Here is a 72089-nt window from a genome sequence, read left to right as displayed (position 1 = left end):
AAAAGTTGCAGGTTGTTTAGGGTTATGGTTGAAGCTAAGAATGTCCTCCTCTTTTTCTGCTTACCCCAGATTACAGCCTTCCATCTTCTACAAACCCAAAAGTTACTTCACCTCCTGCTTTTGATTCAACCTATAATTGAAAGTGTTCAATCGAGAGCTAATAGTCGTACAATCAGCCTCCTGATAAGTCAACCACGCGCCATTTTCTTTTCATCCTGCCACAATTGGAGGATTCCTTGGGAGCCTCACTTCCGTTGGCGTTACCCTGACTCTGAACTTCTGCGTTCAGACAGCCTCACCTTATTTGCCACGACCAAGGGATGTTTTAAGCGTTCTCAGAAAGGCAACAACTTACTAATTTATTTTTTAATGATGAACTACTGAGTAGATTTAAAAAAGATATAGTATTATCTGCAGTCATTAAGTGCTTTGCAAGACTCTGCATTTATTGCATCACCTCATTCAGTGTTGGGTATCAGCAATAGGGGACATTCAAAAGGAGAACCACTTCCAACATCACAGAAATTTCAACATGAACGAAGGCAGGAGGATATTACCACAAAGAGTAAAAATGTATTTTACCCTGTTTTATACTATGAGTTGAAAATATCATACAATCATCATATAATAGTTTGTATTCAAAGGTTTTATCCCCGTAAAAATAAATGTTATACATGCTGTGTTATTAGGATTTTGTGCCGTGCACCATTCCCATTTGCAGGGTCTCTGGGAGCTCTGGCTGATCTGGGAGAGAGCGGGTGGGTTTGGTTAGTTGGGAGCAGAGAGTAAAAGCAAGAATGCAGTGTTTTGTGCTGATGAGGCGGATCGGAACTACCCTGAGCTTGGCGTACGTGCCAGCCTTCTATGTGTAATGTATTAGGAGCACTGATGCTTTGTGCACAGAGAGGCAACTTATGCTTGCATTGTGGGCGTTTGGTGACGGAGGTTCGGGGGGATGGGGCTTGGTTTGTCAGTTGGTGTTAGAACTGTAGAGCTGTTTTTGGAATCTGTGCTCTAGTTTGAATTGCGTTTGGTGAGTAAGGTGGAGAAACTGAGGGTTAGTCGATAAGAGCGAGTGGTTGGTGCTTTAGGATTTTCTTATCAGGTGCAAGTGCTTGATGTCACCGTTGGTGGTATTGTTGTAAGAGCTGATGAACTTCATACATTGGTTTACATATAAAATATACCTTAAATATAGTACAATGTATTTAAACAGATACCAAAACGTGATTCAAAGTAGACGATACAATCATCTTATTTGTGACAGTTTGAAAACACCCGGCCTTCACCTGACATAATGACCTTAACTGAAAACCACAGAACCTTCCCTTCAATCCCACACCTAGTGCTGCAGAGAAGCCACACAATGCCTTTGTTACATTCCTCCTTGAGTTCAATGTTTCCCTTTACAGAATAATCCTGCAGTGGGTGTGTGACACACTGTATACATACACCCACCTAACCTGTGCCACCGGAGAAGAGCAAATGAATGGTAAAATGGCAATGTAGTGTATGGTTACAAAACTCCCTACTGGCCTGTACCTTTTAGGTAAGCATGCCTCCCCTCCGTAGAGATGACCTGGGGCATGGAGGCACGAGAGCATGAAGCAGGATGCAGGGAAGATCACTTGAGAACAAACAAAGCACTGGGATACACGAACTGCAAATATGCAGCAACAAAAAGGTACCAATAAATATGAGCGTAGCATGAAAGTTCTAGAATATGCTGCTGGAATTTGAAGGCCACCCTTCACTCGCAGAGAGTGCATTCACAGTTCCCTGACTGAGGCTGGCTGTTACGCTTCAGAATCTGAAGGCAAAACGGCGCTGCAGGAGTACAAGGAAGATGAGTTTAAAAGGCCCAGCTGATGTAGGTTCCAGATGTTACTGAGGAGCAAATACTGATAAATGCAGAAATGACTTAGCCCCTCAGTAGAGGGGAAGCAGTTTGGGCCAACAAAACACCCCTGGAATTGAGGTGTTGAACCAGTGGCTGATAGTTCCCTGGAATCTATATCATCACTGCGCCGCCCGTAACTGCGCTGATGAAAATGTTGACGCCAATTACGGCATGGCTCAGTGCTCATATAGATCACCCCTCCAATAATTCAACCCCCACCCCACTTACCTTTAACACGCACAGTTCTGTGTGCTCCGCAGACTCCCTTGTACCCCTGCAGCGCCAGTTCTTCCCACGTACGTTGGGCAGTGCGGACGCCGCAGGGTCCTTTTTTAAAATAAATGTTTTTTCTTTTTCATGTTCACCCTCTTACCGTAATGATAAGCGGGGGACACCCCTGCAACCCCTGACACCCATTACTGCAACCAAGGAGAGCGGGGGACCCCCGCAACCCCCACTCCACTTGGGCGCAGTAATGGGAGTTGGCATTCTCCAAAATCCGATAGGGCAGTTGGCATATTAGAGTCGCAGTAATGGTGTAATTCTGTTCCCTGTAGTGGATATGGTAATATGGGATCTGATAAAGGTTGTTCGTGCACGGTAGGTAATGATAATGTGTGGTTTGTGAAATATTCCCTCACAGTTCCAAGTAAACAAAAACATTCTATGTGCCTGGATATAGAGTAAAGCTACAAGGCGGGGGCCAGAGACCTGTCCAAACAGAATCTTTCCCTGCCTCTGGATACACATAGCAACTTTCTGGTAACTCCCTGCTCTCGTTACTCATCGAGGGGTGAGAGTCGCTCGTTGGCTCCACATTGGAGGACCAAAGCAAGGTGGACACAGTAACGTCGTTTCAAAAAACCCTCAAAACATTTCTCTTTTGCTGATCATTCTAAGGTTATCTAGTCAAGTACATGCATCTAAAATCTACACCCAGCTATAGAAGCCCCTGTCCGGTCCTTTGGGATTAGCGCGTAACAAATGTAATACAATACATCGCCACACAGTTGAAGTATTTATAATCGGGAGCATAGGGTATCAGTCTCTGGGCAAAGTGTATACATTGCCAAATGAATACAAACCTCCTGGGTCACCCTCTGTCCCAGGAAACAGGCAAGTGTGTCTTCGGTCACAGCTGGAGTGGGATAGTCTGCCTCACACTTGGTGAATTGTAAAATGTTGGACCTATCAGTGCCGGCTGCTGAGGGGCATGTTGTACTGGTTGTGTTCTCTCTAGTAGCCCAAGCGAAGCGCAGTGACATGTGCCAGTGTGTTTTCAGTATCTGTGGAACAGTGACAGATGGCAGCAGAAGGTTCACTAGTTTTGTACAGTGTCTCTGTCCATTAATGTTTCCTATAAAGAGTGGATAGGAAATCTATGCGCAGTTGTGTAGAGAAGAGGGGTGAGGGGTAGGAGAGAGCATAGTATGGAGTAACATCAGAGGGTTGAGGCAGGTAATAAAAGGAGCGAGAGATACGGGAGGGACAGAGGAGGAAGATCTAGGGAGAACAGCAAGAGAAAGTGGGTGAAGTTAGATGCAGGAGAGTGGTGCGAGGAGAGTAACAGAGACAGGGATAGTAACATCAGACGTGACAGGAAGGAGACTGAATAGTGAGTGTGTCTGTCAGAATAGCAATCTAGAGAATAAACAGTAGGGGAGTCCACATTCTCTATTTACTAAGAAGGGACAAGTGAAAACCGGGTTGGTGTGGAAAACGCTATATCTAGATGAGAGAGTGACTGAAGGCCCTAGCGCCCTACCAAAGTAGTCATTTAAAACCCTTGAACCATCTCTGGGAATTGGAGTGTTCTTTGAGCTACATAGCACAACACAATGCACATATTGAAACGCCACCAAAAAAATACAAATTACTAAGGAACCCGAATCAAGTTCTGATCACTACAACGTTGAAATGCAAACTATTTAGGTCAAGTTATTAGATTATTCCATTCGTTGTGAATTCAGGCAATTTATAGTACAATATAAGTTCATCAATTCGTAGAGCTTTATTTATTATATGAAATGGATCACCAAAAGAATACAAAAATACAGAAGAAAAAATGTGGTTTTCCATATATATATATATATATATATATATATATATATATATATATATATATATTCACTGGAAAAAAACGTTAAAAGGACGTTATGGTTAAGTTGCACTAATAAAATCCTATGACATTCAATGAAAAAACTTTGTTAAAGGGACGTTATGGTTACAAGCAAAACCGGAAAACCCCAGAACTCACCAGTTATAGTAAGCTAAGCAACCATAACTGGTGCCACCACCATGCACTGCTAAGACTAATACCCAGGACATGAAAGATGACATCACAAATGTCAGTCAAGGTGCTTATTGCCATTAGTACCCCAGCCAGTTAGATGGGATACTAATGAGGGTTTTTCCGGCTACGAGACACGTTGCGGTTCGTAGTCGGAAAAAAAAGTTTAAAAAATGGCTGTCGCGGACAGGAACACATAGTCAGTTTTCTCTTTCCGTGGTGGCCATAGTAAACAAAGAAAATGGTCGCCATGGAACGGGAAAAGGGACTACATGTAGTCCCTTCTCCCTTTCCATGTCGGCCATTATAAAAGGTAAATGGTAAATAAAAAAAAAATGCCTGCCATGAAACAGGGAGAAGGGACTACATGCAGTCCCTTCTTCCTTTCAATGGCGGACCAAGAGTGTTTGTGGGGGAGGCGAAAAAATGAATGGGACTGGCGCGAGTTTGCTGACCACGACGTGAGTTGGAATGCCATACAGTAAGGCTAGGAAAAGGACCAATCAGTGAATAGAACACACAATCTTTACGGTGTGTCAGGTACTAATGGACAATTGTGTATACTAGAGAAAAATACAGGACTGAAACAATTTTCTGTCCCAAATACTTTTCTCTAGCATACAATAAGGACCACAATCAAAGGACCTTTATACCTATCTGCGGTCTCTAAACTCCCCTTTCCAGGCCATGGATCTTTAAAAGACCCAGATGGCACGTGCACACCATCGTACTGTCATGATCTCTGCTTCCAAAAGATCAGGACTTGCCCGACTCCCTTGGAAGCAGACCCATAACCCCGGTTCCGAGTGCCAGCCAGTCCCAATTGGGACCTTTTGGACCCTGTCCTGGCGCCAGTGGCACCAGGCTCATAAAGATGCCCAGTCCCAGCGCTGGAAGCGCCGGGCTCATAATGCTTGGGTGGACTTACCTGCAGCAGACCATGCTGCTTACTTACCTGCCAGTTGAACCCCTGATCCTCTTCTGTTTGGGACTACTTTTCCTGTTGGGTGGGGCAGGAGCCACTCCCTAGGTTCAGAACACTGGAACTCTTCTGGAAAGCAGGAACTCTTTTCTTACCTAGGCGTGGCTGTGGAAGGAGACATCTAAGCACTACAGGAGGCTATTTAAACCACACCCGATGGATGAATCTTGCTTTGCGTTATTCTGCATTCTCTGCAGCAGAACGCTCATCGTGTCTTCTGCTTCTGATCCTGGGCCTAAGGGAACAAAGGCTTACCATCCTGGAATCCAGTCTTCAGCAGCACCTGTAAAGACAAAGAAAGAACAGGTTAGCACTACGGTCTTCAGTGGCAGCGCATCTCTTACCTGGTCCATCGGCTGTCACCAACGCCTCGCGCTGCATTCCGGCATCTAAAAGACAAAGGCTTACCTACTCTTCCCATGCTCCGGAGGTCTTCGCACTGCATTCCGGCATCTGAAAGACAAAAGCTTACCAGGTCTTCGCACGCTCCGCAGGCCTTCGGCGCTGCATCCCGCATCTGAAAGACAAAAGAAGGTGCGTTTAAAGACATTGGGCAACTTTATTACTCACGTGCCATTACTCCTTCCCACGCCGAATCCAGTGGGTATTCCAGCACCCTTCAGCTTCTCTAAAGCTCCGAACTTGTACCTGCAAGATAAAAGGGACAGTTAGTGCGCATCGTGAAGCAGGCTACAAGCGCTTACTTACGTGCTTCCAGGCGCTTCTATTCCTCACGCGGGTTCGATCCTCAACTCTCATCAGCCCGCCATCCGCCATCGCCGGAACCCTGCAAAACAAGAGATATCATTACAAAAGACTTTTAAGACATTTGAAGTGCCCAGAACTTACCGTTCGTGCAGTTAACGACGGACAGCAGTCCTCTGAGGTCAAGAGGCCTGCACCCTTATCCAGTGAAGAAACTGGTTACGGCACCCTGCCCCGAGGCAGATGGAGAGCTCGGCGTTCACTTACCTAAGGTGAGGGCGTTAACCTTTGGGGTTCTACAGGAGAAGAGAAAGGGAAGAGGAGAGAGGCACCCAATAACCCCAGTTCATTAATCCCATATTTTCTATCTACAGACATCTTACTCTTCGAGTCAGACATACAGTGCACAGACGTCCAGCCCAAAGATCCAACCGTGTGTTACACATCACCTTTGAAGATACGGCATTCACGCAGTCAAGACCAGCGCCTCTGCGGGAATCAGGTGAGCGTTACAGAACGCAAAGCCCACCGCAAAACTCCCTCCCAGGCGCTATGGAAACCTCGGATACCGACCAGCTAGCCCAGTTACTTGGGGAACTAAGAGCAGAAGTGCATGCAGCCCGTCAGGAAACGAATGCTCTAAGAAAGGAACTGATTATTTCCAAGGAGCGAACAGACGATCTCGCTAGACAATTGCTACAGTCACAAGCCGGACAAACTCCGTTACCCGCATCAGGGGCAAATCTTCCTTCAACATCCTCTAAGAACCCAGTGCAGATCAACCTACCTGGGAATGTACCTCTGGCTCCGCCCGAACGATTTTCTGGTGACCCAAAGAGGTTTGCAGTATTTATTAATCAGTGCCGGTTGCACTTCTTATGCCGGCCAGCAGCCTTTCCAACTGATCAAGCTAAGGTAGCTTTCGTGCTTTCGTACCTTAGTGGTAATGCGGCAGACTGGTCAATCCCTCTAGTTAATCAAGATGATCCGGTTCTCCATGATTTTCAAGCTTTTCAGCTCAGTATGGAAAAACTGTTTGCAAGACATTCACAGGGGCAGGCCTTGGACAATGAGCTCCTTTCATTGCGACAGGGTAATCAAGACCTTTTGGCTTATATTGCGTCTTTCAACAGACTGATAGTGGAAACTCGATGGCCTGAGGACAAAAGGATTACGCTGTTTTATAGAGGTCTACGTGGAGAGCTCAAAGATGTGTTAGCCCAAGTAGTGAATCCCCCGCAAGACTGTTCGGACTATATTGACTTAGTCGTTCAAATTGACCACAGACTGCAGAACAGGAAGGCCGATCGTTCCAAGTTTGATGCTAGAGTATTTTCCAAACCACCAACTCCTACCAAAGGAGTAGACTCCGGGGAACCCATGCAAATAGGGGGCCTGAAAGGACCACTAACACAAAAGGAGCGGGAAAGGAGAAAACAGCTGCAATTATGCCTCTATTGCGGAAACTCGGGGCACTTTCTTCGAGACTGTCCGGTGAAACCAGCCAAGAAGGCAGTAGGAGCTGCAGTTACCAGGGTCACAAACTCTGAGCAGGGAAACGACCTCGCCCGACAAGAATAGAGGTCCTCTTGCCGAGCGTTAAAACCAGTTCCGTGACCTCGCATTTCGTGATACCTATGGTCCTCATTAGCCCTGAACATCCGGATCGATTACATGCGATTGAAGCTTACGTCGACAGCGGTGCCATCGGCAATTATGTGGATCATGAAATGGTTTTGAGGATGAATCTGACTCTTTGTCCAAAGGCTGTAAAGGACGTCATTACTACGGTGGATGGTACGGAGATAGCCTCCGGACCAGTAACGCATACCACCCAAGAAGTGACGCTAGTAAGTCAAGATGGACACCATGAGAAGATCGTGTTCGATGTGATCAAGGCCCCTCAGTTCCAGATTATTCTAGGAATTCCTTGGTTAGAGAAGCACAATCCTCAGATCGATTGGCGAGCAAGAACGGTTCAGTTCCCAGAATGTGTCTCTACTTGTCACCCTCGACCTGGTGTTGCACTGGCAGCAATTTCCTCGGAGGCTCCCCAGTTACCTCCTGAATACCTAGAATTCCAAGATGTTTTCCGGAAGGATCAGGCTAACTCTCTACCTCCTCATAGGTCCTATGACTGCCAGATAGACCTGATACCTGGATCTACTCCTCCTTGTAGTAGAATTTATGCCTTCACCGAGCCTGAGAATCTTCACCTCCGACAATACCTTGATCAATACCTAGCGAATGGGTTTATTCGTCCTTCCAAGTCCCCTGCTTCCTCAGCTTTGTTCTTCGTTCCAAAAAAAGAAGGGGACCTTAGAACTTGTATAGATTATCGCGCCCTGAACCAGATCACCGTTAAGAATAGATATCCGTTACCTTTGATCCCTGAACTCCTGGACCAAGTCAGAAAAGCATGCATATATACAAAGCTGGATCTTAGAGGAGCCTACCACTTGGTACGAGTAAAAGAGGGCGATGAATGGAAGACGGCCTTCCGCACCAAGTATGGGCTATTTGAATATCAGGTCATGCCCTTCGGACTTTGCAATGCCCCGGCCGCCTTTCAATATTTTATGAACAATGTCCTCAGAGAGCTCATAGATGTGTGTGTTGTTGTTTACATTGACGACATCCTCGTTTATTCTTCATCGGAAACTGAACATCGGAAACACGTGAAAATGGTCCTCGAGAGATTGCGGCAACACAAACTTTTCGCTAAGTTGGAAAAATGTGTTTTCAACGTGACTGAAGTTGAATTCTTGGGATTCATATTATCACCTAGCGGAGTGCGTATGGATTCAAAGAAGGTCGATGCAATTCTCAAATGGCCATCGCCATCCTCCGTAAAAGGTGTTCAAAGCATGTTAGGCTTCGCTAACTTTTACCGCAGGTTTATCCCCGAATTCTCTCGAATAGTCCAGCCCATCACCGCCTTGTCAAAGAAAAACAAACGTTTTGAATGGTCTACCGAGGCGGAACAAGCTTTCCAGGATTTGAAGACTAGATTTATCTCTGCACCGATCTTAAAACATCCTCGCCCAGAACTCCCCTACATCGTTGAAACTGATGCTTCGAGCCTTGCCATGGGGGCAGTTCTATCACAAAAGGACCCAGTAACCAATCAGTTGCATCCCGTGGCATTTTGGTCCCGCAAATTCTCGCCTCCTGAAATCAATTACACTATTACTGATAAGGAACTTCTAGCTATCAAGTCCGCCTTTAAGGCTTGGCGGTATTATCTTCTGGGGGCCGGACACACCGTTACTGTGATTACAGATCACCGAAACCTGCAATATTTGAAAACCGCAAAAGCTCAATCCTCTAGGCAACTCCGTTGGGCACTATTCTTTGCCGAGTTTGACTTCATAATTACCTATCGACCTGGTACAAAAAACGGTAAAGCTGATGCCCTTTCTCGGATGGGAGTGGAAGAACATTTGATCAATCCTAAACCTGTACCTATCATTCCCGAACAAAGAATTCTAGGTGTAATCGCCACACAATCCATAGAGGAAGTTAAGGATAAAGCCAGGCTACTGGTAACTCCAGCAGACATACAGAATTGGCATCTGCAGGGAAAGGACTTTACGGTGAAGGACAACCTATTATATTTCCAAGAACGGTTATACCTGCCCAGCACATATTTACAGAAAAAGGTAATCTCTTGTTATCACGATTCTTTAATGGAAGGACATCCCGGTATGACCAAGACCTCGGAAAAGATCAAGCGCTACTTCTGGTGGCCGTCTTGGAAAAAAGATATCAGAGACTTTATAATGTCCTGTGGAGTATGCGCCCAAAACAAGAGTCAAAAGGAAAAACTAGCCGGCCTCTTACGCCCTATTGACATCCCGCCTCGCCCTTGGCATACGCTTTCTATGGACTTCATCACCGATCTACCTCCATGCTCCGGATACAATACGATCCTAGTAATCGTGGACCTATTCTCCAAGATGGCGCATTTCATTCCACTCAAAGGCTTACCAACAGCAGCAACTCTGGCCCGAGAATTTCTCGAAAACATCGTCCGACTGCACGGTTTTCCTTCAGTTCTAATTTCGGATCGAGGTAGTCAATTTATTTCTCATTTTTGGCGAAGTTGCTGTCGGTCGGCTCAAATTGATGTGAGACTTTCGACCAGCCACCACCCTCAAACCGACGGACAAACCGAGAGGACCAATCAAACTCTGGAACAGTATTTGCGCTGCATGCTACAACAAACTGAAAAAACTTGGAAAGATATCCTTTGGATAGCCGAATATGCCTACAATAACTCTGTCCACTCGGGAACTGGGAAGACCCCGTTTTTTCTTTTATACGGTAGTCATCCTCGAACCTCGGAGTTGGATCCACTCCAAGATCTTGGAACACCAGCAGTAGACCACCTGCATTCTACAATCACCCAAGCCTTTAAGGAAGCCGTTTCTCACCTTCAAAGGGCTAAAGAACAATACAAGAAAGGAGCAGACCAACATCGGAAGGAAGCCCCCCAATATCAAGTAGGAGATCAAGTCTGGTTATCCACCAAATATCTACCTCTAAAAGGACCACGCACATTCAACCCAAGATACCTTGGTCCCTATTCCATCACTACCATAGTAAATCCAGTAGCGGTCAAGTTGGACTTGCCCCCTCACATGAAGATACATCCGGTCTTCCACGTCTCTCTATTAAAACCCATGCAACCTCAAACCCGACAAACTACATCTCCAAAACCTATTCTAGTTGATGGAGAACTCGAGTTTGAAGTCAAAAGCATCCTGGATTCCAAGATCTCCAAATCTAAACTATTTTACCTGATTGACTGGAAAGGCTACGGTCCCCAAGAAAGATCCTGGGAACCTGCAGAATATGTCCACGCGCCTTGTCTAATCAAAAGAATTCATCGAACATTTCCTAACAAGCCCAAACCCCCGGAGAAGCCCGGTTTGGGAGGGGCCTTGAGGGGGGGTGCTGTCATGATCTCTGCTTCCAAAAGATCAGGACTTGCCCGACTCCCTTGGAAGCAGACCCATAACCCCGGTTCTGAGTGCCAGCCAGTCCCAATTGGGACCTTTTGGACCCTGTCCTGGCGCCAGTGGCACCAGGCTCATAAAGATGCCCAGTACCAGCGCTGGAAGCGCCGGGCTCATAATGCTTGGGTGGACTTACCTGCAGCAGACCATGCTGCTTACTTACCTGCCAGTTGAACCCCTGATCCTCTTCTGTTTGGGACTACTTTTCCTGTTGGGTGGGGCAGGAGCCACTCCCTAGGTTCAGAACACTGGAACTCTTCTGGAAAGCAGGAACTCTTTTCTTACCTAGGCGTGGCTGTGGAAGGAGACACCTAAGCACTACAGGAGGCTATTTAAACCACACCCGATGGATGAATCTTGCTTTGCGTTATTCTGCATTCTCTGCAGCAGAACGCTCATCGTGTCTTCTGCTTCTGATCCTGGGCCTAAGGGAACAAAGGCTTACCATCCTGGAATCCAGTCTTCAGCAGCACCTGTAAAGACAAAGAAAGAACAGGTTAGCACTACGGTCTTCAGTGGCAGCGCATCTCTTACCTGGTCCATCGGCTGTCACCAACGCCTCGCGCTGCATTCCGGCATCTGAAAGACAAAGGCTTACCTACTCTTCGCATGCTCCGGAGGTCTTCGCACTGCATTCTGGCATCTGAAAGACAAAAGCTTACCAGCTCTTCGCACGCTCCGGAGGCCTTCGGCACTGCATCCCGCATCTGAAAGACAAAAGAAGGTGCGTTTAAAGACATTGGGCAACTTTATTACTCACGTGCCATTACTCCTTCCCACGCCGAATCCAGTGGGTATTCCAGCACCCTTCAGCTTCTCTAAAGCTCCGAACTTGTACCTGCAAGATAAAACGGACAGTTAGTGCGCATCGTGAAGCAGGCTACAAGCGCTTACTTACGTGCTTCCAGGCGCTTCTATTCCTCACGCGGGTTCGATCCTTAACTCTCATCAGCCCGCCATCCGCCATCGCCGGAACCCTGCAAAACAAGAGATATCATTACAAAAGACTTTAAGACATTTGAAGTGCCCAGAACTTACCGTTCGTGCAGTTAACGACGGACAGCAGTCCTCTGAGGTCAAGAGGCCTGCACCCTTATCCAGTGAAGAAACTGGTTACGGCACCCTGCCCCGAGGCAGATGGAGAGCTCGGCGTTCACTTACCTAAGGTGAGGGCTTTAACCTTTGGGGTTCTACAGGAGAAGAGAAAGGGAAGAGGAGAGAGGCACCCAATAACCCCAGTTTATTAATCCCATATTTTCTATCTACAGACATCTTACTCTTCGAGTCAGACATACAGTGCACAGAGGTCCAGCCCAAAGAGCCAACCGTGTGTTACACATCACCTTTGAAGATACGGCATTCACCCAGTCAAGACCGGCGCCTCTGCGGGAATCAGGTGAGCGTTACACGTACAGGGTAGCCCTACTACCATTTTAATTTTATATTTGCAACACTTCCTCAATGCCCGCTTTCAAACTGTCACACATCCATCCACCAACAGCTTCCAAAAACTGTACATATAAACCTATGACCATATTACGCTCCCACACACCAACTGCCACTTAACAATCTTCTACATATATTTTGCATCTGCATTTACCTTACTTATACAAAACAATTGTACACAGTGCTCCTATAAATGCATGTATGCATTGTGCAGTGAGAGAAATGCATATATAGAAGGGGCAGTATGGATATGGCAAGTGCTCATAAGATCCCAGGAGGGAAATGCAAAGGGATGCCAAGGTGGGACTCGAGCAGAGGAGTACCAAGGGTGGGATGCATCTTAACCGTAACATCTGTAACAATGTTTTTTCTGTCAATTGAATAGGTTTTTATAAGTGAAAATGTTTCATGGTGTTACATCACTGTATATAAGTTATTAATAATTCCACTTTTCATATATATGAAAGAACTATAAACCTCCTTTAAGAGGCCCGCTCCTCCGGCGAAGGCCTTAAAGGAATTGCTGAGGCATCTGGAGTTGGATGATAAATGGAGGGCGACACACGAGGGAGGGCGCTCTTACTCTCATTTCTCTTCCACCCACGGGGTGCACACACAGGCCGGGAAACATTGGGGGAATTCACAGGTGCTGCTTACAGGGCAAGGGTCCTGTCTGATCATGCCCCTCTGATAGTTACATGGAGGAGGAGGAGGAGACTGGGCGGGTCTCCGATTCCTACTTGGAGATTACGAGCAGTGGCGCTTCTAGACAATACCTTCCGAGTATATATCGGCAAGGTAATAGATAACTTCTTTGCCATAAAGACTGGCAGTGTTAATAGAACATGTACTCTCTGGGAAGCGTTCAAGACGGTTGTGCGTGAAGAAGCTATACGTAAGATGGGAGGGCTTCGGAAGGAGTTACTGGACTCCCTCACGAAAATGGAGGATGAAGTTGAGTCAGAGGAGCGCAGAGTGATGGGAGTGGATGCTGGAGGTCTGATCGCACTGCAACAGCAGTGTCTCATGGCCTGGGATTGTTTGGGCAGATTAGATTTTGCGGAATATACACAGAAGTTACATGCGGAAGGTGACAAACCTGGGAAGCTATTGGCATTGCTGTGCAGGAGGGAGAAAAAGCAGGTGGTGATTAGTGCCATACGGGACGAACAGGATGTCATTAGACATGGTCAAGAAGAGATTAATGTTTTTTTTCTAGATATTATAAAGCCCTGTATGCGTCTGGTGTGGTGGCGTGCGCTTCCAATATTGGAGAAGCCTTGTCCCACATAGGGTTGCCGCATCTTCATGTAGACCACAGGAAAATGCTGGATGCCCCGCTCTCTATCGACGATATGCTGGTCACTATAAGAGCATTACCATCTGAGAAAACCCCATGGACTGACTGTCTACCAGGGTAATTCTACAAGCAGTACATTGTAACGCTTGCCCCTGGGCTCCGTTGTTTGGGCAGATTTGATTTTGCAGAATATACACAGAAGTTCCATGCGGAAGGCGACAAACCTGGGAGGCAATTGGCATGGCTGTGCAGGAGGGAGGATAAGCAGGTGGTGATTAGTGCCATACGGGATGAACAGAATGTCATTAGACATGGTCAAGAGGAGATCGATTTTTTTTCCTAGGTGCGATTCCAATATTGGAGAAGCCTTGTCCCACATAGGGTTGCCGCATCTTGATGTAGACCACAGGAAAATGCTGGACGCCCCGCTCTCTATCGACGAGATGCTGGTCACTATAAGAGCATTACCATCTGGGAAAACCCCAGAGGCTGACTGTCTACCAGGGTAATTCTACAAGCAGTACATTTAAACGCTTGCCCCTAGGCTCCTGGACACATTGGAAGAGGCGTACCAAACAGGGATATTACCTTGTAGTCTATGAGAATGTATCATAGTCCCAGTGCTTAAACTGAACCAACCACTCCTGGATTGCAGTTCTTATAGACCTCTCTACATGGTTAACCAAGACTGTAAGATCTTTACAGCCCTGTTAGCGGGCAGACTAAAGAGAGTGATTGATACCCTCGTTCATACAGTCCAGAACAGGTATGTCCCCGGCAGAAGCACCTCATGGAACCTGAGGAGGCTCCTCCATATCATAGACAGCACCAGGCATTTGGACTTGGACTGTGTGGTCACCTCTTTGGATGCTGTTAAGGCATTCGATTTGGTCAGATGGGACTGGTTTTATGAGACCGTGCATCATTTTGGTATTGGGGAGGGATTCTTGAGATGGGTACTCGGAGGCGGGTGTCTTGGTAGGTGGGTCTAGGCATCTCCTCTCATTTTACACTGATGACATACTCCTCTATTTCACATACCATGAGCTCAAGCTACAGTATCTCATAGACGTGATCAACCGTTTTGCTGAGCTCTCAGGCATACACGTTACCCGGACAAAATCCTGTTTATTCCCACTGGCTCAGCTGCATGGCCTTCAGAAGCACCAACTGCCCATTTTAGAGTTGTCTTGGGAGATGGACACATTTAGATATCTGGGGTGAATGTGCAGCATTCCTTTCTTACATCGCATGAACACAACACACAGATGGCTTTAGATGGTGTTGCGAAGTATATGGTGCTCTGCAAAAGGCTCCCACTGTCGATGGAGGGTAGAGTGGCCCTCTTGAAAATGGTGGTGCTCTCTCGGTTATTATTTTTCACACACAAAAACATTTCACAGGGTCCACTATTTGTTGTTGAAGCTTTTTATTATTTTCATGCCATTTAATGTGCAGCCCAAGTGGCTATTTCTTCTGGGTTAGCCCTCATGACATGTGCGGGCTTCCGTCCTTGGGTGTGGGGTGGTGGTGTCTTCTGTCCATCTGGGGGCGGGAGGGATTCTGTCCCTAGTGCTTTGGTGAATTGGCTATTTGCCACCTGCTGCTTGGTGATGGTCGTAACAAGTCAGTGGCCCTCATTACGACCCTGGCGGAAAGTGACTGACCTGACCGCCATAGCGTAAATAGCGTTTCCGCCATTGCACGACGGAGCAAAGTGCGCCTAATTCCGACCCATCGGGCACGAGCACTACGCCATGGCGGAAGTGCAAAGTCCGCGATGGCGGAAATGTCCCCAAAACGGCCCTCACCGCCGCCGTATGGCGCCCTAGGTGCAATTCCGCCACCCATCATAGCGGTCACCGCAATGAGCGGCAATCGGAAAGTACGGTGACCGTAAATATACGGAAACGGAAGTAAAAACATGGTCCCGGAAGGGGAAACAGCACGCCGTACAACTATAAAAACACTATTTCCACACAACCATTAAAAATACTACCCTGAGACTCATCCCAACCCGTCATCCACCCTAGTGAAACCAATAAAAATGGGAAAAGTAGCGAAAAAAGCGTGCGACCGCAAGCGGCAGGTCCACTTCTCCCGTGAGGAACTCACCGTGCTCACAGAGACCCTCCAGGAGAATGCTGCCGTCGTCTTCTCGACGCAAATGACCAGGACGGCACTTGCGAACAAGAAGGCCATATGGGCCCTGGTGGCACAGCGGGTAAGTGCGGTGGGGACCGCACCCCGCAACCCACAGCAATGCAGAAAGCGATGGGACGACTTGCGGATACGCGTACGGAGCATACTATCCGCCAACCGTAACATTGCCACAGCTACCGGGGGAGGATCGGAATCACCCATCAAGTTGACCCCCTGGGAAGAAATCTGTGCCTCCACCATTGGAATGGAGAGTATAGAGGGAGTCGGAGGGATGGAGAAAGGAGTGCAGACATCCGAAGAATCAGGTAGGTGTCCCAAATAAAACAATGCCAAATCCACAATGTCCAATCATGTGAAGCACCACGTGTCCACATAGTGCAACAGAAACACATGTCCAGGAGAACGTCCACATACATAGGCCTGATAGCGCACTTTAAAAGTCACATTAAATACATAAATAATTAAAAATCCTAAAAACACCCTCTACACGTGCAGCAGGCACACCCTAACTGCAGGCTGCAAAACAACTGCATCCTCAATCCACACAAAAATGAAACCACCTCCAAGGCCCCAACCCAAATCACCCTCAGGTACCACCCCAATGCATGTGATACATTGCCATTCCAATTTCCACAGACCCATTAATAACGCTCGCCCTCCTTTACTCCACCACAGGGGCCCTCATTACGACCCTGGCGGAGATCATGGTGCAATATGCACCATGGAGCATGGCGGAAAGCTGCCAATACCGCCATGGGGGTTGGCGGATTTACCGCCCCATTCCGACCTTGGCGGGGCGGTAAATCCCCAATCCCCATTTTACCCTTCCCCATTCCCATTTTTGCCCCATAGGGTATAATGGGAGTGGGGAAGGCGTTAATTACGCCACCGTAAATTACGGTGGCGTAATTAACAACAAGGTCCCGTAGCGCCATGGATTACTCCCTCCTCACCTGAAGTCTTTATGACTGAGGTACCGTCTGAATCAGAGTCCCAGGATTCATCCGTTGGTATCTCCTTTCTTCTCTGTCTCCAAGAGTCGCTGGGCTTCTTGGGAGTCCTTACTCCTGGTTTGGTGCGATGGGTATGGGCTCCACTAGAGGCCACTTTGCCTGAGATGCAATTTGCCTGGCAGTGGGGACCCCAGGGAGCCCACCCCAGACCAGGGAAAAAGCCTTGCCGAAAAAACCCTGGTAGGTTGTGATATCTTGCTGGGACTACTGGTCCCAGAATGCACTGAGATACTGAAGGAGTAGGCAAAGTCCACAATGGCTCCAAATAAACACCCAAGAGGGCAGCAGCAGGATACTAGGAGTCCGGAGGGCTAGGTTGCAGAAGAATATCAGGTTCCTCGCAAGAAAAGAGGGAGTTCCAAGAAGGTAAGGTAAGCAGTAGACAGCATACAGCGGAACAGCCGTCCGAGAACGGCAGAAACGGAAAGGGGAAGCCGTTCGGAAAGCGGCCAGGAGGAAAAAAGGAAAATAACACACGAGCGCTGGGAAACACTTTCCAAATACTGGAAGTTGCAACGCAAGTGCGTTAGCAACTTCCGGGAATATAAAGTCAAAAGACTAGAACGCGCATAGCGATTCCAGGGAAGGAGTCCGTTTTCTAACTTCTCTCCAGTCTCCATCTTGGGTATAGTCTCCACGGCGGGCGAGTTGTGACAAAAGGCTCCATGGCGCTACGGGAACTCGTAGTAAAGCGGAAGGGTCCGCCATGATTACCGCTGGCGTAAACCCACTCCGCCAGGGTCGTAATGAGGGCCAGGGTCCGATTCAAACGACGAGCTCCACGACACCCCTACCAGCACACCTGCAAAGAGGGCCAAGACCAACGGCCAAAGACCCTCCACCTCAGCTGCACGGATCAAGACACGGCAGCAGCACAAATCAAGTGGCAGCACACAGGAGGGAACATCAACAGGCACCCCAGCAGCCAGCATGCCCACAACAGCACCACCACAGGTCCCCCCAATGGATGCCACAGAAGGCACTGCTCCTGGTGGCAGCAGCACCATAGGTGACACTGCATTAATGGCAGCATGCTCCGACACAGAAAACGGGGATGTCGATCTAGGATCCATCCATGACCTGTCTCAATCCCCCTGTTTGTTCCATCCCGTACACCATGAGGATACCACGCAGGGGCACCCACAAGACGACGACTGGCCATCCCCCACAAGCCCTGTGGCAAGGCAACATGAGGTGACCAGCCCCTCTGTGACCCCACTGCAAATGGCCATGGCCCAGCAGAGGCAACAGTCCCTCGACCAGGTGATCGTGCAACAGCAGCAACTGGCCACGCTCCTCAAGGACCATGCTGATGAATGTGGGGGTACTAAGGCAGCCATAGAAACATCAACTGAGACACTCAGGGCAGAAATGGAGAGAAGCACAGAGACACTAAGGGCACAAATGGAGAGAAGCACCGAGAGCCTGAGAGTACAAATGGAGAGAAGCACCGAGAGCCTGAGAGTACAAATGGAGAGAAGCACCGAGAGCCTGAGGGGGGAACTGCATGCGACGTCCAAAGACGTATGTGCTGAACTTGCCGCTGTGCGCCGTGTGCTCACTGAGCTCTCACAAACCCTTAGGGACATGCATGGACGTGAGCAGGCAGAGACATCATCCGTTGCAAGTTCCGTCCATGGCAGCCCCCAACGTAGATCTGGGAGGAACCTGCGCTCCACAGGCAGGGGTGCCCCTGATACCCGGAGAGGGGGCTTGCAATAGCGTCTGCCCACTGACAATGAGCATCTTCGGACACTGGTGTTCGGGGGGGAGGTAGGAGGGTGGAGGGGGTGTGTTGGGCTCACTTGGGTGGCGGGTCGATGGGGTGTGTAACATAATTTCACATATGCCATAAACAATGCACGATCATCCAATGAGATGTGTGGACATTGATCTTTGTGTACGAGGCCATAATAGGCGTACAGTCCATATTGTGCATGTTCCAGACACACACAGTGCCACAAGTCCCGTGTCCATGTATCAGCCACCAGGCGTGAGTGCTAGAAGCATGCATCTATGATATGCTGACGAATGTCACGGCCCTCCTGTGCCTCGCACACTCCTTGAGGTGCTGCCACATCCCCACCCTCATCATGACCATCTTCAGGTGCTTGCAGTTCTGCGTCAGGGGGCATGGGCACATTTCTACGTACGCACATGTTGTGTAGCATGACACATGCCATGACCATCTTTGCAACCTTCTCATGGCGGTACAGGAGTGCCCCGCCAGACCTGCTGAGGCAGCGGAAACGAGTCTTCAGTAGGCCGAATGCCTGTTCTATGACTACACGGGTACGTGAGTGGGCATGGTTGTAGTCCTCCTCATGCTGGTCCTGTGGGTTCCGGAGTGGTGTAAGGAGCCATCTCTTCAGTGGATACCCGGCATCACCTGTATGTGGACAATAAAGGATGTTTGTGGAATGACATTGCTACGTACGCACCCCCCCCCCTTCCTGCCAGGTCATTGCCGCATCACATACCCCACATTATCATGCTTGGAATGAGACTCACCGAGTAGCCAGGATCTGTTCCCTGCGTGTCGCTCCATGTAGCGTGGTATTGTAGAGTTCCTCAAGACCATAGAATCATGGGTTGATCCAGGAAATCGTGCACAACAATGTGTAATGATCCTGTTGGAGTCACACACCATTTGTACATTCAGAGAATGAAATTGTTTTCGGTTGCGGTACTGGGCCTCCATGGCATGTGGGACGACCAATTCCACATGGGTGCAGTCGATGGCACCAATGCAACCCGGTATGCCGGCAAGTGCATGGAATCCCACTTTTGTGTTCGTAATTTCCTGCTCCGAGCGTGGTAGAGAGATGTAGTCGTCTGCGTGCCTCAGGAGGACATCGAGCACTTGCAATAGTGTCCGTGAGAACAGTGGCTGTGAAATGCCATGCAACTGTCCGACTGTGTGCTGGTAGGTGCCTGTGGCCAGGAAATGGAGTACAGACACCACCTTCAGTAGGGGTGGGATGGCGGTTGGGCTATCTATCATGCTGACAAGGTCAGCCTGTGTCATGTCCACAATGGCGGTTATGGTGTCCCGGTCCAAACAGTAGAGGGTGTGGATCTGCTCAGCAGTGAGGTTGAACGGATGTGCTCGGAGGCGTGGGATTGCGGGCTGCCTGCGTGGTGGTAGTGGCTGTGCTGGCGGCCCTTGCTGGCCCTGCCTTGCCCTCCTCCTCCTCCTGCGTCTCCTCTGTGCGGCCGGTTGTTGTTGTAGTTGGTGTTCGTCTTCTTCTTGAAGTTGGAGTACTTGCAGTGCTATCAGGTCCCCAGGGCCAACATCGCTAGTCCTGCCGGTAGCATTTCGGAGTGGGTGTGGTTGTGGGAGGGGGTTGGGTGTGCAATTTATGTGTTTTCAGGCTGTATTGCCTCCACCTGTGGTGATTCATTCCACCTGTGCAAGCTGCTATCCCCTTTGGGCGAGCACGTCCCGCACACAACGCTGCAATTCGACGAATGGCATCTTGCTATTACAATCATGTATTTGTTCCCGATGGCAGTGAAATATTGGTTCATATGTTCATTCTGCTATGGTCCCATTGTTTCACATACTATCTTTGCAGTCGCGAACAAAATTGTGAAGGGTCAGTGGAATGTAGTACTCGATTAACGGTGGACCCTCATGCAGCACTGTACCGAGGTTCACCGACGGGTGGGGCGTCCCATTTGTGAGTGAAGCCAGTTGCCATTTTCACACACTGCCGCACTACATGGATGAATTTGTGATTTCAAGCGGTCACAGATGCCTTTTCGGCATGATGTTGCAAATGAGGAATTCGAAGGACAGCGCTTTCGGTTTACAGCTAGCGGCGAGGAGATGCCCACAGGTCTGACTGCAAATATAACATTCTATTGTTCAATGTCCTTGGGACAGGGGCCATGGCGAGAATGCAATGATTGATATGAATAGTATGGGATGCGCAATAGCGTAGTGGACGATGAGGCCGGACGTTCCCAAATACATGTTACTTCACAACACTGGAATTACGGGCTGGAGCACAGTGGATTTTGCAGACTGCATTACGCACAGACTCAATGGAAATTTCACATGTTATGTGAGTATGAAATCAGGCGTTTTCATTACGGGATGAGGGTATGATGTATGGATGCATGGACAGATGATTTAATACGGAGTTTGCCATGTACAGGGCTTTTTGGAATCTGTCCACCTCCCCTGCGCTATGTGATGCAGTGCTGCCATAGTGGGACCATCGTCTATCTGGCCTTGTTGAACCCTCCCTGTCTCGACGCGCCTTCAGACACTTCTGTCTATGCACGTTACTAATCCCATCTAATGGATTCTGTTTTAACAGACGCATGCACAAAAACACTCGTTCGTAATAGTGTATTCACCTCGATGTATATAGTTATGATTCGCAAGTGGTTTTTGGGTGGGTATAATCCTTTGGAGTGGGCTAGCATGCATATGGCTGTGGATTTAGTGTGATCATTGAAGTGAGTAATTCAAATGAAGTTCTTATGGCCATGCTATTCTTTTTCATTTCATTTGGGTGACAGGTATCTCCTCCCCTTTTGCCACTGCCATCTGTATGCCACTCCTGCCTATGGATTTTACTCCCGACACCTGCTGCTTCGTGTTAATCAGTGGAGCAGCATTACGATCTTATGGGACGATCGCCAATGGGCCACATGCCCTTACGCAGTACTAGTGGCTAGGAGCAACATTTCGGCCTTTCAGCTGGACTAGTGCCTACCTAATGGGACGGCCCTGCGGTTCTAGGCGCTTCCATGTTGCCTTTTTGAACGTGAATGTAGCCCCTGTGTACCATGAAGGAACAGGGCGTCACACAAGAAGAAGCTGGTCATTTATTGCGGATGCAGCCCACAATGATGAAATATATTTTGGAGTTCATGACCTAATGGCTGTATGGGCTTGGTGATTTTGTTGTGCATTAAATTTCTATTCTGATATGAACCGTGTAGCGTTCTTCTTTGCAAGTGATGTAGCATATTCCTATTTGTGGAGCGATGTATTGTGAGGAGATCTGCATTGGGTTCCAGCTTCGGAGTATAGTTGCGTGGTACTGTACTGGGCGTGTTTGCCTACGAAGCCCAGTGTGGTCAGGGATAGGGGCTGCCATTATGACTGTTTTAATGATGTCATGCTCAGGGGCGGGGGATTAGCTTTTGTAAAACAGATGCCGGTCAGCCAGGTGGATTGGTGGAATGATGTGATTATCAGAATATGGCTGGTCACAGGTGCCTGTGTTTGCGTGCGTTTCTTGGAGGGAGACTGAGGTCATGTCCATTTGAATGGCTTCTGTATTCGTGCCATCTGTGCCCTGCAGCTCCCATTGGCCCCTCTTGAGATGAGCCTGGCTGCTCAGTCACTCTGCCAACTTGTGTGGTGCATGCTTATGCTGATGGTTGGTTTGTTTACTGGCAGGAGTACAGGGCTGGTGCAGTGTCACTCAGGATACTGCTTTGAATGTTGCCTTACACTGGTGTCAGTCGATGAGGGGGCCTGTTTTTGTTTGTCTCATTTTTCTGTTCATGTTGCTGGACTTGGCCCTTCACATGCCTGTGCTGCATCAGTGCGGCAATGGTGCCATGGCAAATATGGATGGCCACTCACAAGGCACTTGCAGCCCCTAGATTCATTTGTTCGTTGGCATGCATGGGTGACTTGTACATTTCACTGGTTGCATTGTGTGACTTCATTGCACCTACGGGGAGTTGTGCAAGTGGCCTGGGAGTGGTGTACAGGCACTCAGTAGGGCCGTTTACGGTTGGTTCGCGATGCCGTACTTCTCACCATGGCGGAATGGTACTTTCCGCCATGCTTGATGGCGTTAGGTGCATGTCCGCTAGGGTCAGAATTCGCGTACCGTTGCGCCATGGTGGTGATTACGGTTTGGCATGGCGCGCGTGCGCGTACTTGGTGCAGTTAGCGTTGGCGTTCACTACGGTGTCGCTAATGGCATCGTACTTTACGGTGACGGGTCATAATCGCACCGAGCGCTATTCGATGGCGGTATTGCATTTCCGCCATCGTTTTTCGATTTCCGCCAGGGTCGTAATGAGGGCCAGTGTCTCGAAAAACATTGGAGCCACAATTCCAAGAGGAACTATTTCCCATGGGTCGTGAGACCGTTATTCTTTTATTGACCTTCCAAGAAGTGTGTGGTCCCCAAGTCGTAGATCACTTGCCGATTTTAAAAGTATGTGCAGTCACATAAATATATATGTGTTATATGCGTGCAGAGGGGTATCGTTCACCCGGAATTGATAAAACCTTATCCGTTGCTGTGGGCTCCTAATTGGTTACTTTGCTAATTCTGGGTTTAATGTCCAGCGTTATTTTTGATGGTCTGGTTTCTAGATCATAACCACTCTATTCTGATTCGAGTGTTGGAGTCCATGGAGCAGCAGAGTTTAGGAGGATCCTTCCTCCATAGATGAAGCTTACTTTCTTAATGGTATCCCAGCTGGTTTTTTGGAATATCCAGAGTTAAAAAGGTTGACCGGTTTCGATGATACTCGTTTGTTATCTTCTTCAGGACAAGTTATTCAAGCCTGTATATATAAGATCAGGGTATCGGAGACCACCCCCACCCCCAGATGTTAGAAGACACCACCGCCCCACACCCAAGGACTGAAGCCCGAACATGTCGTGAGGGGTACCCCAGAAGAAATAGCCACTGAGGCCACACATTAAATGGCATGAAAAGAATAAAAAGCTTCCACAACAAATAGTGGACCCTCTGAAGTGTTTATGTGTGTGAAAACCATGTTTTAAGTAACACTTCAGGTTGAATTGCAAACTACAATCCAGCTCTCCCTGATTGTTCTCTTGGTTATTGTACCATTTTGTTAATATAACCCTTCAATAACCACAACACTTTTCTTATTAGATTGGATTCTATCATTCCAGATTTTCTTTGGAGGGGACGGAGAAACAGGATTACGTCCAGCACGTTGCAAAGGGATTATGCTGACGGAGGGATCAGGCTGCCCAACTTCAAGCTATACTACCTAGCTGGACAGTTACAGTACGTCATGGACTGCCTAGCAGAATAGCCTTCTTTAGACACCAGTCTCTTACAGCCTTCTCTTAAACAATACATTTTAAAGGAGGTACTGTGGGTACATCACAGAGCACTCTTGAACTTGCCACACCTTTTGGTGCTAGGCAGGGCCTTGAGTGTGGAGGCTTATGGGGACTGTGGACCCATACTCGACTAACATGCCTCTGGTGGTACTTAATGAAGTACGGGAGGTTTGGAAATACTGCGAGGTCAATGGGGTGGCTACGGTGGGCAATTTGCTGCAGGAAGGGTTGGATTTGAATCCCCTAGTCCAGACATCTGGCATACGTAAGGGCCAATTCTTACTATGCTTGGGCTTGCTGAAGGAGATTGGCAGCAGGTGGCAAATAGCCAATTCACCAAAGCACTAGGGACAGAATCCCTCCCGCCCCCAGATGGACAGAAGACACCACCGCCCCACACCCAAGGACGGAAGCCCGAACATGTCGTGAGGGCTACCCCAGAAGAAATAGCCACTGAGGCCACACATTAAATGGCATGAAAAGAATAAAAAGCTTCCACAACAAATAGTGGACCCTCTGAAGTGCTTATGTGTGTGAAAACCATGTTTTAAGTAACACTTCAGGTTGAATTGCAAACTACAGTCCAGCTCTCCCTGATTGTTCTCTTGGTTATTGTACCATTTTGTTAATATAACCCTTCAATAACCACAACACTTTTCTTATTAGATTGGATTCTATCATTCCAGATTTTCTTTGGAGGGGACGGAGAAACAGGATTACGTCCAGCAGGTTGCAAAGGGATTATGCTGACGGAGGGATCAGGCTGCCCAACTTCGAGCTATACTACCTAGCTGGACAGTTACAGTACGTCATGGACTGCCTAGCAGAATAGCCTTCTTTAGACACCAGTCTCTTACAGCCTTCTCTTAAACAATACATTTTAAAGGAGGTACTGTAGGTACATCACAGAGCACTCTTGAACTTTCCACACCTTTTGGTGCTAGGCAGGGCCTTCAGTGTGGAGGCTTATGGGGACTGTGGACCCATACTCGACTAACATGCCTCTGGTGGTACTTAATGAAGTACGGGAGGTTTGGAGATACTGCGAGGTCAATGGGGTGGCTACGGTGGGCAATTTGCTGCAGGAAGGGAGGGTGTTGGATTTGAATCCCCTAGTCCAGACATCTGGCATACGTAAGGGCCAATTCTTACTATGCTTGGGCTTGCTGAAGGAGATTGGGAAATGGTGCCCTGATTTTTGTGAAGGTCTAGAACCGGACCAGGTCTTAGAGGCTATGTACGAAATATCAGCGGGAGGTCATGTTGTCTCCAGAGAGTAGTTAAGAAGGTGTTTGCTACCATTGATTGCGCACACACACACAGTTATTAAAGCTCATTGAGCATTATTTAATGCAAATCAAAAACAGCCAAAAATAGCCGACACGTGTTTCGAGCTTCAACGCTCTTTTTCCAGGCTTGTTGGTGCTTGAAACAGGAAACTATGAAGGACACGTGTTTCGAGATTCAACACTCTTTTTCCAGGCCGCAAAATAATATCCATAAGTTTTGCAAGTATACATATTTGACATAATCATATGTAACCAACCAAATGTAGCAAAACAATCGGGCCCAAACAACCAAAGGGTGAGCGGGGGGGCCACGATAATATTAGATATCGGACAGAAGTAATAGGTACCTAACACAATGAATCCAATATGCATTGACAAGAATAACCAATAATTAAAGAAACACCACATATTGATTAAGAAAATTCATGAAAAGGATATGGAGTATTGGCAGTAGAATTAGCCAAGCGTTGAGGTCAATTGACACAGATATTGAGAGAAGACAGAAGATAAAAATAAAATTAATAAAAAAAACATGGTAGTAAGAGCAATCATGTATGCACAACCATGGTCACCCATTGTGCTTATATGTTTAACCAGAAATTAACCTTGTTGGTGCTTGAAACAGGAAACTAATAAGGCAACAGAGAAGGGGGAAATAATATATCAGCATGCCTCAGTAAAAACACCCCGGACACATTATATATTAAAGACTTGATAATTCAACTAATTGTTGTGCAAATCATAAAAGTGATTAACTGAAATAGCCTTACCTATGAAGTAATATGATTAGAAAAATTATATACAAGGTGCATTCACCGGCTCCACTGCAAATATAAGAAATGATATGTGTTACCTATGATTCGTGTGGTGATATAGATTGAAATAAAATAAATGCAGGCATGCAAAGCATACCTATATTGTTGCAGTTGCAATTAACCACGATTCACAGATGACAAGTGTACCAAGCGTGAAGGTCAGCATGGAAGCAGCACAAAATTCACGGGGAGACAAAAACAAACAACCGTGTTAAGGTGCTAATTGGCGCTCATTAAAACATGCTAATTAACGAGACAGTCACATGCGTATGGCCCCTGCTTAGAACTAATCAGCAGGGGTCTGCGCGAAAGACTGTGCTTACCGGCGTTTCTGCACGTAGTGAAAGGGACAGGAGCCTTGCGTGTGTTAGCGGCGCTCCTGCAAATACAAATTGCATGTGCCGTTAGCTGCCGACCTGAAACCCGGAAGCGCGGCACAAGCGGGCGGCCATATTGGAAGTAGAGTTGCGTGTAAGCACTTATATTGAAATCCAATAGCACGCATCTATAGACAACCTATACTTAAGGGCTAAGATCGAGATCAAGGGAGAGCTTAAAAGTTAAACTAACGTAATGAATAGGTTATGAAAAAGGAGACACTAAAGTACTAGCATCGCAGTTGCCAGAGTTTACATGATTGAATGCGCCTTTTACGGCAGTTGCCCCCCTAGAAGGCTGGTGCATCCATGCATCCAATCCCAAATAACCTTAGTTTTATAAGTAAAATTACGGCATATTGCCCCAAAATACACAAGGTGACGAGTGTTGTCCACACAAGACAGCTCTTTTACAGAAATTATATATATGCACGGATTGCAAACAGCAACAAAGAAAGCAAAGGCATTTGTACAGTATGACTTCAAAGGAACACCGAAAATTCATGGTCACTGTTCAGACCAATTGATACAGTACGATACTGGCAGGTTAGCCGTGCTTCAAGTTGTATTAGTTTCAGGGTCAAATTGCCACCACGTTGGGGCAAAGTTACTTTTGCCATGCCAGCAAATCTAATTTCAGAGAGTACAAATTAATTTTGAATTAAACTAAGCAGGCCTGCTCTGAAGGTGTGCCTGCAATGGGAGGTCGACCTAGGTAGGACTTTTGCGGATGCAGAATGGGCCCGGGCTTTGATCTATACTAAAAGGGTCTCTTAAATTATTGCAATTGTATGTTACACACAGGGTATACTTGACCCGACACAAAATATCTCAATTTCCCAGGGTTGTACAGCAGGTTTGTCCTAGATGCCCTGACAATAAGGCCGGTATCTTGCATATGTTGTGGAGTTGTCCAGTGTTTCAGAGATTCTGGGAGGCAATTGCCGGCAAGGTGGCTCATGGAGGGATTGAGATGCATTTGTGGCCTCCTGAGGCTTGCCTCTCGGGGATGTTTCCGCGGGGGTATAAACACCCGATACATATTACCAGAATGAAGGATCCGAATTTGGTGCTTGCTAAAGACAGGATTGCCATGGCCTTGAAGTCGAAGGAAGGACCCAGAGTGATTTGCACTGATGGGTGATCGCTGAGACCTCTGTCTTGTATAGAGCGGTATATAGAGGGATTAAGGAAGTTATTGACAATGTTGCCACTTGGAACGCCCCGACACCGGCAATGTTTGCCCCTTCAGAAGATATGCCTCCATAGAAAATCCAATAGGTATTGCATATCATTACAGAGCCTTCCCTCATATCCAGGTGCCCACATGTGATGTAGAGGTGGGCACCGGTATTGATCAGTTGGAGTAGTAGATTGGGACTGACTGAGCAGGTGTTAATGTTTTCTGTTGGTGTTTTTGGTTGTGTTTCGGTTGTGCTTGGTTCCTTTTATCCTGCTCCCTGAGCTCTGTGGGCTTTTTTGAATGCTGTATGGATGATTATGACTGTACGAATATCATAGTTCTTAATCTAACAGTTGTATTCGTTGTATGTGAATTTCAAATAAAAACAATTTATATTTTTTTTTAAAAAAACTTACGGCATCAGGCTTTATCTGAATTACATGACTCCAAGATGGACGGAAGCACAGGACAAAATGCTACAAATGAACCAGTATCGAGACAGTTCTACTGGCCAGGCTGGGCCAAATTTGGATCTCAGTACGTAACCTGATGTCCAGTTTGTGCTCAAGCTACAAAGGTAAAGAAAAAACCCTTTTGTCTCCTTCATCAACAAGAATTACCACCTTCCCGGCATATTCATCCAGTGTTTCACATTTCCGTTCTTAAGCCTTTCACTGATGACCCCTTTGGTTGGAACCCCACCAAACCTCTCACTCTTTCTGTGGGTGGGCACCCTGAGTTTGACGTAAAAGCTATTTGTGATTCCTGGTGGTGCCGTGGCCTTCTCTGCTTCCTCATTGACTGGAAGGGTTATGCTCCCTGTGACCATTCGTGGGAACCGGCTTTGCACGTACACACACCTCATCTGGTCCATGCAACCTTCCATTGTTTCCTGTGGAGGCGGGTTCTCCAGCATCCCCAGTAGGGGGGTATAGTGTCATGCACACGCATGCCACCCGTTCACTGCAAGCCGGCTCACTTGCATGGCTTTGGGCAATGTCCCTGGAGGTTCTTGGGGGCTTGGTGCCTCGATCGGCTTCTGACCCTGTGTCTCTAGCTGGGAGTGATTCACCTTGCTGACCCACTGAGGAGGACCATGGCGGCTGTGGGGGCTGCCATCTTGCCAGTGTTGCACTGCTGCAGAGGCTCCCCCGCCCCGGATACCATGCAGTTGCAGTGTGGCAGATGCCTTTGTTGCCACGACGACTGATCCGGTGTTCCTCACGACGCAACCTGCCAAGTAGACAGATAAAAGCAGCCTTTTCTGCTTGGCGGGTGTGTCGTGTCTTAACGCTTCTTCCTGCTAGGTCCAGTTGGAAGTCTTGTCCTGTCCTTCCCTGCCTTCTTTGCCATCCCCCCTCTTGTCTGGTTCCTTGGTTGCCCCTAGTTCTGCTGCCCATTTATCGGACTTCCTTTTGGTTGGGGTTTCCCGCTCTGCCTGCTAACCACCTGCTCACTCCTTGTCTGGTATTCCCCCAGTTCCACCTGCTTGTTGTCCTAGTCCCTTGCCCTTGGTCCCTGATGCCTGCCCACCTGTATTCCATCTCTTTGGCTTACTCTGCCAGGGCTTCTGGACTGTTCCTACACCATGTTAATCAGAGTAAGCAGGGCTGTGGCGTGGGGAGCCAGTCCAGTTCTGACCCAAGTTATATATCTTCCGGAACTCCTGGATTGGCCATCTGCATAACTCTATCAACTACGCAGACAACATGGCTAGGTCTGAGAACACCCGATACACAAGAACAAAGGCTACAGGTTTACACTAAGGAATCACTATTCAGTTATACACTTCCTGACAATGTTTTATTTAGAAGTCCATCTTTAGTTGCAGAGCTTCCCCTAGTACCTATTAGGCATTTATCTATCCATGACCATTCTGTTATTCAAAATGAAGGAGAGGTAGAGCTTCTCTTTCAGATTGAATGGAGCATCAATGGTGCTGCTGCAGAGCTTCGATCCTTTCTCATGGCAGCAGGCCTTCAAGGATTGTAGGTTCAGAGTTCGAGACGTAGACATGGCAATCGTGTAAGGGGTCCGCTTTTTATTCCCTTTGGGAGGCAGCAAGTGAACACAGTCACCCAATCGCACATCATGCAACATTCAAACAGAAATATGCTCACCGGTGGCTTACCATCCCCCCAAACACTTCACAAGGCTATACCAGACTAGCATCTGACTATGCCAGTCAGAACCAGATGCAGGCTGGCTACAGCCCCTAGACACACACACACACACAAACACACACACACACTCACACTCTCTCTCTCTCTCTCTGCTGGGATGGTTCCAGATTCTGCCAGCCTCTCGCCTCAGGATTCAGAAGAAGAGTCCAGATTTGAGGAGGGGTTACTTATTTATAGGGCAGGTGACATCACTAATGTGTCATATTCCTGCAGAAGGGTTTGGGGAATGTTCAAAAGTCCCCTCCCATCTGTGGGCTGGTAGGTCCAGAAAATGTAGGAGTGTTTTGGGATACCAGGAGAGGGGACCTATCCATCATAGTGCGGTGACAGGGGGCTTGGTCTGGTTTTTACACATGGAAATCTCACTGCATGACAAATGCCCTTAATCTCCACATTTTGTCGCCTATGGAGGCATTTTTGAACACTATATTTTTCAGTGAATCACATACACTTTGTTAGGTATCTCTGCGACCTACTGGTGCAAAGATACTGTTTTTTCTCATTTCCTCCCAAACTATATTGATGAAAAATAAGGCACTTGGTGGGGTGAATATGGATCATATTTCACATGTTTACTCACATTTATATGGTTCTCACATTCATTCAGAGGGCCACATTACATTTTTCTTCATACCTTTTGGTATATTGGTGTCACCAAAATCGTTTTTGGTTGACCAGCAGCGGCTCGCTGACAGCTTTTGAGAAATCTTACCATAACTAGTGTGCGACCAATATTACCCAGGTTATACAATTAAAAGGTGTATCTCCCATTTTGCACAATGGGAGGGAAACCACTCCTTAGCCCTGGCCCCCTCCCATAGCATGGATCTGTTCCTGGCTGTGACGTCAAGAGGGGGTCCTGTTGTTTAGATTAGCTCAGAGCTTTAAAAGCTAATTGCCAGCTAAGGCCAATTTTATTGCAGCCTAAGTGGCCTGAGTCATAAAAGCTGGAGAGCAGGGCAATTCTTATCTTGCCCCCACCACAAATCCGATCTCCCAGGAGTTTAAGATTGTATTTTTAACAGAATGGCCTCATGATTGAAGGGAGACCAGACCTCCATTCCCATGACAACGGGCTTTGGAATCTAGTTTCACATTTGGAGACACAAGCAGAGAGAAACGAAACCAAGATTAGTCCTGCCTCCACTCAGCCAACATTGCGTTCATTTTAAACCCATTTTACCTTTAAATAAGCTTTTTTAGAAAACACACAGTTACAGCACACAAAATGGTCACTGTAGATGTTCCCCTTGCATCTAACTGTTACAAAAATAACATCATAATCACACTTTCAGTGGCTTTGATGTAATTCTGGTTTTGCAAAGTGTCAATTTAAAGGCACAATTGAAATTACACATTGTTGTGGCTTTCATCTGTGAAAAAGGCCTTCATTTTCTGCAGCAATTAAACACAGTTCAGTCTCTCAGCATGACAGAAACCAAGTTCATATTTTATAAATCGTGCACCTATTTTGATGAGCATGTCTTTAGTTGAATGGGAAAAACGGATTTACACATTTCTTTAATGTTTCTGCCAGAATGCAATCTGCTTCACTGCAACTGTAGGCCACAGTGCTGACATCCCATTTAGGGCTCTGTGGACTGTAGTTTCTGAGAAGGTGACTTCAGCTCTTTCATTATTTGGCAACTCTTGCCATGTGTTTTTCCCTTATGTAAGGCAATTAGCATTTCTAGGCATCTCAATGTTTTGATGCCTACTTTCACTCCTTTTTGCTTTGAAAGTGCAGGGCCTCATTTCCACATTTGTTCAGGGCAGGCCTTTAATTTTGGGGAGCCCTCATTACTGACTCCGGCCTTTAACTTATGACATCTGGGGCTATTTCACCCCACAGATTCCTCCCTCCTGGCTCTTTGATAGCTTTATACAGAGAGAATAGCTAGGAGAGAGTGGGGTGTCCATTTCTTCCCAGGGATTTCCTTTAGTGTGCGCCTGCTCCTGGTTTTGTTCCAGGACTCTGCATCAGTACACGTCTGTTATTTTCCTGGTCCAGGTGGAGTGGTGCACTGGTCGGTCCTCCACTCTTTTTGGATTTTTATTTTTCCATTAGCTTTGGACCTGGGCCTCACCCATTCCGTAGGCTCCTCTCCAGCAAGGAGTTAATCTCTCTGTTATTCATGGCAGATGAATAAAGTATTTCATACAATACCATTTTCCCAGGTAGGGACATGAAAATGGACAACAAAAGAGCAAGAGACACATGTCACAATATATAACATCACAAACATTATTTTACATACCAATCATTTACAAACACTTCAAAATAAGGATAATGGTTCTACTCCCTGTAAATGTATGATTTTCTTCATCCAGGTTCCAATTCTTTACCTTTACTCCTCGGAGAAGTCCTTGGCTCTACCCTCACTGGGTTCTTCAATCAGTCGCAAGTTCTGACAACACTTCAACTGATTGATGTGCACCCATTTCTCTTCCGTTTTTTCTCCTTTAGGAATGCGGATCTTAGATTGTATACGAATTGTTTGTATTACAATTGTCCAAATGACAATTGACCTTCTGCACAATTGACTGAATATAAACGGTCAATTAGGATATATATGCAGGGGGAAACCCCCTGCAATCCCCCCACCCAATCCACCCCCCCAACCCCACACCCAATCCCCTTATATTATTATTACCCTAACCCATTATATATATATATATATATATATATATATATATATATATATATATATATATATATATATATATGACCATACAGACAATTGTGTAGTAGGTCAATTTGGACCACTGCAAAACAGTCAATTGTGTCATTCGAGCAATTGTACTCGAACAATTCAGGTAATACCGGATTTTATAGGCGACAGGTGAGATTTTATCTACAATTTCAAAGGTGCCACGCCAGGAGGGAAGGAATTTCCGCTCTTTGGTCTGGTTCCTTTGAAATTTGTACAAGTAGACCATGCCTCCTACTTGGTACTCTTTCTTAGTGGTCTTTAAATAGTAGTGGGTTTTCATCTCCTTTGCTGACTTTTCCAGATTTCATTGAGCATATGCAAAAGGTGTTTTCGCAGATTCTCAATGTATTTATGTGTCGTGGATGTGTTGATCAAGGTTTGCTCTTGAGTTCTGTAGAGCAGAAGCTGAGGTAGCACAATTTGTTGTCCAGTCATTAGCTCAAATGGAGACATTTTTGTCGCAGAAGATGGTGTAGACCTGATGGCCATCAGGAAAAGCAGTAGTCGGATGTCCCGACTACACCCAGAGTTAGCCACAAACTTCTTTAGGGTGCCCACAATAATTTTATTGTACCTCTTAACTCTCCCACTTGTGGCTAGGCAGTAGGCAATGTGGAGCTTTCTCTTTACCCCGAGTATCTCAAACATCTTTGTCATCACCTCATTGGTGAAGTGACCTCCTCGGTCCGAATCAGTCCTTTGGGGAAGGCCAAAACCTGAGAAGATGTAATTGATCATCAGGGCAGCTGCTGTTTCTGCCTTGCAATTTGGGCCCGGGAGACATTCCACCCACTTGGTAAACAAGCATGTCACGGTTAACATGCCCGATGAAATCTACTTGCAAATCTGACCAAGGCAGTGTCATTCCCTTTTCTGTAGGGGAGCTCTGTGTGTGAGGGAACTTGGCTGATATTGCGCACATGCAAGACACCCCTTCAAGTATTGGTCAAGGTCCTGACCCATGTGTGGCCAGTAGGTGACCTCTCGCAAGATTTCCAAGGTTGTATGAAACCCCCTATGACCGGCATTTGTCTGTGTCATGGGCGTGACTTAACATCAGGCTTCGGAAAGAGGTAGGTACCCCCCACTGGTCACATCCAGAGATGGATCTCCGTACCAACAAACTGTCTTGGATTCGGAACATTTTGGAAAAACTTCATCAACCTCCAGAGATCCTCTTTTCCGATGTAATCAGTTTCGGTCAGAGGAAAATGCACAGGGTCTTCAATGTGTTGATAACATTTCCCAATAATCGGATCCCCTTTTTGTGCCATAATCAACTCTGCATGTGGGGTTTCCTTACTGCACTGGGCAGTTGAGAGTTCATTTTGGGCAAGTGTTTGTGAAGAGGGAAAAGCCAAACAGCTCCTCAGTCCCCGATGACCCCCTAATCGGAAGATGTACCAACAGCACCATAGCTGCCGATCCTATGAGCTTATGCCGATCCCCACTGCTCCAGCCATGGCGATCGCTACCGCGAAAGGTACCCTACCGGCTGACCATATGCTACTGCCATGACGCAAGCTCTGCCTAGAGTGGACGAAGAGACACTGGACAGAGCTGCAGACAACCGCATGGACAGACTTGACTAAGAGCATCGAACCAAAATCGTCATGCTGCAGGTCATTAGCGGCATCCCGATGCCATAGCCCGTTAGACATGAAGCACACGCGCAATCCGCGCAATTGACACACACCAACCTACAGAAGAACGCGTACAATTCGATGAGATAGAGGACGGTGACACATACACACTATTAGCACGTTTATTATTTTGTCATTAGGGTCGCTATAGCACCACAGGAATGCAAGACGCAAAGAAGAGCTTGTGTATACGCTTGCAGCCTGCAACTAACACTACGGAAGGACAGGAGCACTCAGGGGACCTGACCAACCGTAAAACTTCTACTAACCTATGGATACTATGGAAACTCCATAACCACAGCTGGAGCAGGCCTTAGGGGAATACAGCAGGCTGCAAAAAAACTCAGAGAAATCCTAAACTGCAAGGTGCTGTGCTAGTAGAATAAACCCTGGTGTGAGCAGCAGACTGCCAAGGCCACCATGTTGCAAAGCAATATTCCATATCCCGAGCCATGGTGACACTGGCTGCAGCAAAGAATATTCCTTGCAAAATACACATTAATTCAAGGCAATTGAGCCTGCGAGAATAGTCTCCAACCACGTGACCCCGGCCAAGCTGAGAACGGGCAAAGACTCGGAGGCTGGGAATGGGCAGCCGCACCACGGCTAGACTGTGGCTTGCAGCATATTGGTTACCTCCAGACACCTTGTACTATGGGAATGGAATGCTCTCATGGCATTAGTTGTCCACACACTATTGTAAAACGCAGACACATAGTTGCAATTCACTGGGACATGTACTGGGAGCAGGTGTCTTGTGGGCTGAGAACAGAGTTTGGCCCAGACTTGGAGGTCGAGCCACCTGACCAATCAGGACACTGGGGTCTGGAATCAGATGACGAGGGTTGCCAACCAATCACTAGGCCTCTTTACCGTAACTTTTTAGAAGTAGCAATGCCCAATAACACATTTCCTCTATAGGGTCCTATACTGAACCTACTACTCAGTGGCCAAGTCTGCTGGGTAACGACAGTTATTACGTCACAAGTATACAAAAGTGGCCTGCGAGCCAGCGAGAGCTAGATTTTTGCCTGAATGTCGTTCATGCATTGACCCCTGTGTGTTTCGTATAATAAACCAGTCATTCTTGCTCCTTGTGTGGACCTCGACTTCTTGGGACCAGGGAAGGACCTTCTGTGAGCTGGGTGTCTGCGGACCCTTGGTATGGCTCTGCTGGCCACAGAGATCTCCCTAACAAGTTGGAGGCCCCAGCGAGATCGTTTGTGACGTCAGTTCGGCCAGGTGCTGCCTCCTCTGCTGTTGGACATCTGAGGACTGCAGGACCCTCACAGGAATTGCGAGATATCTGACCTGCGCAACTGGAAGAATTGGTCGTCGGGAGCCGACTTCAAAATTATCCCGCCCGCAATCGGCGTGTTGTCCACGCAGTCCAGAGGGGGCGAGGCAAGCCAAAGGAGGGGAGTCAGCTGCCGAGCTGCACTGGCAGGCGTGTAACAACGTAAGTGTGGTCCACGCAATGAGCGACCCAATATGTGTGGGCGGGGGAGGTGTATGAATAAGAATGTGGGGAGTGTGAACTTGTAATAAGCATCGGTATCAAAGTGGTTTTTGCACGCGTGTTAGTGTATGGATTGGAGCAGAGGTAGAAGGTCCCTTCTTCGTGCCTAGTGTGTATTCAACTTGTGAGGCAACAGGTCCCTGTATTAAGTAGGGTTGGTCGCTCGATCAGCTTGGATCCTGAGTGTATACGTAGATATAGTGGATTCCTATAAATTGGACGTTTTCGTTCGGCGAGTAGATGACGTATTCCCGTAAAAGTTAGCTGGGGCTAACTTATATTGCGGAAGGTGACTTGGCTGGTTAAGTCTCCCCGGTGGGAGGCGTTTCATTCGTCAGGCGACGCGGCGGGTGCAGTTCAATCACGTACAGTTGATAAAGAGTTGATTGGTATACTACAGTCCTGTGGGGTCGGTAGACAGATGTGGGGATTCTTGTGGATCTTGGGGTGGGATCGGAATAATGTCCTGTTGTCCTGTTAAGAGCATTAACTGTTTTCTTATTATATGAACATTAGTTGGTGACATCACCCACAGGCCTTTGCATAGGACCTTGCATTGTGACTAGGTGGAGAATTAGTAAGCTGGTATTTCTTGGATTGTTAGACAGGTGAATGAGCGGCAGTGCGTGGATGGCGCCTGCTCATGGTTGAGGTGGTGTGCCGGACAATGGCCGTTCTGGTGAAGGCGGGGCAGTATGAGAGTACGCTGCATAAGGTACAGAACCACAGAGGCTTGTAGAAGAAAAGAAACGAGAGACAACGGCATATACTGTATTGCATAACCTACAAATTTGTTTTCCCCTACATTGACAGCGGAGTGTCAAAATCCTCAATTAGAGGTCAGGTAAGGTACAAACTGGTATTGTTCCTGATGGAAGGGTAACGGGGGAAAATGTACAGTGGAAGAAGGAGGTTGTCCCCAAAAACTTGGGAACTCCCGTCCCTTGCACACTATCAGGCATCTGTAAAACAGATCAATGACTTGTATAAGTGGTGTGAAGTTGTGAGGTGCTAAAATAGAAATCTATTGCTCACTACCAATACATTCAATTTTTAAATATTTAGACATTTTTTGAAACACTATTCAAACCATACTTCCTCATTAGAACTTTGTCTTACTGTTTCAGGGTTTCCTGACTTGGCTTGAAAATCGTTGCCTGATTGTGGTGACTCATACCTGGGTCTGCAACCAGAAGCCTCACTCTTTTGATGAGGAACTTCCTATTAACAACACTTAGCGCACACAAAGTATTGGTATATCTTTGAAAAGTAAGTTCAGTTCAAGATTCTTCACTCATTAACTTATTTAGACAATCTCAGAATTCCTTAAAATATATATTTTTTACAAACATACTCTCCTTTGCCTCTCTAGTTCATCTGAAAGGTATTCATTGACAGATGGGAGTCTGTCTCTCACAGCCCTCGGTTACCCCGCTCACTGGACCGTAATCATTGTAATTATCTCCTTATCAAGTCTCTCTACCCATTTGGGTAAGTGTTATCTGGAAATGTGGACAATCTTTAAAAGAAAATTCTTTTTCTTGCAATAATACGTTACTTATCCTTATTTTCCATATGATTTCATAGAGACCCCTTGATCTAGTACCCAAATGATCTGATTGTACAGAATCTCCTCAAAGATCCTACTCCTATCATTTCTTGTTTTAGGAACTCTTTTAAGCCAAAGTTATCACAAGGTTAGTTTGGCATAAAATAACATTTATTTTTTCTACAGATAGGGCAAAATTTGAATATATGAGCAATATTTCAGAGGTTAGTTGGTCTACTTTACCATTAGTGGGACCTATCATACTAGAGTTGAATAAAGAATTTGGTTATGCTCTTATGCTAATAACAATTAATGTACTCTGACTTATTTAATGTATCACTGTATTAAAAATGAAATACTAAGATGAATATATATATATATATTTTTCTTTGTAGAAACGTATGGAACTATGTTGTATGCCCCTGATGAAGAGAGTGAATTCTCGAAACGCTTTGGGCCAACTTACATACAATACATTTTTAGTTATTTTTGTCATAAAATATCGTTTCTGAATGGTCATTTGACTAAACTACAACATGTTTGAACTTTTTTATGGTTTGAATAGTGTTTCAAAAAGTGTCTAAACATTTAAAAATTGAATGTATTGGTAGTGAGCAATAGATTTCTATCTTAGCACCTCACAACCTCACACCACTTATACAAGTTATTGATCTGTTTTACAGATACCTGATAGTGTGCAGGGGACAGGAGATCCCACATTTTTGGGTACAACCTCCTTCTTTCTCTTATCATTTCCAATCTAGATGTCAAGGTTGAGACTACCTCCCCCGCACCTTAAATCCTTAGAAAAATCTTAGAATTCATTAACACATTCTCTACACTTGACTAATTATAGGTGTGCCCAGTGTTTCTTCTTTTGTTTTAGAAAATGTACAGTGGGTCAGGGATAGTGGTAACCCCCATCCAGCACCTGTGCTTAACCTTGCCCCTCTAAAAAGACAAAATAATTAAATACAGTGTACACTGGTCTAAGGGTACAGAAGGGAAGATAACAAGACCTTGGCAGCCTAACGGCAGTTTCTCCCCAGACATACTGCAATCACTACTGACCCATCTACAGAGCACTTACAAAGGGAAGAAGTTAGCTAATCGTATGGAGATATACAACTTATGGCATATGTTCCAGGAGGACTGGCCGTGGATGATGAGCTTGTGGGGGGGTGAAAGAGGAAGGCGCGGACTCAAGCATGCCACCTCCAGCACCACCCAGCGTCACCTCCGATGATGTAGACGAGGAGGAGGAGGAGCAGGGCTTATACCCATTACGGGACCTAGAGAAAGTGAAGGAGCCACAAGAATTAAAGGCAGCAGAAGGATATTCGAATCCCACGTTTAAGCCATTCTCTTATGCCCCAAACATCCCGCAGCAAGGGAAGGGGGAGGAGGCCGGCAGCCCAGGCCTCGATGAAGAAGGGCTGCGGCACACTAAAACAGAATTTGCAGGGATAGGCTCAGATGAATGGGTAGCGGCACAGGTACCGTTGAAATTGCAAGGGGTCACAACAGGGGAGGCAGAAGGTGCAGCAAAGGCAATAGAGGAGTTGGAACTGGGACAGGGGTGTAGAGGGAAGACACATGTGGTAAGTACAGCACAGCAGCGGGAATGTGCGGAGCAGAGGATGGAGGAGGAGATGAGGGAGCGAAAGGAAGCAATACTAAGGGGACTGGAACTACAGGGGCAGGAATGATTGATGGAGAAATAGCGGGAAGGGGCAGCCGAGAGGGATACAAAGGGAGCAAGGCAAGTAGCAGAAATGGAGGAAGTGGAGGAGGAAGCCGCGAGAGAGGAAGGGAAAGACGCTGAGAGAGAAATGGCGTTCTGGAGGAAAAAGATATTATTGCAACAGACACGTAAGTATGAAGAGGGGAAATTAAAGGAGTTGAGGATGCCACGGATCACAAAGGAACGTAATGAGGAGGAGCAGGCACTCAAAAGGGTCAGGGAAGCAATAAACGAGGAGTTGCATAGAAAGAAACGCGATGAAGAGAGACGAGGGGAGCAACAGGACGGGCAGGTCCCGCATGGGCACACAGTGGGTGGCGCAAGTATGTCCAAAGCACACATGGTAGGCACTGAGGTAATACACTCTGGGGTACGGGAGGAGGAGAATGCATGCAGATATACGAATATCGATCTTGAAACTGTGACAGTACGCTATCCACATGCATACAAATTGACATTCTCTGACGGATTTTGTAGCGATGAGGACGGGGACGACAAACTAACTGACGAAGAAAGAGAAGATCCTAGCAAACTCTACATAACACGACAGGAACAGGAATGTTATGGGAGTGTAAAGCACAAGGGAAGAGAGAAGGGGAAAAGCACATAGTCAGCACAACTCAAGACACAACCGAAGGGGTGGCCCCGCAGACGCCTTATACAAGCAGGCTCCAGGACCTCGCAGGGCGCAGGAGAGATGGGCAACAGTAACACAAAGTAGGGGGCACTCATGCTCACAAGGCAGGCTCACTGGGACACGGAACCCTGCATGGGCCACAGGCAATACAGGTAACAGACATAAGTGCAGAAGCAGAGGATGAGAAAGGGCAGCATCAGATACAGCACCATAGACGCACACCAGAAGAAGGGCTGTGTACTCGCAGATGCCCCTATTAGAGAGGGGTGGGGTAAGGCCACAGTATATACCTTGGAAGCACACAGACAGGGAAAATATCAGATTGCGGCTACCCTCCTTAGATGGAGGGGCGGGGAAATGGATATACAAAATAGAAAAGCTGACAGCGGGAACACAGGTTGGCTGCGGGGGACGTTAAAGGCTTAGTGGTCTCCATACTAGGCGATGCAGCAGATGACATTTGGAAGAGGGCGGGGTTCCCGGGATTGACCACTCACAACACTGCACACGATGGAGCACCATTCACAATTGGCAGACATGCAGGCATTGCGAACACAATATCCCGACACGTCAGACATAGGGGCGATCATGTCACGCAAGATGCGTGATGATGATGAGGATCCTGTTAGCTACATTGAGGAGATTCAAGAGCTTTGGCATCTCAAAACTCGGGAGCCATGGGATAAGACGATAGCTATCTATTATCACATCTTGATACAAGGATTACCAGAGCCGGTACAGAGACAATTGAAGAAAGTGGTGGGGATGGAGGCTAAGGCATGGTCAGAAATACAACTCACTATAGTACACCAATGCATGCTATGGCAAGAAAAGATGAAGCAAAAGGCAGAGGATAGGAAAGCAGATGAAGCAAAACTAGTTCAAAAGAAACTATCCAAGTATGCCCTAGAAGGTGCACTTATAACCAGCCCTGCACCACAACCACAGACAGCAGTGTCACATCCCCAGCCACAGCAGCAGTACAACGCTATGCAGCAATTCACACCTCAACCAGGGTACGGGGGAATGGGTGGTTACCAAGGCAACGATAGAAGTTGGGGAGACTTCCACAGAGGATGTTTCGGATCAGGGTTCATTGATTACCCATAGAGACAGGGCGAAGGAGCGTTAGGATTCCCATGGCAAGCACAAGAGCCTCCCCAGTGCTGGACCTGCAGGCAATTAGGGCATATCTCACACACATGCAGAAGTAGAGGGATGCAACCCGGATGGGGCGAACAGGGGCAACAGAGCTACCACAATGGGCAGAACAGGTATTACATGCAAGAGACCCAAACTGCGCCATTCGCGCCACAACACATTTTACACCAACATCAGGTGCAACAACAGACAACACCCATAACCCAGCACATACCAACGCCATAACCACAACAGCCACAACAGCACATGGACACAATGGCAGTGGTACCCGTCACAAGGATGGGTGGGGTGACGCTAGTAGGGCATAACCCCTACATGGGGAACGGCCAGTCATTGTACCCACAATAGGACAGCCAACAGATGAACTTGTTGTGTCCCATCCTAATAGTCACACCTAACCCTGCGGAGGAACCTCGCATACAGGTGGCTATAGGTGACAACTTCTTTTCCTTTCTGTTTGACACTGGGGCGACTAGGTTGTGCATATGGGAGGGGAAATATACCTTGTCAAGCGATGTCATGAACACTCAAGGATTCTCTGGGGCTCAAGAAGTGGTTCCTTTACTGAGAATCACTCCTTATCTATAGGAGATCATGACTTGTCATTACCCTTGCTATATGTTAAGATGGATTTCTGAATCTTTTCTTTTTGGAACAGGGTAACCTCTGGACAAGCCAGACCAATCAGGGTAGGGATGGTGGCGGTCAAGACTAGGGGCCTCATTACGACTCAGGCGGTAAGGGGTTTACGCCGGCGTAAACAGCGCCGACCCTTACCGCCTGAGTACGAGGTCCCTTAGCGCCATGGCGGATTTAACACCTGCTTTTAGCAGGTGTTAAAATCCATGGCGCTAAGGGACCATGGAGTTAATTACGCCACCGTAATTTACGGTGGCGTAATTAACGCCTTCCCCACTCCCATTATGCTCTATGGGGCGAAAATGGGAATGGGGAAGGGTAAATGGGGATTGGGGACTTACCGCCCCGCCAACCTCGGAATGGGGCGGTAAGTCCGCCAACCACCATGGCGTAAACGTAGTTTACACCATGGTGGTAAAGTCACGGCCCAGGCGGTAACTTACCGCCTGGGTCGTAATGAGGCCCGCAATGAGCACACAAAGCAAGGACGCTTACAAATTACTCCAGGCAGGTGTTATATTAAAAATATAGACACATTTATTACAAGGCCTTTGTAACATCGACCATAGTAAAGAATCACGATAAAACTCAAGTAAACCAACACATCACAATCAATACAATATATATACAAGACTGAGGGGTCTAACGAGTTAGGAGCACGAAATATGCAGACCACCTAGATGGGGAGGAAAACAGGCAGTGCAAGTAATCGTTAGGCCCAGTTCGACATCAGAGACCACCTAACTAGAAGGAAGTCCGAGCCCTACGAAGAGTGGAGCCTTGTGCTCAAAAGTACCTGCACACGTGGGTGCCAACTGGCCAAGGAGTGTCTCTTCGGGGAAATCAGGCAGTTCAGAGAGGTGAACAAACGATGGCGAACAGACCTCCGCTACTCAAGCAGTGCCTCCACTTGTGGGCAGAAGCAGGGCGTGAGTATGGCGAAAGGGGTGCTGCTTTTCAACAGCGGGGGAAAGCCACAGGCTTCTGCAGCAGGGAGGCCGGTTCAGGGTATTGACTACTCACCGGTCACCGATGCAGGCAGACCCAGGTTTCTCTGAGTTAATTTCTTCACTGGCAGGTTCAGATGCAATCAGTGGGATGTCTCAGTGCCGTGTAGATTCCGTGGCAGCAGAAGTCAGGGTCGAGGGTGTCCCAAACGCAGCGAACACGCACAGATGGTTACCTCAGCAGGGCAACTCGGCAGCCGCTTGTATTCCAGGCCCAATGTACACTTCTCACTTCAGACCTGGGAACGCCAAGTGTACGAAGCGCGTGAGAGTGTCAAGGGCTTGGATTTCAGCAGCAGCCAGACGGCGGTAACAGAGCAAGGTTCCTGTGTAGGCTGGACAGTCCTCTGGATGGCCCAGGGACGTTTCTGAAGGCTTACGTACAGGAGTTGGTGAAGATGCCGAGAATAGTTGTTCCCACTATTCTAAAGGGTTGAAGCGCCAGTACAGGCCTTCTCGTTCGATCAGAGGCAGAGGGGTCTCACAGGACGACAGCAGTGTAGGGTGCCAAACCTTCAGCGGGTCACCAGCGATTCCTCAACTCAGCTTCTTAGTTGCAGGATACTTGCCTCCTTTATCCTTTGTTTGTGAGAACTAAGGAGATCGACCTGGTAGTGGTGTTTCCAGCCTTCTCTTATCCTGGGTTCCCTTCGCGCCAAAACGGAGAGGGCCCAATGGGAGATCTGCTCACAAAACACTCACACCATACGTGGACCTATCACAGACCACGGTAGTCCCAGGCATTCAAGACACACTAGACTCTCTGGCACCCAGGATGTGTATTGGGACCAGACATCCCAGCCCACATCCTGGAGCCTCACAACAGGCCTGTAGAAGCCCGCGAAAGCATTTGTGTTTCGCAGGAAAGTACATGCCCAAATAAGGATGGCCCCGGGTCGGCTCGACCTGGGGAAGGTGAAGGGGCAAGACGGTCAGCGGACAGGACAAAGAACCTTGTGGTCTGGCCATTTTGGAAGCCAGGCCACCCATTTTGGCCAAACGCATGAAGCTCAGTTAACAGGGCAAAAGGGATTTCAAAACACAAAGAGACGATCGCTGCCACCAGTCCCGTCCGTGACATACTTGCACAGTTCGTTTTAAATCCATTGAGAGCTTCTAGGGCCTGTAGAATGACTAGAGACCCAAGAGTGCAGTAACTTAGCTTACAGTGCCCTCTTGTGCCATGTTGCGCGAAAGCTGCAACATGAGAAAAGAACTACAGAAAACAACCTTTCCCGGTACTGACTGTCTTAAGGGCATGTCAGTTTCCCCGTAAGAATGGAGCGAAAGCCCAGAGGAGTGCGGCGGAAGGCTGCGCTTCTCTGGCAAAGTCTAGATCAGGGTGTAAAACAACAGCAAAAAGTTTGGGGGTTGCCACATGGAAGGAAAATTACCTACAATATGAAATCTTTCCTAACACTATACTCTAAACAGGCACCAACAATAAATATATTGGGACCCGACATAATGAGCAGACTAAACATTACCATCTCTTTTACAGACAAGGGAATCATTTGTTCCACACCAGGCATTCACATGCTCACAGCTAGGCAAATACGTCAGGCATACTGTGGACAAAATGTGCAGAGAGGAGAGCCTGTTGTCCCAGAGGTTTTCCAGTAAGGGACAGATATGGCTCTTGCATGGCTGCCTGGGATTACAGGAAAGGTATGGAGGAGAACCGGTGAGTACCTCTTTAGGCCAGGGATACCATCTGATGAAAAGGAGGGCACGATTGTATCAGTTGACATAGAAGGGATTGTGGCACGGGAAGATTGGATTGCCATACACGCATCAGATGATGAAGGGAGGGCATGGAGAGCATTAATAGCACTATCAGAAGGATGTAGGCTAACACAAGTGTCCGATGAGGAATTGTTTTCACAATCAAAAGGGAGCAGTGAGATGATGTTGGGAATGAGTGTACACGTCTGGCTATGCATAACATATAGGGAAGTGGCAGAGAAAATGGCAATGGCTTTAGAAGCCCCACCTTCCTTCTGTGAGGAAGACCTAGCAAAGGTAACCGAGACACTATGGACCACCAGTCCGTATGATGTTGGGTGCATAAAGAGCATAGGAGGAGTATAGATAAAACTGAAGCCAGGATCTATCCTACCACGGGGCCGGCAATACCCCCTGACCAAAGAAGCAGATGAAGGCATCTATGAAACAATAAGTGCCCTAATCGACATCTGTATCTTGGTACCCTCAGAATCTCTCTACAACACTGCAGTGTACCCTGTTCGCAAGGCGACTGGGGGTAATGGCGTTTTATACAAGATTTGCGCCCACTTAACCACATTGTAGAAGCAGAATACCCAGTAACAGCTAACGCTGCAACAATACTATGTGGCATCCCAGCTGAAGCTACATGTTTCAGGGTCATCGACCTCAAAAATGTGTTTTTCTCAATGCCCCTACACCTATCCTCACAAGATTTAACAAGCTTCTTGTACTGCAACCAAAAGTGGAAACATACAAGATTACCACAAGGGTATTGTGAATCACCCTCCATTTTCAACAGAATAATACAGATGGACTTGGCCAAAGTACAAACAAAAGGCACAGTACTGCAGTATGTAGATGACATCCTTAACTGCAGCGTCACTCAGGAAGAGTGTAGGGAAGACTCTGTACACATGCTCACTGTGCTAGCAGAAAAGGGATACAAGGTAGACAAGGTGAAGATACAGTACTGCCAAAGGGAAGTGCTGTACCTCGGCCAGGTGATCTCACAAAACGGCAAACGTGTAGCACCCACCAGGGCACTAACAATACTTGATACACCCCAGCCAAAAACAGTAGGAGAGTTGCAACGATTCCTCAGTTTATGTAACTATTGCAGGGCCTGGGTCTTCGATTCCAGCACATATACGTGTCCTCTCCTCACAGCATTAAAAGAATTGCAGAGGAGCAACAAACAGTTGTGTTGGATAAGGGAAATGACAGAGGCCTTCAGCAAGCTCAAAGAAGCAATTTCTACAGCTCCTGTTATAGGAAAACCAAATTAGAAAAAGGAATTCTTCATATTTTCACATGGATTGATGGATTGATCATGAAAGCGATACTGACACAAAAAACAAGCATGGGACACAAGCCAATTGCATACTACAGCGGGCAACTGGACCCACTAATGCTAGGACACTTCCCACGTGAGCACCAATTGGATGCTGCAGCGTTCGCTGTAGAGAAGGCATCACCAATAACTATGGGGTGCTCCACAACACTTTATCTAGAACAAGCCCTCTTTGTGATACTGCACAAGCCAAAGAGCACTCTTACAACACAGCGAGCAACGGGATACGAGATCATACTATCCCGGCCAGAATTGAAAATAGTAAGGTGCAAAAACGTGAACCCAGCACAATTCCTAGCAGAAGAGTACGAGCAGGGAGAACGTGGTCATGATTGCATCCAGGCAATTGAAATATACTCAGAAACACAGAAGGTAGAGGAACACTCACTTGAGGGGGGAGACGTACTGTACATTGATGGGTCCTCAACAATTGATCAAGATGCCGGTATCAGGAGAACAGGTGCAGCGGTGATCAGGTTGAAGGAGGATTGGACAGGTGAGGTAGATAGGAGTGTTCAGCAACCCCCACACTATTTAGCACAGGCAGCAGAATTAGTGGCACTGATTATAGAGCTCAGAGAATGTGAAGGTAAAAGGGTCACTATTTATTTCGGACAGCGCCTATGTCACTTCAACAGTACACTCTGGACTAGCAAGATGGTAGAGAAGGGGTTTTAGGAGAGCAGACGGAACCCCCGTACAGCATGCCCTCCTCCTGGGGGAATTGATAGAGGCCATCATATACCCGGCAGAAGTAGCATTAGTAAAGTGCCAGCCCCATACATCTGGAGATGACCCAATATCAAAGGGAAACAAGGCAGCAGACTACGACGCAAAGCATGCATCATACTTTGGAGATACATGGGACCTGCCATAGAAACAAAAAGAGAGGGGAGGGGTGCGACAAATGCTAATGAAAGAGGGGTACAACCACTTACCAGAGACTCAAATTATGGAATTACAGGCAGCTGCATCAATGGATGAAACGGAACTCTGGGTAAAAAGAGGGTGTTCAATGTCCCCCACTGAGGCCTTATGGCACCAAAACAACACTGGAAAGGTAGTGATGCCTTGTGCACTACTGGGAGTCACCCTCACAGAATTGAACCATCCCACACATACAGGGAAAGAGGTCATTGCAACACGTATTGGAGAATCATGGTTTTGCCCCGACTTAAATGCACATGTTTCCAATTTCATCAGTAACTGCTTGACATGCCAACAGTTCACTGCTGGACACACCTTAAGGGTAGTAACAGGAGCAATACCCCGGCCTGCAGAGCCCTTTTTGCACCTCCGCGTTGATTACGGAGATATGATCAAGGTATGCCAAGGCTGTCGATATATGATAGTGGTGGTTTGCCTCTTCTCGAGGTGGATCAAGGCAGGACCATGTTCCCATGCTGACCCTCTTAGAGCAGCTAGATTCCTAGTGCAAGAAGTATTCCCGAGATGGGGTGTCTGTGAGGTCCTGCGGTCTGAAAATGGCCCCCACTTTGCCAATGAAATGTTCCAGCATATAATCACCCTGTTAGGGATCAAATATACATTTGTGTGTGCATACCATCCACAAGCCAATGGTGTGTGTGAATGCCTCCATGGATTATTGAAGGAAAGCATAGCTAAAATCCAGCAAAGCATAAGAGGAACTGTCTGCATTGCTTGGCCCTGGCACCATTCAAATTAAGAAACAAACCTGGTTCTGATCACCACCTCACACCCCATGAGGTGGTGACAGGACGCTGCATGCACCTCCCACTAGCCCCACTTACCAGGGCAGTAAAGGATTGCGAGGGAGTAGCAGAAATTTTTGGCAATGAGATGTTTGATTTAGTGCAATCAAATGTTTCTAGCGCCTCTTTTATCTCTCGACAGTTCCAACGGACGCAAGGGAAATCGGTGAACGGCGCACAAGAGGACGACAGCATTAAAGATTCAGCAAAGGAGCTACCTATCAACGTGGGGATCCAGGTCCTCTTGAAGAATTTCATCAGGAATGTGCTCCGCTTCACAGGCCCCCACACGGTAGAGGCGATAACAGAGAGGGCCGTCAAACTAGAAGACCAGCCAGTTTGGCACCATGCGCAGGACATAAAACTCTACAAGGCATCGACCCAGACCCAAAATGCTTCCAGAGAAACTGGCAGCGCCAATGTCACAGAAATAAACAACGCCCCAGATAGTGGCAATGCCCCATTTATAAACACTATAGATGCAGATGATTCTTTAAATGCTGACAGACAAGAACGTGCCGGTCATCCAATGATCAGACGCTCAAAAGCCCCTGATATCCCCACTGCTATTTTGGTACAAATTGATCAATAAAGCGGACATTGCCCCAGTATTAAGAGACTGCAAGTACCAGAGAACTTACAACATCCTTCCATGTGTGTCGAGTACCCGTTGTTGGAGGTGATCCAGATGTTAGAACAGAATTGACCATAATGCACGCACAATCTTATTAGCACATACGCTGTGTTAACACTGTCTCCATGTTCTCTATCTCTCTCTCTTTCCTTCGCACATGCAGGTTGTAGCGACTGTGACTGTGACTGTTGATATATAAGTATCTTAGGATAAAGGATACAGGATACTAGATGCTACACTCTACTAACTACCCTGAAGCATTGTCACACCAATACATTTACGCTATACGGAGGGCCACCCACACAAGGCCGAGGACGCTCAGAATTTACTATTACACATTTCTTGAGTACTAAACACAAACATACCCACAACTTCACCACATTATACTGACCCTTAGACACTGATCTGTACGGAAGATATGGGAGGAAATGTTTGTGTGGGCATTAAATGATTATTAGTGCCCTCAGCCCCGAGGGTTAACCACCTACCCTAGCAGTTCCTCATTGTGAGAGCGCAAAACAATATGTGCCAGGTTGGGAGGGGGGAAACTGAAATTGATTCAATCCCTGGTCAAGGAGGACTTTTGCCTGTGCACCACGCACGAAAAGGCTGTAGCGGCTCCACTGTGTTTCTTCATGGTGCCCTAAACTATCGACTTCCACCAGAGAACCAAGGGATGCCCTCCGGAACAAATGCCTTCATTGGTTGCGGGCTGTGGGGGAATGTGGGTTTGTGTCCGGGAGCTCTCTGTTGGAGTGCACTAGATTGTCCAAATGTGCAGAAAACACGGATATTGTTAAAGTGGTCTTTATGGATGTGGACATGGCGAGGGACATCATTGAAAGATTTAATGGCCATGGGCTGTTGAGGAAAAGTGGTATTACAGTCAGTCCTTATCATGTCCGTGCCCCTGTGTGCCCCACAAGAGACTACTCTGGTAACAGTCCCCTTTCAGGGGCAAACTTGACTGCCTTGGGCCCACTGCGTCATGGGGGTTTCCAGAAACAGGGGGTCAGTGGTTTCTGCTCATTGGTTCACAGTTGTGTTTTGGGACACTTTTGAAGGGAGTGGTTTCTCTTACGACTTTGCTGTTTCCTTCACTGATATGTTTATTGTAAATATGCACTAGTATGGTTTTTTTTTAGGATGTGCTTTGATGGCCTTTTTTTGGCCGAATAAAGTTGTTTGACTGACATTAAATGATTATTAGTGCACAGAGCTTAAAGAAATCTCACCACCATTACTAACATTAACGCTTTTTATCATGATTTTCAGGGGGGCAACTTTATCATCTCATCAGCCGCAACAGCGGTGTAAGTACAAGGTGGGAAATGGTCAGACTAATAAAGATAATTAAGTGGTTGTTATTGTCAATGGGTCTCCTAACTGCTGTGCTATGGCATATGTACCTTGCTTCACATATCTCTGCATCATCAGATACTAACATTTCCCCGACCCAAGCGGAAAGGACAACTGTGTCAGGTGGTATAGGTGACACCGCTGATAAGGTAAGGAGAGGTAAGTGTAGCATGGGCACCGATACAAATGGGGTAGATACTTACCTCACTGACACGGCACACATAGCCAACAACATGTGGTACAAACACATGTCTAAAATTGGTCAGGATACAACAAGGGAGAGCTGCTATGTCTGCTTACTAATACCCTATGCCATGGGTGCCTCCAGGACTTATGTAGCAATGGAGGTACCAGCTGCCACAGCGCAATGTCTCTTGTACCTCGCAATGTTCCAAACGTGGGTAAGGTTCCAAGGGAAGACGACAACATGAAGATGGAGATCTAAGGAAACATTTCCTTATGAGGACAATTTCATTAAGACCTTACCGATAATTAACAATTACTGGCAGCATGCATATGCCATGCATTACATCACTGACAGACCACTGAAAGGAGAATGCCTCCATGGATTATTGAAGGAAAGCATAGCTAAAATCCAGCAAAGCATAAGAGGAACTGTCTGCAGTGCTTGGCCCTGGCACCATTCAAATTAAGAAACAAAACTGGTTCTGATCACCACCTCACACCCCTGAGGTGGTGACAGGACGCTGCATGCACCTCCCACTAGCCCCACTTACCAGGGCAGTAAAGGATTGCGAGGGAGTAGCAGAAATTTTTGGCAATGAGATGTTTGATTTAGTGCAATCAAATGTTTCTAGCGCCTCTTTTATCTCTCGACAGTTCCAACGGACGCAAGGGAAATCGGTGAACGGCGCACACGAGGACGACAGCATTAAAGATTCAGCAAAGGAGCTACCTATCAACGTGGGGATCCAGGTCCTCTTGAAGAATTTCATCAGGCGCTGGAATGTGCTCCGCTTCACAGGCCCCCACACGGTAGAGGCGATAACAGAGAGGGCCGTCAAACTAGAAGACCAGCCAGTTTGGCACCATGCGCAGGACATAAAACTCTACAAGGCATCGACCCAGACCCAAAATGCTTCCAGAGAAACTGGCAGCGCCAATGTCACAGAAATAAACAACGCCCCAGATAGTGGCAATGCCCCATTTATAAACACTATAGATGCAGATGATTCTTTAAATGCTGACAGACAAGAACGTGCCGGTCATCCAATGATCAGACGCTCAAAAGCCCCTGATATCCCCACTGCTATTTTGGTACAAATTGATCAATAAAGCGGACATTGCCCCAGTATTAAGAGACTGCAAGTACCAGAGAACTTACAACATCCTTCCATGTGTGTCGAGTACCCGTTGTTGGAGGTGATCCAGATGTTAGAACAGAATTGACCATAATGCACGCACAATCTTATTAGCACATACGCTGTGTTAACACTGTCTCCATGTTCTCTATCTCTCTCTCTCTTTCCTTCGCACATGCAGGTTGTAGCGACTGTGACTGTTGATGTATAAGTATCTTAAGATAAAGGATACAGGATACTAGATGCTACACTCTACTAACTACCCTGAAGCATTGTCACACCAATACATTTACGCTATACGGAGGGCCACCCACACAAGGCCGAGGACGCTCAGAATTTACTATTACACATTTCTTGAGTACTAAACACAAACATACCCACAACTTCACCACATTATACTGACCCTTAGACACTGATCTGTACGGAAGATATGGGAGGAAATGTTTGTGTGGGCATTAAATGATTATTAGTGCCCTCAGCCCCGAGGATTAACCACCTACACTAGCAGTTCCTCATTGGGAGAGCGCAAAACAATATGTGCCAGGTTGGGAGGGGGGAAACTGAAATTGATTCAATCCCTGGTCAAGGAGGACTTTTGCCTGTGCACCACGCACGAAAAGGCTGTAGCGGCTCCACTGTGTTTCTTCATGGTGCCCTAAACTATCGACTTCCACCAGAGAACCAAGGGATGCCCTCCGGAACAAATGCCTTCATTGGTTGCGGGCTGTGGGGGAATGTGGGTTTGTGTCCGGGAGCTCTCTGTTGGAGTGCACTAGATTGTCCAAATGTGCAGAAAACACGGATATTGTTAAAGTGGTCTTTATGGATGTGGACATGGCGAGGGACATCATTGAAAGATTTAATGGCCATGGGTGGTTGAGGAAAAGTGGTATTACAGTCAGTCCTTATCATGTCCGTGCCCCTGTGTACCCCACAAGAGACTACTCTGGTAACAGTCCCCTTTCAGGGGCAAACTTGACTGCCTTGGGCCCACTGCGTCATGGGGGTTTCCAGAAACAGGGGGTCAGTGGTTTCTGCTCATTGGTTCACAGTTGTGTTTTGGGACACTTTTGAAGGGAGTGGTTTCTCTTACGACTTTGCTGTTTCCTTCACTGATATGTTTATTGTAAATATGCACTAGTATGGTTTTTTTAGGATGTGCTTTGATGGCCTTTTTTTGGCCGAATAAAGTTGTTTGACTGACATTAAATGATTATTAGTGCACAGAGCTTAAAGAAATCTCACCACCATTACAAACATTAACGCTTTTTATCACGATTTTCAGGGGGGCAACTTTATCATCTCATCAGCCGCAACAGCGGTGTAAGTACAAGGTGGGAAATGGTCAGACTAATAAAGATAATTAAGTGGTTGTTATTGTCAATGGGTCTCCTAACTGCTGTGCTATGGCATATGTACCTTGCTTCACATATCTCTGCATCATCAGATACTAACATTTCCCCGACCCAAGCGGAAAGGACAACTGTGTCAGGTGGTATAGGTGACACCGCTGATAAGGTAAGGAGAGGTAAGTGTAGCATGGGCACCGATACAAATGGGGTAGATACTTACCTCACTGACACGGCACACATAGCCAACAACATGTGGTACAAACACATGTCAAAAATTGGTCAGGATACAACAAGGGAGAGCTGCTATGTCTGCTTACTAATACCCTATGCCATGGGTGCCTCCAGGACTTATGTAGCAATGGAGGTACCAGCTGCCACAGCGCAATGTCTCTTGTACCTCGCAATGTTCCAAACGTGGGTAAGGTTCCAGGGGAAGACGACAACATGAAGATGGAGATCTAAGGAAACATTTCCTTATGAGGACAATTTCATTAAGACCTTACCGATAATTAACAATTACTGGCAGCATGCATATGCCATGCATTACATCACTGACAGACCACTGAAAGGAGAAACAAATGAGGTGACACTTCAATACCTACCAGGCAAATGGTGAGCAAAGGAGATAGGTGGAGAACCCAACTGCTGGGAGCGACCGCAAGTGCTTATGTATGGTAAGGTATATACAAAGGATGGATGGGAGGATGGGGTAGTAGGGAGCAAAGCATTGGCATTAACAAAGGCTGCTGTGACCAAAGTGCAAGAAGAAAATGACAAGTGTCTCAAGGAATGGGTCAAGAGTGCGAGCTTACTAACATGGGTGGACAAGGAAGACAAGCCACTCACAATAATTCCGCTAGCTTCACCTACCCTATTCTATCAGCATGATGGCACTGATGAAGTGGGGCAAAACAAAGGATGCAGAAGAATAGAGAAGATCCCGCAAATGGGGACGGGAACAGCGGTGCTGATGGATCACTATTGGGCCTGTGGTTCTAAGGCATACGAGAAGCTCCCACCGAATTGGGGAGGCATATGTTCCTTGGCACATGTCAACATACCCTTGTTGGTGGTACCCAAAATGCATCTGAACATAAACAATTTCCCTAAAATGGACAAAGGAAATAGTAGGAAGAAGCGGTCACTGACATCCACACAAGACCCCAGAGATGACGCCGTAACCAAGAAGAGCCCACTCAGGAGAGTTAAGCTGGGAAACTACTTTTGAGGACAATCTGAGGTGGCACTGAATGAGATACAGCCGGCACAAAGGCCATTCAGTAGAACTGCAATGTTTTTCTCAGCTTTGCTACATCCCGGATTTTAAACATATGCCAACGCAAAGTGGCTCCAAATAACATGCTGGGAGCTGATGATGACCATAAATTCAACTATGAATGGTTTCAACGCAATAAAAGAAGAGCTCCGAGTGATCAGGTTGGTGGCACTACAAAACATATATGTCCTGGACCTTCTCACAACTGTAGAAGGAGGAGTTTGTGCGAAATTGGGAGTTCCTGCTGCACGCTCACACCAGAAAACGACGAAGATAACGGAACTCTATCTGAGGCAGTGGCACAGTTGGCGCGGATGCACGCGAAGATGGAAGAAGAATCAAAGGGCATGAAGAAAGATAGCAGCTGGTTCTAATACATATGGTCCTGGATGCCATCCTGATTATATGATGGCCTAAAGGTGTTAGCAGGAGGGTTAGCTATGGGAGTAGCCTCTCTGTTTGGCGTGAAGTTCTGCATGGCAAAATGCAAGAAGGCTACTGAAGAAGCAGTGGGCATGAAGTTGCTGATGGCTATGGATAATGACGAACACATGGACGAAATGATGAGAGAACGAGAAAGGCTAAGACAACAGATAACGGAGGTGGACGTGTATCCCCCTACGAAGAAATTAGAAAACCCACGAAACCCAAGGAAATACATAGGGAAATGGGTCATTTGCAAGCCTGGGGGTGGCTGTGTCTACATGTACTGGTCATTTGAAGATCATGTCAACCACTATGGACACTTGGGCGGAGTAACCAAAGTATGCCGTTTGATGGAAGACAGAAGGAACCATAATGTTTTGGTCGACAAGTCGACTAGAGGGAGGACTCAAGAGGGAAAAGGCGAACCGACCCTCAGTCCCAGACGACCCCCTAACCAGAAGAAGTACCAACAGCACCATAGCCGATGATCCTACGAGCTTATGCCGATCCCCACTGCTCCAGCCATAGATCACTACTGTGAAAGGTACTCTACCGTCCGGCCATATGCTCATGCCACGACATCAACTCTGCCTGGAGTGAACGAAGAAACACTGGAGAGAGCTGTAGACAGCCTCATGGACAGACTTGACTAAGAGCATTGAACCAAAATCATCATGCTGCAGGTCGTTAGAGGCATCCCAACGACTTGGCCTGGTAGACATGAAGCACACGCGCAATCCGCGTAATTGACACACACACACACCAACCTACACAAAGAACACGTACAGTTCGATGAGATAGAGGATGGTGACACATACGCACTATTAGCATGTTTATTATTTTGACATTAGGCTCGCTATAGCACCACAGGAACGCAAGACGCAAAGAAGAGCTTGTGTATACACTTGCAGATTCTCACATGCAACTAACGCATGGAAGGACAGGAGCACTTGAGGGACCTGACCAACCATAAAACTTCTACTAACCTATGGATACTATGGAAACTCCATAACCACAGCCAGAGCAGGCCTTAGGAGAATACAGTAGGCCACAAAAGTCTCAGAAATCCTAAACTGCAAGGTGCTGTGCTAGCAGAATAAACCTTGGCTTGAGCAGCTGACTGCCAAGGCCACCATGTTGCAAAGCAACATTCCACATCCTGAGCCAATGTGACACCGGCTGCAGCAAAGAATATTCCTTGCATAATACACATGAATTCGAGGCAATTGAGCCTGCGAGAATGGTGTCCAACCACGTGAACCCGGCCAAGCTGAGAACGGGCAAAGACTCGGAGACTGGGAATGAGCAGCCGCCCCATGGCTAGACAGTTGCTTGTTGTTACCTCGAGACACCTTGTACTATGGGAATGGAATGCTCTCATGGCATTAGTCATCCACACACTGTTGTAATACGCAGACACATAGTTGCAATTCACTGGGACATGTTCTGGGAGCAGGTGTCTTGCGGGCTGGGAACAGAGTTTGTCCCAGACTTGGGGGTCCGCCACCTGACCAATCAGGACACCGGGGTCTGAGAGCAGATGCCGAGGGTTGCCAACCAATCACTAGGCTTCTTTACTGTAACTTTTTTAAAGTATAAACTTTCGGGGACAATCCAAGTACACCACCTGACATAGTAACGTCCAATAACACTTCTCCTCTATAGGGTACTATACTGAACCCACTACTCAGAGGCCAATCTTGTGTCTCAATAAGTTTAAGGGGAAGTCTGCTGGGTAATGACAGTTATTACATCACTAGTGTACAAAACTGGCCTGCTAGCCAGCGAGAGCAAGATTTTGCCTGAATGTCATTCATGCATATGACCCCTGTGTGCTTTGTATAATAAACCACAGTAACTATTGCTCCTTGTGTGGACCTCGACTTCTTGGGACCAGGGAAGGAGTTAGGGCCTTCCGTGAGCTGTCAGTCCGCGGACCCTTTGCATGGCTCTGCCGGCCCCAGAGATCTCCCTAACATTTGGGACCTGGTGACAGCAGCGACCTGGATTTCCCCCAGCAGGGACTCTATCTCTATGAGACCCCCGTGGATGGCTCTGGTTTTGGCCAACTGGTCAGCCAAGTAATTTCCGGTTTTGTCTGGTCCCTCTGTTCAGGAGTGACCTTTGATCTTTTTCCAGTAGATGGTCATCTCATTAGAGGTGACCAGATCATTAATGGCTTGTATTCATTTTCCATGCATGAGCGGTTTGTTGTTTGCACACAGCATGCCTCGACTTTTCCAATTTATCAGTGGAGTTGGTGTTGCACAACAGTGAGGATGGCTTGATGAACTGCCATCAACTCCACCTCCTGACTTCTTCGGGGACCGATCTTGTACCCAGCGGAGGGCTCCAGGGCATCATTCACTCAGGCATTTCCAATGCCAGCCACCAGTTCTTTTTCCCTGTGGTTGTCAACGTGGTTGGAGGACCCATCCACATAAACTGTGGGTATCCCCTGGCATGTGTCTTCCTCGTAGACTTTGTGCGGGGAATTCAGGTACACCTCCATGTTGTCTTGGGTTTTTAGACTCTCGTCATCGAGACAGTTTTCTTGAGCACAATTATGCAAGTCAGTCAAACCTTGCACGAGGGGACTCTTCTTGTTTTGGCCATATCTGACCTCAACAGGAAAGGCTTGCATGGCAGAATCCAGGAAGTAATTCTGGAATTACTCACAATCCCTACCCGGATTCTGTCACTTTGGAGGTATTGCAAAGGCTGGTGAGGATTCTCGACAATGATGTGCTCCCCCTGGTTGAACGAGCAGTCATTCTTCAATGCGCACACTGTTGCCAATAGTGCCTTTTCACAATTGTTGAATTTCTCCTCCACAGAGGACAAGGATTACTCACGTATGAGATTACTTTGTTATCCTCGTCATTCTTTTGATATAATACTGCTGTTAAGCAAGTATTTGAGAACCCTGTCTTCAAGAAGAACTCCTTGTTTTTGATGGGGTAAGCCAAACAAGGCACTTGTGAAAGGATTCTCTTCAGTTGTTTTACCACCTCGGCTTGCTCTGGACCCCACTCCCACTTGACCCCGATCTTTAGTAAATGGACCAAGGGTCTTGTGACCTTTGCATAGTCCTCTATGAACTTCCCTATTATAATTAGTAAGTCCAAGAAGGCTTCTTAGTTCTCTCAGAGTCGTAGGGCCTTCTAATTTCAATAAGGCTTTCACCTTTTTCGCCTGGGGACTGAGACCCTCAGGGTTGATTTCATGCCCTAGGAAGTTCACATGGGTCTTACACCACTGTGGCTTCTGGAAGGACAGTTTCACTCTGGCTTTCTTCAACTGGGTCAGAACATATCGTATTTCAGCTAGGTGTTCCTCCACAGTTGAGCTTTTGATTAGAACATCATCTACAAAGGCCAGGTTTCCCCTTTCACCCAAGTCGGGCATGTCCTTGTGCAGAAAGATGTTAAATTAATTGCCAGAGTTTATGTATCCAAAGGGGGTTCAGGTCCACGTGTACTGCTGCCCCTTGAAGGTAAAGGCTAGCTTGTACTGGTCTTTCCTACTCACGGGTACTGTTCAGTAACCATTGGTCAGGTCAATGGTGGTATATATCTTTGACCCTTGGAACTGGGCCAGTCCCTGATCACTGCAGGGAAGAGGCCACCGGGACATGTGGACCAATTTGTTTAACTCCCTAAGGTCTGCGCAAAGTCTCCATTGGCCATTGGGTTTTATTATCCCCAGTACCGGGTTATTAAAGGACTGGACGAATTATCGTACAGGATTCTAAATTCTTGATAATCTCTGTGAGTGACTCCATAGACATGAAGGGCAACCGATACGGAAGCCATCCCAGGGTTCATTGGTATGGAGCTGGAATGTATCTCGGTGGGACCACAGTAGTACAAGTCCACGGCAAAGATTTCTGGAAAATCCCAAAACAACTGTTTCAGCTTCTGCTTTTGCTCCTCGGTCTCACTGGCATTAGGGTGGGTGATTCATTCCTCAACCATCTGCCTGAAGCCTGCAATACCTTGGGTTTTGCAATTTCCGCTGTATCCTCCAGTTGCGTGGAGAGATCTCTTGTTATGGTGTTGGCCTGGACAGGAGGTTTCATGGAGGGGAGGCAGTCACTGTTGAGTTGAAACACCACCTCATCCTTCCTGATGTTGCAGGTTACCTCTTCCCCTCCATAAGGCTGCAACAGTACACCAAGAAATTCCCCTCTTGCCGGGTGAAAATCTTTTCCAGAGGTAAGTCGTCATCACAATTGTAACAGTCATTTGGAATCTGTCCCATGATCTCATTCCCTTAGTCAATGGAGAAATGTTGGGCATCAACTGCCATTCCAATAAAGGTTTCTGCGCCCATGGTGATAGTCCTAGGGTTGCTGTTATCAACCAATATTTGAATGGTGTCATGTTCTAAGTCAACTAGTGGTGTCAGGTTCAAATACAACCCCTGCTGTTGGAAGTAATCCTTTAAATTTATATAAGCATCCAGATTTTGGAGGTTCTATCCTTGCTTAATTTTTAAGGGAATAGTGAATTGTCGTACTGTTAGTCCAGAAACAACCCTAAATCATGTATGGTATGTATATTATGTTGGCTAGAAACCAATCGCATCATGTGACAAACATCGCAAACACAGAATCTTCAGTGTAACCAGAGGGCATACATTTTGTGTAATATCCGCCATTTGCTTTTTTTCTTTTCTATCAAATGCTTTGCAAAATGTATTCTATGGTGAAAGCGCATACACAGTGCAGGCCATGGTGTACATGTTGAAAGATTAGTCCAGACAGGAATGTCAGACGCTACAAAAATACATTGTTTTCCTCCCTCACAAAGTCCTTGGAGGCAAACAGAAACGTCTTCTAATCAGCAGCCCAGGTGCCGGCCTGTCCTGCAGGCTCTGTAAGCAATGGGCAGTTAAAGCATGAATTATATTCTTTTTACGGTACTCCTTCGCAGGGACTGGTATTTTCTGCTTTAGAACTGCTGGAACTGTCTGACCCTTGATTCACAAATAGAAACATATAGATAACGTGCTAAGGAATATTTCTCTCCTACGAGCATGATATTCTTGCTGAACTAAGAGCTTTATGTTCTCCATAACAAAGAAGCTGTCTCTGCTACTGTTGCTAGAATTAGACTGAATAGAGTCTTGTCAGAACGTGTCATAATTGTCATGATTGTCAATCACTGAACCCTAGCCTAAAAGATACATTATGGGCGGTTTGAATTGCCTTCAAAGTTTTTGCATGTTATGTATAAATGTTGTTGCTTGAGCGTTGCTCGCTCTGTTGTGTCTCACGAGGTCTGGGTCCTCACACGTTGTGAGACGCTAGACCCCAGTCGGCCGACTGAGCTTACTTTGAAATAAACCAGATTTCTTGGCAAATCGAACCTCGTGTCTGTCGTGTCACTAGTATATGGTTATCGTGCCTTAGTTTCCATATGCAGGGTCTTTATGGCCTAGCAGTACCAGTCCTGGGATGGTAGCTTCTTCTCCAGTTTGAACTTCAACTGCATAAGGCAGCAATTGGGCTGACCTAAATGCTTTCTGAGGATTGTCAAAGCCCATGGAGTTTCCCCCCTATCGGGACCAGACTTTGTAATTAATTAGATCTAAATTAATTGCAAATCGATTGAGAATGTCAGTCCCTAAATAAAAGGCTGAGGGGACATCTCTCACAATCGAGCAATTATGATCTATGCTTTTGTCAGCAATGGACATTTTTAGCATGCACCCAGCTAGGCAGGAGATGTTTGCAATTGGGAGTTGCCAGGCCCATTTCCCACTTATCAACTTAAATGTGGGAATGGTCTGATCTTTCAAGAGTTTCCTGAATAACGCTTCGCTGGTGAAGCTTTCTCCATTATTCAGGCATACTCTGGCGAGAACAGTCCCCCAACTACCCTCTCATTTACCTGAATGGGGAGGTGGAACAGCTGAATATCAGCCAAACTTTGAGTTGGTTTTTCATCATCTTTTAACATGGGATTTGGATTTTCTTCAAATTGTGTATCAGTATAACATTTCAGGTTATTTCCTTCCAGTGTGGAATGCCACTTGAAACTGGGAGGAAGGTTGATTTTCAAAAATGGAGAAGGGTTCCCATCACCAGTCTGTTCTCCTACAGAGATAACAGTAATGTCGGGGACTTGATTATTCCTAAAGTGGAATTAGATTTGGTCAGACCGCTGCTCAACCATATGGCATGTGCCATTTAGACTCCCATAGTTTGTGCTTTGTTTTAGCTTTATTGGCCAGTTAGTCTGAGTCCAGAGGACCTTGTTCACAGAGTCTATTAAGGGTGAAAACCTCTGAAGGAGATCATTCCATAGGAGACAAGGTATGCCCTCAGGAGTGACGACTATAACTGGGTATTTCACCTTATGTCGCCCAATTTTGATCTCCAGATATGCAGTCCCCTCAATGGGATGTCATTTCTGTCAAAGTTATGGAGTTGTCCAGGAAAAGGTGTGAGGGGAATTTGGTGACTCTCCCCACTTCCTGAATTTATTTGGTCAAATTCCTTTTTGGACAGAAGGGTGGCTTGGGATCCTGTATCCACTAGTGCTGAAAATGCACATTGGCCTTGTACCTTGACTGAGGCATAAAATCTGCTTTCTCTCTCCTCAAGGGGACAAAGGAAATGTGGATTTTGGGCCAGTTTGGCAGTCAATTTCTTTATTTTGAACTCCGACATTGTGATCTTGGGCATTTCCTGTTTTGGAGTCTGGGAATCTGTAAAGAAAATTTGGCACCCAGAGATTTGTGGGATTTGGGAATTCCCTTTTCCCCTGATTCTGTGCTATTCCCCTTTTCCTGGAGACAGTCACTTAAACCGGTTTGGGGGAAGGATCCCTAATTTATTTCAGGGCCATTGGGTGACATGATTGGGGTTCAGGAATTGGTGCTTCTGGGTCAGTACCCATACTTACCCATTCTAAATTGGGGTCTTTTGGGACCCATTTTTCCTTGGGAGGAATCCCCCTATCCCTGAAAGAGAAGATTTTCTTCCCTGAATCCTCCAGGGATTCTTCCCCTTCAAACTGGAGGACGCAGACTTCCTCAACAAAATGGGTTTTCTTTGTCCCTTTGTTTCTCCTACTTACCCTCTGTTCCATAGGTTGCAGCTTTTTGGAGGTAGGAGATTTGGGTTCAGGTTCAGAGGTTTCTAGGGGTTTTTCTCGGGTAAGAAAGGAAGCTTCCTCTAGGGCTTTCCATCTCCCTTCCCCCCGGGCCTCCTCCTCTGGAATCTGTTGGTTGTCAGAGTTTTTTCCCCGTCATTGCTCCGGGGTACCAGCCATGATCATTTGAGGGCTCTGCTGAGCACTCAACATGCGATTCAGGTCTTGGGTCAGACTTTGGACCTGGCACTCAAGTTGCAACCTCCTCTCTGGTAGGTATGGGGGTCTAGGGTCGTACCTTTGCTGCTCTCAGGAAAGGAAGCTGTACCTTCCCACAGAATAGCTTGGGAATTGGGGGTTTCCCTGGTAGCCCTCCATCCTTGGTCTCCCTTCTCCCTGATTTGGGGGTCTAGAATCCTGAAAGGGGGGAGAGAGAGGAGGATTATTCTGGAAGTTGGGGTTTGAAGGGTACCTATGGAAGAAACTTAAGTTGGAGGATGAAATATTTCTTTCATCCTGAGGGAAGCTTGGAGGGAAGTTTCCAGGGCCGTACTTACCTGATTGGATCCCCCCCTTGTTCCAGGGGAGACCATACATACCCAAAGATGGGTCTGCTCCTCTTGTACCTTGGGCAAATGTAGGTGGCAGAGTCAGGTGATGCATTCGTAGGATAACCTGCCTAGCTACCACCTGCTTGGGATTGATCAGAGGGTCTCCTCTGCCTCTCATTTGGTTTACTAGAGGGAGGAGAATGTTCATGGCCCCCCCATTTCTAGGTCCAAAATGGGGGTATTCTTCACCTCTGCCACCGTAGCAGCAGCGGGGTTGTTGGATGGTTTTGGATTTTTGAAAGAATATTTGTTTTTAACAGGCTTTTGGACCTTATAGATGCAGGTTGCCTGTTCTATTACCCAATCCAGAGTCCATTGATCATGGAAGTCCCTTACCAGTTGTGTCATGATATACTTAGGGAGGGCATGAAAATACGTATTAATAAACTCCCTACTATTTGTGCGCACCCGTCTAGAGGTCTGGGCAAATACCCTCTTCAGTTCCTGCACAAACTCTGTAGGTGACTGATCCTCTCCACACTGCAGGTTGTAGGCTGCCTTGCGAGCCATCTGAGGGTTCCTGTGCATTGAGCAGTGTTTCAAGATGGCCACCTTGTATGTAGACCATCTTTGATGATTTTGATCCTCCAGCCCAGCAAAGAAGCTGGAGTATTCTAGGGAGAATGTCCACTTGACAAATTCCATGGAATTATGATAATTTTTTATGCCAAATGACGTAATCATCTGGGCATACAGCTCCAGATGCTCCCATACTGAGTATTTTTTGTGGTAGGGAGTCATGAAGCTTCTGGTGGCTTTGATCTGCCGAATTGAGTCTTTTACAAGAGTTCTCCTTTGTTTGGCAGCTCTCTTTTTCCACTGCACCTGGGTCCATTCGCCCTCGGACTCAGAGCTGCTAGTAGGTGTAGTGCACTCCCTGTCCGCTAGGTGCTCACTGCGGATCCATGTAATAATGTCCCCACAAAAATATCGCCATGCAAAAATATCGCCGAAAAATGGCTGTTTTTTGTGGGGACATTATTGCATGGAAAATGCAGGGGACACCCCTGCAACCCCCAAACCCTTTTTTTTTTTGGCTGCTCCTATCCCCATATATATGGTCACCCATATAATATTGCCACAACCTTTTCCCGGCGATATTATATACGGCGAACATATATATGGGGATAATATTACCTGATACCCTCACTGCCTCTCTGAGACTGGGAATCCTTCCCAGAATGACGGGGTCTGGTATCTTCTCCTTTGTGGTGCTGTGGGCTATCTGGGTCACTTCCATTGGGCTCTCTCTTTCGCACAGGGGAGTACTCATCTTCCTCCTCCCTTCTTCTGGGTGTGGTGGAGAACTCCCCCCATCTCCCCGACTGGGTGAAGGGTTTCAACATGCTCTTTTGAGGCCTGGACTCTGATCCCTCTATATCTGAAAAGTAGACCAAGTGGTCCCTTTGTAGTTCATGCTTCTGCCAGTCAAACTCACTGAACCTCTCATCATAGGAGCACGCCTGGTCAGAAGTGTCTGCTAGTAGATTTTTAAATCTAAATAACGATGCACGTCCATCAATATCTGATAGGGACTGGCCTTCCGGCTCAGTTATACTACGCCTAATTGAGTCCAGCTGCCTCATGTTTCCCTGTTCTGGTGAACTGGTAGGCATGAACTTTGCAGCGCCCTGCGCATATAATGGGCTGAGTTGGCTTGAGGCCTCTGGTAAAGAGGACCTCAGACTGTGGTCATGGGTTACCCTTCCATACCATAGCTGTTCGGGGTTCCTCAAGGCCTGATTGTATCTAGCCATTTCCTTCTCCAATCTCTCTGATTTCTCTTTCTCAGCCCCTATCTCTTAGTGGGATACCGAGGCCTGAGCTTTGAGCTCCGCTACCAGGGCTTGAGTCGCTTCTATGACCCTGCTTCCTGCCACTACTTGGCCATTGAGTCCCTTGTTCTGCTCACAAAGGGACTCATTTTCTCTCTGTGCAGCCTGTATAATCTGGGTATACTCAGACCTCTTCTTTTGCAGGAGACTGATCCCCTCATTTTGTGCACTTTTGGTCTGTGTTGCCTGTTCTAAATCCAATTCTACTTGCCTCACATGTCCCATCCATTTTTCATTTTCTACCCTCAAGTCAGTCAGTTCCTGAAAACATGACTCACTTTTCTCCAGGTCTCCCTTTAACTGGCACACTTCCTGGCACAGGGCATTTATTTTTTCCTGTCTCAATGCGCTATTCTGTTTACTGAGGTGATCCCTCTTCCATTTCATAGCGCTCAAATTCTGGCGCTCCTGATCAAATTCCGCTTAGGAATGGACCTCCTTTATGATCTGTTGGTGATTCTCCTCTTTCATTTGCTTAATCTGCATTTGAAATGCGCACATGTCCTCTAAAACACCCTCTATTATGCACCACTTGTTGACTCAATTGTAGTTGACTCTCTTTCAGGTTCTCAACACCTTCCTGACACTCCTCTCTCAGTGCAGAGAATTGCGACTCTCGCTCTGAATTAATTTGTTACTGTGCTGACAACTCATCGTTTAGATGCTGAATAATGTCACCTAATTTTAACTCAGAATTTTGGCTCTGTTGCACTTTCTCCTCCACCTGCCTTAACTCTCTCTGTGCTTGATCCAAAAGCTTGGATTGATTTTTCACAGAGGCTGCACTCTCCTGGTGCCTTTCCTCCATGATCATCACATGGAAATACATATACGCTGTGAGCTGAGCCATTCTAATCTGCTCATCTCTGGTGGTCTGCGTCATATAAAAATCTTTCAGGGTTTGATGTACCAGGCAGTCAAACTGCCACACATCCATATTTATAGAGGTTACCTATTGCATCGTTCTAGATTCCCATGCTTTATGTTCCTGTTCTACCCATTCACCCTTAATGAACAATTTGGATAGAAGGGGCTTCCTAGCCATATTAATTTCCACTGTGCTCATTGTGAAATGTGTTCTGCACCTTGCTTAGTTTCTATTCACAATATTTCCACACACACAGCCCTGACACCGAGGGTACACATTTTTGAATTACAATGCAACCCGGCTTTCTATCCACTAAAAGTAACAATACCTTCAATGGGTTAGTCTTTTGTGTTGCACTGTTATGGGTGAAAACACGTTTTCCAATCATGGCACAAGCCCCCACTTTGTCACGATATATTATACGGCACAAGCAAGTCAGGGATCGCCTTCCACTGCAATGAATATGGCGCACAATAAAACGCTTTACATTTTTTTAACACCTCGGATTCTGATGAGAAGGCCTCCAATCCATCTTGCAGCCAACCTCCACCAGCACCCATGTCACAATATAACTATATAGAGCGACCAGGTTGAAATAGACTGTTACAATGGCTTCCGTTTTAATAACAAAACAGAAAAAGAACAATTCCACACAAAGTTATAGCACATAGAGTTAAGTACTGCCCTCTGCAACACTCAAGCCACAGACATCAATTGGACTTGATTCCTTTGAATGGAAGGCAGTGGCAAGGAGTAGGAATATAGGGGGGAAATCGGTTTTAGGGTGATGGCCACCACAACAATATGGGGAGCCAGCAAAGACGTGCGAAAACTAGTTTTTGCACAATGGGACAGAACATGAGGGGATGTGTACTGCTTACACTTAGGAGACAGGCAGGGCTTCAGAGTAGACTAGTCAGCACACAAAGGGGAACTACAAACAGAGTAGGAAAATCGTTTTTTTAGGAGATTCAACACATGGGCAATGGAGAGGGAATGCAAATGGAAATAGTTTTTTAACAACACAATAGGGAAAGGGGAACAGAATTGAAAAATCGGTTTTAGGTATGTTAAGCACAAATTCAAGGGAAAAGAAAATGCAAATGGAAATTCGCTTTTACTGAGGCTGCAAATGACATGTAAGCTTTGGGAAAGGGGTAGTTCACAATAGGACCATCGGATTGGGGTTAGGATGGCAGAGCAAGGGGAAAATAAAGTTGCAGATGGAAATTTGTTTAGCAGGACACAATTTAAACACAGGGACACATTCGTTTTTCAGCTCACAATCGGATTACTTCTTTTGGGCAACACTTTTATCACTATAACAATTCGCAATGCACTGGGAAGAAATACTTGGTTTCGAATTCCAACTATCCAAATCCTGTGAAATAAACGGGGAATTTAATTGATTTACTGAGAAAAATATACTAAGGATCTGCACAGGCAACTGGGGATCCATCAATGGGAAATGACTAAAATGCACAGGCAAAGAAAGGATTCTTCAATGGGAAAATAGCTACAAGGCACAGACAAATAAAGGATTCTTCAATGGGAAAATGACTAAAAGGCACAGACAGATAAAGGATTTTTCAATGGGAAAATGACTACAATGCGCAGACAAATAAATGATTTTTCAATATGAAAATGACTTAAATGCACAATCAAATAAGATAGGGGATTTTTCTGTGGGGGAATCTCTATGGCAATGATGAAGAGGATAGGGCTTATTAAATCTATGGCTTGGGATATCTATACTTACAAGAGAGGGCTTGATGGACATCAGGGAGCATCAGAGTATCACTGCTGGGACAGTCAATGGGGTCAGTCAAGGATTTCCTCTGTCCTCCAAGGGGTCCCAAGTCAGCTACTAAACCTCCTAGCTCCACTCCAAGATTTAGGCCTCACTGTGCTGGGATGTTTCCAGATTCTGCCAGTGGTCGCCTCAGGATTCAGAAGAAGAGTCCTGATTTGAGGAGGGGTTACTTCATTATAGGGCAAGTGACATCACTAATGTGTCAGAGGTCCCGCTGAAGGGATTGGGGAATTTTCAAAAGTCCCCTCCCATCTTTGGGCTGATAGGTCCAGAAAATATAGTGTTTTGGGATACCAGGGGAGGGGACCTAGCCATAATATTGTGGTGACAGGGGGATTGGCCTGGTTTTTGCACATGCACATCTCACTGCATGACAAATGGTCTTAATCTCCATATTTTGACACATTTCAAGGTATTTCTTAAGACTATATGTTTTGGTGAATCACATAGGCTTTATTGGGTGTCTGTGCAACCTACTGGTGCAAAGATACAGTTCTTTCTAATTTCCTCCCAAACTATATTAATGAAAAATATGGCGCTCGATGGGTGGAATATGGATCAAATTTTACACGTTTCCGCAAATGTTTATGTTCTCACATTCCTACAGAGGGACACATTACACTTTTCTTTACAACTTTTGGTATATTGGTGTCACCAAAATCGTTTTTTTGGCTGACCAGAAGTGGCTCGCAGACAGCTTTCAGAAATCCTACCATGACTAGCGTGCAACCAATATTACCCAGGTTATACAATAAAAAGCGTACCTCACATTTTTCACAATGGGAGTGAAACCACTCCGTAACCCTGGCCCCCTCCCATGGCATGGTTCTGATCGTGGCAGTGACCTCAAGATGGGGTCCTGTTGTTTAGATTAGCTCAGAGCTTCAAAAACAAATTGCCAGCTAAGGCCAACTTTATTGTGGCCTAAGTGGCCTGAGTCATAAAAACTGGCTAGCAGATCAATTCTTATCTTGCCCCCACCTCAAATCCGATCTCCCCTGGAATTTAAGATTGTATTTTTAACAGAATGGCCTCATGTTTGAAGGGAAACCAGACCTCCATTCCCATGACAACGGGCTTTGGAATCTAGTTTCACATTTGGAGACACAAGCAGAGAGAAACAAAAACCAAGATTAGGCCTGACCCCACTCAGCCAACATAGCCTTCATTTTAAACCCATTTTACCCTTAATAAGCTTTTTAGAAAGCACACAGTTACAGCACACAAAATGGTCACTGTAGACTTTTCCCTTGCATCTAACCATTACAAAAATAACATAATCACACTTTCTGTGGTGTAATTCTGGTTGTGCAAAGTGTCACTTTAAAGGCACGATTGAAATTACATTGTTGTGGCTTTCATCCGTGAAAAAGGCCTTCATTTTCTAAAGGCAATTAAACACAGTTCAGTCTCTCAGCATGATAGAAACCAAGTTCATATTTTATAAATCTTCCACACATTTTGATGAGCTTCCTTTATTTGAAAGGGAAAAAGGATTTACACATTTCTTTTATGTTTCTGCCAGAATGCAATCTGCTTCACTGCAACTGTAGGTCACAATGCTGAGATCCCATTTAGGGTTCTGTGGACTGTAGTTTCTGAGGAGGTGACTTCAACTCGTTCAATATTTGGCAAATCTTGCCATGTGTCTTTTCCTTATGTAAGGCGATTAGCATTTTTAGGCATCTCACTAATGTGATGCCTACTTTTACTCCTTTTTGCTTTGAAAGTGCAGGGCCTCATTTCCACATTAGTTCAGCGCAGGCCTTTCATTTTGGGGAGTCCTCATTACTGACTCTGGCCTTTAACTTGGGACATCCGGGGCTATTTCACCCTACAATTAGAACTGATGACATTGGTCTTGGCTACCGGATGTGTCACGTGACAGTCTGACCATGAAAACCATGGGGTTTGTATGAATGAACAGAAAAATACCAGCATGTACAGAAGCGTCACATACCACTTGTTTCTGCCATTTAAACTGGACTTTCTAGAAGATTCTAGTACAGGTTGTGGGTGCGACAAATTCACCTATGTTTCTGATGAATTATTGTGGACAGTAAAGAATGACTGATTTGGGCTGATAAGGCCTCTATTGTTCTCTTTATGTAAGTTTCGGTTTTAATTAATCACACCTTAGTTTTCTATAAAGGTCAGGATCTTGGTGGGCAGAGGTTAGGTTGCTGCTTGAAAGTATAAGGAATAACACTCTGTCTATATAGTGTTGCAATGTAATAAACGGTCTCTGTCTACGCTAATCTCTAAAATATATCGTGTTAGCCTTGAGGTCTAAAATAATCATGCCATCTTTGGTAAAGAACAAGACGGTGCATATGGTGGTGGTTCCCTTATATGATGATCTCCTGCCCATGAGTGCAAATGTTAACTTTCCGATGCCTCCCACTCAAGGACCTTTTCAGGGTGGTTGATATGCAGGATTATGCTTCCTTCCGGGAAGCCAGGCAAAATGTAATTGGAGTTACTGCTTTATGGGTGCGGCAGTTGCTGACCGTACTTCCTTTTGAGCTACTCCATAGCAGAGAGTAAAAAAATATGTCACTGTATAATGCAATCCGAAGGACCCTGTTGTCAGCCTCCACCTAGAGGTCTAGGCGTTAAGGATTACAATCAGGCTGATAAGTGAAAGAGCTTTCATTCCTTCCAGGACAAGATTTATTCTGGTCCAGGAATCCAGGTAGTCTACCTTCAGGCAACATCAAAGTGTCTATTGCATCCCAGATGGCCTCAACAATTTCCAGACATCTAGAAGCTGATCACCTAGAGTCAATATGTTCTAATAGTTCTGAATTAGGGTTGTAAATTAGAATCCTCATTTCAACTCATGAAACACCTGCCTTCTCATGCAGACTCTAGATAGCCCTAAGATGTTCACATGCAATGTGCTGCTGTCATCTGTAGGCTAGTCAATCCATATTATTTCCTTGGCAAACCAATTCGCCAGATGAGATAAAGAGAACATGGGTCTTTTGTTTAATCTAAAATCTAAGATCAATCCATCTATGACATACAAAATGATCCTGGACATAGTTGTGTTCCTACAAGACAAGACAGAGATTACACCTAAAGGGGCAACTAAAAAATGTAATATTTCATGATGTCACTTTCCTACAATCCTGGAACGCATGAATACTTGAATTCTATGTCAAGACTCGGAGGCTCAGATTATGCTCTGAACTTTCCTTTACTACTCGAGCAGCAAAGTAACAATAAACAATTGTGAAAAACCGAATAACAAAAACTACAATTCCCAGCAGCCTGCAATGAATGCGTAGTCCGTTTTTCATAAGCTCATAAAAAACCACATGGTCCCTCAGTCAAATCATATCTCATCTCATCTCCTATAACCACTGCCAGAACCACAGTCCTTCCTCTTTCTTTGCTGCTCGAGCTGCCGAGATAAATGCATTTTGTTTACTATTCTTATGTTAACTTGTCCATGTGTGCATTGTAATGAAATAATGGGCGCGCCCGCGCAAGGTTAGAGAGCGTACAGCGCAGCGCATTGAGAGGATTTGGCGGAGCCTTTCCGCACATAGGACGCGACTGGATGGTGCATTCTGGTGTCTAGGATTGCCTCGTTAGGAGGCACTGTTTCAACAGATGTTCGCAATGGTGCAACGGGACTTTCGGGTTCCGGCGCCATTGCAAACTTGGTTGGAAAGCAGGGAGCACTCATGGAGTACGGACAGCAGTTGATAAGAAAAAGTACATATATATTGAGCAACGTTCAACGCTGCAGGCTCGAGGAAGAGAGCATAGGTGAAGCTCTTTATGAATGATGGCTGACGCCACCTGGTGGCCGAAAAGCAGCACTACAGGCTGGAAAGCCACTGCTGCCTTGTAAGTAAGTGACAGGCTCAGTCCCAGGAAAAACTAGAGCAGACCCCTCACTATCTGCCTGACTGGGGAGGTGATACCTTAAAGACTGATTATAAGTCTCTTATTGGACGGGCACAGTCCCAGGAAAAACTGCTATGAGTGACAGAGACTCGCCCAGTACGCCATATTTAGGGTGACAGTTTGCAATTCAATGTTCAAAAACAGCATGTAGATATTCCTGGTTACTAATTGGGTGACAGTATCGGTCAGTAGAAGAATAAGTCAAACAATTAGTGTGAATCTGTATAATATTATACTCGATGCTTGTGCCATGGAGTGTCTAGACATTGGGTGGCACGACATGGTCTAGGCATAGTGTTGGAAAAACGGCATAGTCAAACAACACACAAAGGTCAATTCCATTTGGTCATGGTCAACTCGTAGGGGATCAAAACCGTTAGCGTTACCACATGGAGGAGAGCTAACGTTGTACACTGGTTCTAAATGGTAGAATACATGTAATGGACCTCTATTAGAGAGTGCAGGATGGGATTAAAGAATCACACAGGGTTGAAAGGAGACAGTGGTGGCAGTTATGTCCAGAAATGTTTCCATTCAACAGTAATGTTGAGACCGTTTTTCACTGTATTCAGGCTATGGACCCACTTTTGTTCAAGTTGGGTGAGAGCCAAATTGATGTCACCCCCTCCTTTCTGTGGGTTAAGTTGCTGAAGGACCATCCACGCGAATTGTTCGTTGCTGTGTCCTTTTTTGTGAAAATGGGTCGACTAGAGGTTTGTCTGCCACGCAATTTTTGATGCAAGACCTGTGTTCGGTGATGCGTTGCTTAATTGGCCTGATAGTTTTGCCAATGTATAGTAAATTGCACGGGCATTCGATGACATAGATCACATGTTTGCTTTCACAATTTGTGTGGTTTTGTAGATCCAATGAAAGTCATTGTGGTCAAAGGTTTTACTGGTTTTAGTGAATTTACAGGCCACACAATGTCTGCAGCTGAAATGGCCAACCACGGGTGGTAGGTTCCATAGGGTGGAAGTCTCCTTTTCAGGCTCGAGAAAGGTATGGACCAAGGTGTCTTGGAGGTTTCTGTTTTTCTTAAAGGCGAAAAGCGGTTTCTTAGCTAATGTCCCTTCATTTTTGATAAGGTGCCAGTGTTTGTTGATCGCACATTTGGTTAGGTTGCTAATAGGACTGAAATAGTGACACAGACAGTTCTCTCCATGGGTTTCTTCTCTTTTGTGGTGAGGCAGATGGTACGATCTGTGTTAGCTGCTCTCTTTTTGGCCATTTTAACAGCTTTTTTGGGGTATCCCCTGTCAGTGAGACGTTGGTGGAGTTGATGTGTATGGATCTCAAAATTCTCTCTCTTGGTGCAATTTCTTCTGACCCAGAGAAATTGACTATACGGTAAATTGTATTTGAGGCCGACTGGGTGGTAGCTGGAGAAGTGTAAAAGGGTGTTCCTGTCTGTTGGTTTTCTGAACAGTCTTGAGAATGTTGCCAGTGCGATAAATGTGTGAGTGAAGGAAGTTGATGGTCTGGTGGTCCCATTCTTGAGTGAATCTGATGTGGGGGTTCCTTTGATTGAGCCAGTGATGGAAAGAAATGAGTTCGGTCTGATTTCCTTGCCAGATGAGCAGGACATCATTTATGTATCTGCGCCAAATTAAGATGTTGTTGAGGTAAGGATTGTTGCTGTTCCAAATGTGGTCTTCTTCATATTGTGCCATATATAAGTTGGCCACGTCCTGGGCAAAGGTGGCGCCCATGCTCACCACTTTGACTTGTTGGTACAGCTGTCTTTCGAAGAGAAAAAAGTTCTCTGTCATGGCGAGGCGTATGCATTCGAGTATGAAGTTGGTGGGCGTGGTAGTGATGTCTGGTCTCTTGTTGAGCCAAATCATGAGTGCTTTTAAGCCTTCTTTTTGTGGAATCGATGTCTAAAGGGACTCCACGTCCAGGATCACTAAAATGCAATCCGATGTTAGAGTGACTGTTTGTAGGATCTTGATGGTGTCCATTGTGTCTTTCACATATGATTTCATGGTCCCTATGAAAGGTTTCATAAAGAAGTCTGTGTAGAGTGACAGTGGTTCTAGCAAAGAATCACATGCAGAGACAATGGGTCTTCCTGGTGGTTTTTCAGCATTCTTATGTATCTTCAGGAGTATGTAGAAGGCGGGTATCCTCGGCTGGAATTTATTAAGGAATCTGTGCTCATCTTCGCATATCCAACCTTCTTCCTCTGCATGTTTTGTGAGACTAGTGATTTCTTCCTTTAATCGTGGTCTTGGGTCTCTGGCGAGTATTTTGTAGGATGTAGTGTCAGCCAGGAGTCTGGAACATTCTTGATTATAGTGTTTGGTGTTCATGAGAACAATACCGCCGCCTTTATCAGCGGGTTTGATGGTAATGGTGCAATCGCTGTTGAGTTCTTTCAAGGCTTT

This window comes from Ambystoma mexicanum, chromosome 3p, assembly GCF_040938575.1.
Source record: "Ambystoma mexicanum isolate Mex_15411 chromosome 3p, UKY_AmexF1_1, whole genome shotgun sequence".
Lineage (NCBI taxonomy): Eukaryota > Metazoa > Chordata > Amphibia > Caudata > Ambystomatidae > Ambystoma > Ambystoma mexicanum.
The sequence above is the reverse complement of the archived record's forward strand: the minus strand, read 5'-3'. Positions refer to the sequence as shown.